At 43.3% G+C, this 70,665-nt stretch overlaps 3 protein-coding genes across 6 annotated transcripts in view; 2 read left to right on the top strand and 1 right to left on the bottom strand.

The window, feature by feature from the left end:
* The window catches only part of LOC106549570 (ectonucleotide pyrophosphatase/phosphodiesterase family member 7), a 17,962-nt gene extending 6,915 nt beyond the window's left edge, over positions 1-11,047 (top strand). The window contains exons 3-4 of the mRNA XM_014067264.2: positions 5,392-6,018; positions 10,384-11,047. Of these exons, the coding sequence (XP_013922739.2) occupies positions 5,392-6,018; positions 10,384-10,680 (924 nt within the window). The 3' untranslated portion in view covers positions 10,681-11,047. The remainder of the gene's footprint in view (positions 1-5,391; positions 6,019-10,383) is intronic.
* A 9,623-nt stretch (positions 11,048-20,670) lies between these two features.
* On the top strand, positions 20,671-33,620 carry EEF2KMT (eukaryotic elongation factor 2 lysine methyltransferase). 2 transcript variants are annotated; one of them, XM_087729168.1, is made up of 9 exons: positions 20,706-20,799; positions 22,698-22,851; positions 23,229-23,291; positions 23,621-23,701; positions 24,064-24,165; positions 25,616-25,749; positions 26,714-27,030; positions 28,825-28,962; positions 32,646-33,620. In XM_087729168.1, exons 2-9 carry the CDS (start codon positions 22,849-22,851, stop codon positions 32,744-32,746), a joined length of 939 nt encoding a protein of 312 aa, XP_087585294.1. In that variant the 5' UTR covers positions 20,706-20,799; positions 22,698-22,848; the 3' UTR covers positions 32,747-33,620. The 2 variants fall into 2 exon arrangements, with proteins under 2 accessions (XP_087585293.1, XP_087585294.1); XM_087729167.1 differs by lacking the exon at positions 22,698-22,851 and having other exon boundaries at positions 20,671-20,799.
* A 129-nt stretch (positions 33,621-33,749) lies between these two features.
* ALG1 (ALG1 chitobiosyldiphosphodolichol beta-mannosyltransferase) lies at positions 33,750-70,297 on the bottom strand. 3 transcript variants are annotated; one of them, XM_087729166.1, is made up of 14 exons: positions 70,052-70,297; positions 67,568-67,645; positions 61,744-61,847; positions 60,338-60,486; positions 53,975-54,064; positions 51,344-51,451; positions 49,594-49,718; positions 48,517-48,555; positions 47,253-47,312; positions 46,225-46,335; positions 45,463-45,577; positions 44,539-44,614; positions 41,021-41,175; positions 33,750-34,027 (listed from the first exon to the last, which is right to left on the bottom strand). In XM_087729166.1, exons 1-13 carry the CDS (start codon positions 70,272-70,274, stop codon positions 41,038-41,040), a joined length of 1,416 nt encoding a protein of 471 aa, XP_087585292.1. In that variant the 5' UTR covers positions 70,275-70,297; the 3' UTR covers positions 33,750-34,027; positions 41,021-41,037. The 3 variants fall into 3 exon arrangements, with proteins under 3 accessions (XP_087585292.1, XP_087585291.1, XP_013922742.2); XM_087729165.1 differs by lacking the exon at positions 33,750-34,027 and adding an exon at positions 39,078-40,309; XM_014067267.2 differs by lacking the exon at positions 33,750-34,027 and having other exon boundaries at positions 40,858-41,175.
* Between the last annotated feature and the right edge of the window lie 368 nt (positions 70,298-70,665).

The following is a 70,665-nucleotide window of genomic DNA, read 5'->3' as shown; positions in this document are numbered from 1 at the left end:
AGACTAAAACATATGAAGAACGATTGCAGTATTTGGGCTTGGCTGGTCTAAAGAAAAGAAGAATGTGAGGACATGACAGCAATTATTTGAGGGGCTGCCACAAAGAAGAGGGGGTCAAATTATTTCCAAAGCACCAGAGAGCAGGACAAGAAACAATGGATGGAAGCTAATCAAAGAGAGAAGCAACCTGGAATTAAGGAGAAACTTCCTAACAGTGAGGACAATTAACCAGTGGAACAGCTTGCCTCCAGAAATCGTGGGTGCTTCATCACTGGAGGTTTTTAAGAAGAGTCTAGACAGCCACTTATTTGAAATGGTATAGGTTCTCTTGCTTGAGCAGAGGGTTAGACTACAAGACCTCCAAGGTCTTGTAGATTCTATTCTATTCTATTCTATTCATTTCATACCATTGTCCAATCTCTTCTTAAAGCCTCCAGTGATGGAGTGGCTACAGCTTCTGAAGGCAAGCCATTCCACTGACTGTTGTCGCTGACAGGAAATTTCTCTTAATTCTAGATTTGGTTAGTGTTTGATAAGCTTCCATCCATTACTTCTTGTCCTACCCTTGGCTGCTTTGGAGAATAGATTCCATTCCATTGCAATGGAACTTAGCAAGTCACAAAAGAAAGAACAGACTACTTCTACCATTTAAAATGAAATTTAGACAAGAATATTTGAGCTGACATGGGACTATTCCACCCTGGAAAATCCTATAAGGCTTCAGAGACATTAATGGCTCTGTACAATGATATCAGCATCCCTGCCAATTGGCGACATTTTAATGCCCAGAAAGTCAATGTTTTAAGAAGCAGTGGGCTGATCACTATAACATCTCTTCCATCTCATAAAAATACTGCTGGGGACAAAGATCTGTTGTTGCTGCCTTCTACCCATTTCTGTTGGGACTCTCATCCTATAATTATTCAAGCTTATATCTCGCTCGTCCTCCTCCTCTGAGCTCATAATTGTATACACCACGGAAATGATTGACCTATTTTATCCTACCAACAAAACCTGTAAAGTAACTGACTAGCAGAGCTGACCTTTCTTCTCCTTGTGCCATATCCATCATCGGACATTGGCGATGATGTTCGCGCTCCTATTTTTATTAACAGATGCACGAAAAAGCCCCTGGGTTTTGTCCAAACCAGTCCATTAGATTTTTGAAACCATGATAGCAATAGCACTTAGACTTATATACCACTTCACAGCACTTTTACAGCCCTCTCTAAGCAGTTTACAAATGTCAGCATATTAGCCCCCAACAATCTGGGTCCTCATTTTACCCACCTCAGAAGGATGGAAGGATGGGTCAACCTTGAGGTGGTCAGGATCGAACTCCTGGCAATCGGCAGAGTTAGTCTGCAATACTGCATTCTGAGGAAGGAAGGAAGGAAGGAAGGAAGGAAGGAAGGAAGGAAGGAAGGAAGGAAGGAAGGAAGGAAGGGCAATAGCAATAGCACTTAGACTTATATACCACTTCACAGCACTTTTACAGCCCTCTCTAAGCAGTTTACAGAGTCAGCCTCTTGCCCCCAACAATCTGGGTCCTCATTTTACCCACCTCGGAAGGATGGAAGGCTGAGTCAACCTTGAGTCAATCAGGATCGAATTGCTGGCAGTCGGCAGACTTAACCTGTGATACTGCATTCTGAGGAAGGAAGGAAAGAAGGAAGGAAGGAAAGAAAGGAGGGAGGGAGGGAGGGAGGAAGGAAGGAAGGAAAGAAGGAAGGAAGGAAGGAAGGAAGGGCAATAAGAATAGCACTTAGACATACAGTATACCTCTTCATAATGCTTTTACAGCCCTCTCTAAGCGGTTTACAGAGTTAGCCTCTTGTCACCAACAATCTGGGTCCTCATTTTACCCACCTCAGATGGAGGGAAGGCTGAGTCAACCTTGAGCCTGGGGAGTTTCAAACTGCTAAATTGCAAGCAGCCAGCAGTCAGTAGAAGGATCCTACAGAATTGCACTTTAAGCACTGTGCACCATGGATGGATGGAAGGAAGGAAGGAAGGAAGGAAGGAAGGAAGGAAGGAAGGAAGGAAGGAAGGAAGGAAGGAAGGAAGGAAGGAAGGAAGGAAGGAAGAGCAATAGCACTTAGATACCCATCAGAGAAAATAAATAAGCAAGGGCAACAACTGAAAGGAGGAAGGATGAGGAGGGAAAGGAAGAAAGGGTAAAGCAGAGGAAGTAAGCGAGGGGAGAGGGTAAGAATGAGGAGAAGGGAGGAGGAGTGGGGAACGAGAGGGGAAAGAAGAAAGGATGAAGGAGAGGAGAAACAAGAAGGCAGAGAGGAAAGGGTGAGAAGATAGTAGGAGCAAAGTTGTTGCAAAATAAGATGGAGGCATGGAGTGGCACGAAAGTGAGCCAAACTGTATTCTATATGTTTGTAAGAAAATAACGACAATGTTAACAGTAATTATAAGAGTGTATATTTGTGAGTGAATTTGAAAGAGAAAAATTAAAATCTTTTTAATAGACAAATGCTTCTAGTCTCTTCAAGTGGCTTCCTGTCCAAGACCAACTCTCCACTCCGTAGAGCAGGATAGAAAAGATGTAGTAAGTCTGGTTTTCAATCTTAGGCTTATGTCGTGACTGTAGAACAGTGGTCTCCAACCTTGGCAACTTTAAGATCTGTGGACTTCAATTTCCAGAGTTCCTCAGCCAGCAAAGCTGGCTGAGGAACTCTAGGAGTTGAAGTCCACAAGTCTTAAAGTTGCCAAGGTTGGAGACCACTGCTGTAGAAGACCACCAAGCTGACCATAGGGTTCAATAGGCTTCTTCTGGATCCTTCTTCAATAGTACTATTTATATGTTAGCTTCCCCGCGCTGGCACTATCCAGCTTATCTACCTAGATCTCTGCTCATACTGGCAAGAAATGATGTGTCTCCTTTATCTATCACATTTAGAAAATACAAGTTGAAGAAGTCTGGTTTATCTCTACCATGGTTGTAAGCAGAGGACAGCCCACACTTTGGTTCATGTAAGGCCAGGCCCAAGGAACCAGAACCACACCGTTCACATGATCTTGGAGTCTTAGTGGGATCTTGGAGTCCTCCTAGTGGACAACCATTTAAATAGGAGCCAGCCGTGTGCAGCAGCTGCCAAAAAAGCCAACACAGTTAGTTCTAGGCTGCATCAACAGAGGGATAGAATCAAGATCATGTGAAGTGTTAATATGACTTTATAATGCCTTGGTAAGGCCACACTCTGAATACTGCATCCAGTTTTGGTCACCACAATGTAAAAAAGATGTGGAGACTCTAGAAAGAGTGCAGAGAAGAGCAAGAAAGATGATTAGGGGACTGGAGGCTAAAACATTTGAAGAACAGTTGCAGGAACTGGGTATGCCTAGTTTAATAAAAAGAAGGACCATGGGAGACATGATAGCAGTCTTCTAATATCTCAGGGGTTGCCCCAAAGAAGAGGAAGTCAAAATTCTCCAAAGCACCTGAGGGCAGGACAAAAAGCAATGGGTAGAAACTAATCAAGGAGAGAAGCAACCTAGGACTAATGAGAAATATCTAGACAGTTAGAACAATTAACCAGTGGAACAACTTCCCTCCAGAGGTCGTGAAAGCTCCAACACTGGAAGTTTTTAAGATGATGTTGGATAACCATTTGTCTGAAGTAGTGTAGCGTTTCCTGCCTAAGCAGGGAGTTGGACTAGAAGACCTCCAAGTCCCTTTCAACTCTCTTATTCTAAACTTCTCAACTTCTGATCAGGGTAGCTTCTTCATTGTTGGTTGCCTAGTTGCAAGAATCTCACCAGACTAACTGCCCTCTCTTGGCATGAGGCAGATCAAGGCGATCTTAAGGGGATCTGACCTCCATTGCTTTGTCTCCTGGAGGAAGATGGAGTTGGGGAAACTGAATGGAGCTGAGTGTTTACTGGCCAGATGCCCTTCCTGTCACCAATACAGAGTTTTATTCAGCAGATCGATTCTCATTGTGCCCAATGAGACGTATATCATCCAATTTACCCATTTAAATTTCCAATACTTTTGAGCCACAAATAGCAAGGACTTTATGAACGTTCAACTGCATTTGGAGCCACTGAATATAATGGCTTTTATTTCTTAGGAAAAGTGTAGGCTTGTCCCCTGGAAAAAGCAATATTTGAAATATGTGGGACATCACTCTTGCTCTGACATTAAGAACTTAAATTCCTCTTTTATTCCTTTGCAAGATTTGTCTGCTTTGTCAACTTAGATTTTATACTGAATCTGACCTTTTCCCAGTATATTAAATGTCAGTAAGAATATTATTACTTTACAGCCCCAGCTTAGCACTTTAGAAATTAAATTCAGCAGAATAACAATATTAGTGGTAAGAAGAATACCTGACTACTGCTCTTTTGAAATTCATATTATTAGTATTATTATTTAAAAAAAACTATAATTTGGGAGAGAGAGAAATTATTTCTGCTTAAAGCTTCATGTGTTTGCCGGTTAGACTCATATATTCTGAAGAAAGCAGTATTTAATTCAATGGAACATTCCCAGATAATCGTGAAGTCATTTGCAGTCATGCTCATAAATTTAATTGTAAGATGTTTTGAGTGTTTTGTTTATTTGTCCTGGATGCCTTAAGTCTTAGAGGGAAGATTTGCAATGGAAAGTACCAGTTTTCCCAAAGTACAGAAAAGACAGAAAAATAGGCAATCAATATTTGTAGTATCAAGTTGTCAAATGGGGTCTGTTTGCGAGATTTACAATGAGCTCCTATGATTTGAATGTTACATTTTTATATTTGCAATTTATTTATTTACTTATTTATTTTTATTTCCTTTTCCTTCTATATTTATCTCTTTTTTCCTTTTCTTTTTCTTTCTTTCTCTCCCTTCCTTCCCTCCTTTTTTCCTTTCCCTTCATTCCTTGCTTTCTTTCTCTCTTTCCTTCATTCTTCCTTTCTTCTTCTTCCTTTTTTCTTTTTCTTCTTTCTTCTTTCCTTTTTTCCCTTCCTTCCCTCCTTTATATCCCTCCCTTCCCTTTATTCCTTGCTTCCTTCCTCTCTTTCCTTCCTACTTCCTTCCTTTCTTCTCCCTTCCTTTCTTTTTTCTTCTTTTCTTTCTTTCTTTTCTTTCTCTTCCTTCACTGCTTCCTTTCTCTCTTCTTTCTTTCCTTTATTCTCCCTTCCTTTTTTCTTTTCTTTCTTTCTCTTCCTTCCCTCCTTTATTTCCCTTCCTTCCCTTCATTCCTTGCTTCCTTTCTCTTGTTTCCTTCCTTCTTCATTCCCCCTCCTTCCTTTATTCTCTCCTTTCCTTCTTTCTTTTTCTTATTCCTTCCTTCCTTTCCTCCTCCCTCCCTCTCTCTTTCCCTCCCTCCCTCTTCCTTCCTTCCTTCCTTCCTTTCTTTCTTTCTTTCTTTCTTTCATCTTTCTGAATCAGGGGAAAAAAGCTGCCTCTTTTCACTATCCAGGGGGCAATGCCAACTACAGTGGTCAGACAGTCATGAGACGATTGGCAGAATCCTCCAATCACCCCGACAGCAACGAGACTGAGTGGCGAGAAAACATCGACATTGTCATGAACTGGTTTGCTAAAGAAGACTTTGATTTTGTCACCCTTTACTATGGGGAACCTGACAATATCGGTCATTCTGTTGGCCCGGAGACTGAGGCCCGGAAAAAAATAATCCGACAAATTGACCGAACCCTCGGTTACCTGCTCACCTCAATAAAAAAACACAAGTTGGAAGACACCCTCAATGTCATAATTACATCTGACCACGGCATGACCACGGTCAAAAAGAAACCGGCGGTCGAAGAGATCTTGTTGAAAGATTACATTAAATTCAAAGATCTCGTGAAGTTTGACATTCTTGATTACGGGGGATTTGGGATGATATTACCCAAAAAAGGGAAAGAAGAAGAAATTTACAAGAAACTAAAAGGCGCCCACCCTCATCTACATGTCTACAAAAAGGAAGAGTTTCCTGAACATTTTCACTATGCCAAGCACGAACGTGTGTTGCCAATCCTGGTTTATGGGGATTCCGGTTATGCGATCAACGGGGTAAGTCTGGTGTGAAATCAGAGGTGGATGATATGTAATTGTGTGTAAGAACTTGCTTATTTTTTCAAAAAAGCAGAGAGGAATCGTGTAAAACTATCTGATGTAAATTAGAAATAGTCCTTGACTTTGATGTTGTTAGTTGCGAAGTTGTTTCCGACCCATCACGACCTGATGGACAATGTCCCTCCAGACCATCCTGTCCTCTACCATTCCCAGAGTCAATTTAAGCTCACACCGACTGTTTTGGTGACTCCATCCAGCCCCCTCATTCTCTGTCATCCCCTTCTTTTGCCCTCAGTCTTTCCCAGCATAAGACCCTTCTCCATTGAGTCTTTCCTTCTCATTAGGTGGCCAAAGTATTTGAGATTCCCCTTCAGGGTCTATCCTTCTAAAGAGCAGTCAGGGTTGATCTCCTCCAGGACTGACCGGTTGGATGGCCTTGCAGTCCAAGGGACTCGCAGGAGTCTTCTCCAGCACCAGAGTTCAAAGGCCTCCATTCTTTGGCACTCAGCCTTCCTTATGGTCCAACTTTCACAGCCATCCATTGCAACTAGGGAACCAGAGGCTTGACTAGACGCACTTTTGTTGGCAGGGTGATGTCTCTGCTTGTAGCAAAGCAGTACTAGCAGCAAATCCAAAATTTCCTGGCGAAAGGATCTTCCTCAGAGATCAAGATTTGCTCTCTGGATTGCTCAGAGGAAGGCAGTAGAGATGATGATGATGGACTAGAAACAGACTTTCTAAAGATGGGAGGAATTCAGCAAGTTTAATTGGACAGTGCTGACTCTTTGGCTTTGAAATGGAGATGAGCACCGTCCCCTAGAGTTGGGAACAACTAGCACATACGTGTGAGGAGAACCTCACCGAGATGGGATCGGTGGGCTGAGTAGGGGAGCTGTATTTTTATGTGAGGAGTTAAGTATCCATAAGCTTTCCAGCTCTCAACCGTTGCAGACAGAATCAGAAAGTGATATGGTGGATTATATAGACATCTCCTGTTGGATGTAGGAAATTCAGAATTGAATCATTCCCAACTGATGGCTCTTCCGATGTTTTGAAACCATTATCTATTTCAGGTCTGAGATACAATCTAATAATCTCCTCATTGACATCTTCCTTGGTCATCTGTTTCCTTTGACAATTATCCTCCCCTCCTCCTCCTCTTCCTGTACTCCTTCTCCTTCCTTCTTCCTTTTTTCTTCATCCCTCCTCCTCCTCTTCTTCTCCTTCTTCCTTCTTTCTTCATCTCCCTTCTTCCTTTCTCCTTCATCTCCTCCTCCTCTTCTTCATCTTCATCTTATTCTCCACCTTCTCCTTCTTCCTTCTCCTTCATCTCCCTTCTTCCTTTCTTCATCTCCTCCTCATCTTCTTCTTTCTCCTTCTTCTTCCTTCTACCTTTCATCTCCTCCTTCTCCTCTTCTCCTTTTCCCTTCTTCCTTTCTTCTTCATCTCCTCCCCTTCCTCCTCCAGTTCTGCTCTTTCTCTCTTCTCTTTCTTCTTTTTCCTGCTTCTTTTCCTTTTCCTCCACATTTCTCTTCTGCTTCTTCTCCTTTCTCTCCTCCTCCTTCTCTTCCTGTCCTTGTTTCTCTCCTCCTCCTCCTTCCTCTCCTCCTCCTCCTCTTCCCAATGTAAAGCAAAACAGCTTCCAGCCTTGTCATTATTTTGAAGAATGTAAAGCCTTTCTCCTCTTAAGATCCCACGATCTCCGTAGGCAATTCTTAGAAGAGAAATACAGTGGGTTGCAAGTGCCAGGCCTGGGCTTGTAAGCAAGGCTACCAACCAGGAAAGAAAGAAAGAAAAAATCATCTCAGTTGGTCCAGAACATCCTTGGGAACTTGAGGTCATGGCAAGCAGCAACCCCATCTATTTTTGGTTATTTATTTTTGGGGTGATTTGGTGTTTCTTTTTTTTTTTTAAAGATCACATATTCCTGCTCTTCATATTGAAGTCAAGTTAATACATTAACTCTCATTGCAAGAGAAATCAATGTAAACACTTTTCATTTTAAAGCATTCCTTCCTTAGCCTATTAACCACTATTAGCATTCCACATTCCACTACCCCCCCAAGGCTCTGATATCCTCAGCCGATCAATAAACAATAAAATGCAATTTCGCACAGAAAGGTGGCCGTTGCATAATGGGCTTTTTAATTCCTCACTTTCAGATGGTGACCTTTCCTTCTGAACGGTCTCCTCTGTCCTTATCACCATAACCATGCCACCACTTGCAGATGTTAAAAAGAGAAACAAACAAACAACAACCAGAAATCTGCAAACTGCAGTGGATCCCAGCGCTTGCCCGCTGGAATCTTAGAACAGAATAGAACGGATGAGCCGGAAAGGGACCTCAGAGGTCTTCTAGTCTGGCCCACTGCTCAAAGCAGGAGAACCTATGAGATTTCAGTTAAGTGGGGAGTGGGATTAACCCTCTGTGTAAAATCTCTTCCCCCGCTTCTGAATTGCTAGCAGGGCAAGGAGAGGATCTGGGCAGGACATCGGAGAGCAGGTGTGTGAGCTTCTCCTCTGGAGTCCTGATAGGAGAAGGTCTCCAAATGCCATTGGCCATCAAGCCCGTTTTCCCAACTGCCCATCACCCGGCTCAAAAACCCTTCTTCGCCTCTCCAGGGCTGCACCTAAGATGGCTTTGATGCAAGAGGCTCTTTGCTCTTCACCTTTGTCGTTCTTTGAGTAGAGCAACAGTGACATGTAGTGGCTGCTACAGTAGCAAGTCCAGAGGGTTGCTGCATTTGATCAGTGGGACTGTAAAGAGTTAGAACTTGCAGGCAGTCTTCTGGTCATCACTGGTTTGCCCTTATGAACAGCAGAAGGGGAGGGAGGGAGGAAAACAAGGAGAGGGAAAGGGAGGGAGGGAGGGAAGGAAATAAGGAAGGGAGGGAGAGAGAGAGAGGGAGGAGGGAGGGAGGGAAGAAAACAAGGAGGAAGGGAGGAAAACAAGGAAGAAGAGAGGGAGGGAGGAAAACAAGGAAGAAGAGAGGGAGGGAGGAAAACAAGAAGAGAGGGAGGGAGGAAAACAAGGAAGAAGAGAGGGAGGGAGGGAGGAAAACAAGGAAGAAGAGAGGGAGGGGGAAAAACAAGGAAGAAGAGAGGGAGGAAGGGAGGAAAACAAGGAAGAAGAGAGGGAGGGAGGGAGGGAGGAAAACAAGGAAGAAGAGAGGGAGGGAAGGGGAAAAACAAGGAAGAAGAGAAGGAGGGAGGAAAACAAGGAAGAAGAGAGGGAGGGAGGGAGGAAAACAAGGAAGAAGAGAGGGAGGGGGGAAAACAAGGAAGAAGAGAGGGAGGAAGGGAGGAAAACAAGGAAGAAGAGAGGGAGGGAGGGAGGGAGGAAAACAAGGAAGAAGAGAGGGAGGGAAGGGGAAAAACAAGGAAGAAGAGAGGGAGGGAGGAAAACAAGGAAGAAGAGAGGGAGGAAGGGAGGAAAACAAGGAAGAGGAGAGGGAGGGAGGGAGGAAAACAAGGAAGAAGAGAGGAAGGAAGGGAGGAAAACAAGGAAGAAGAGAGGGAGGGAGGAAAACGAGGAACAAGAGAGGGAGGAAGGGAGGAAAACAAGGAAGAAGAGAGGGAGAGAGGAAAACAAGGAAGAAGAGAGGAAGGGAGGGGGAAAAACAAGGAAGAGAGGGAGGGAGGAAAACAAGGAAGAAGAGAGGGAGGGAGGAAAACAAGGAAGAAGAGAGGGAGGGAGGGAGGGAGGGAGGGAGGGAGGAAAACAAGTTAGAAGAGAGTGAGGAAGGGAGGAAAACAAGGAAGAAGATAGGAAGGGAGGGAGGAAAACAAGGAAGAAGAGAGGGAGGGAGGAAAACAAGGAAGAAGGGAGGGAGGGAGGAAAACAAGGAAGAAGAGAGGGAGGGAGGGAGGAAAACAAGGAAGAAGAGAGGGAGGAAGGGGGGAAAACAAGGAAGAAGAGAGGGAGGGAGGAAAACAAGGAAGAAGAGAGGGAGGGAGGGAGGAAAACAAGGAAGAAGAGAGGGAGGGAGGAAAACAAGGAAGAAGAGAGGGAGGGAGGGGAAAAAACAAGGAAGAAGAGAGGGAGGAAGGGAGAAAAACAAGGAAGAAGAGAGGGAGGGAGGAAAACAAGGAAGAAGAGAGGGAGGGAGGGAGGAAAACAAGGAAGAAGAGAGGGAGGAAAACAGGGAGGGAGGGAAGCAAGGAAAAAGAGAAGGAGGGAGGAAAACAAGGAGGGAGAGTGGGAGGGAGGAATGCAGGGAGGGGGAGAGGGAGAGAGGGAAAAGGATAGGATGGTATTTTTAATGTTTTCTGATTTTAAATTGTTCAATGACACTTAGCAATCTTTTCCTTTTAAAATAGCTGCATTATTAAGAAGGTTTCTTTCCATTGTTTCGTTCACAGAGGTTTATTTTTTACGTCAACAAAGGGGATCACGGTTTCGACAACAAAGGCATGGACATGAAGACCATCTTTAGAGCTTTTGGTCCCGATTTCAAGAAGGGGTATTTAGCGGAACCTTTTGACAGCATCCACATTTATCCTCTGATGTGCAAGCTGCTAGGAGTCCGGCCAGAACTGAACAATGGCTCCTTGGCATTGACTGAAGACATGCTGAGGTCATCAGCATCGGGCAAACGCCTTGTTCCTCTCCTAGGTTTTGGGACCATCGGTCTCCTCTTTCTCCTGATGGCCATCTAGCTTTGACATAAGGTAGATAATCCATCATCAAAGAAAATCCATGCTTTTCCCCTTTGCTTTATAAAGAAAGACATGGATGTGTTATGGGAGATCCTGGGCAAGAAACATATATTCATCTCATAAGTTTTGGAAATCCTTGAAGATCTAAAAAAGAGTGAGTGATGGGCTACCTTATCACAACAAAACATTGTTGTTAGTTGCGAGGTCATGTCTGTCCCATCGCAACCCCATGGATGATATTCTTCCAGACCTTCCTGTCCTCTACCATCCCCCGGAGTCTATTCAAGGTCTTGCTGACTGCTTCAGTGACTCCATCCAGCTACCTCCTTCTCTGTCGGCCCCTTCTTCTTTTGCCCTCCATTGTTCCCAGCATGAGGCTCTTCTCCAGTGAGTCCTTCCTTCTCATTAGGTGGCCAAAGTCTTTGAGTTTCCTCTTCAGGATCTGGCCTTCTAAACAGCAATCAGGGTTGATCTGCTCTAGGAGTGACCAATTGGATCGCCTTGCAGTCCAAGGGACTCGCAGGAGTCTTCTCCAGCATCAGAGTTCAAAGGCCTCCATTCTTTGGCGCTCAGCCTTTCTTATGGTCCAACTTTCACAGCCACACATTGCAACTGGGGGGAAAAATTGTTAAAACAATAACTGCATCTTAATATGCTTTAGCCCTGCTGGAAACTTCCTGTGGGTTTCTTAATCTTGAAACCCAGGGACATCACAGTCCTTGGTCTGTATGTGGTTTTGAGCAGCATTAAAGACTCATTTTATCCCCATTTCTCTCTCTCTCCCTCTGTGTGGCTTTCAGTTGCTGCTGAAACATTGCAAGTGGGAAAGCCATAGCCTTAACTAGACATACTGTACTTTGCTTGGCAGGGTGATGTCTCTGCTACTAGCAAAGCAATACTAGCAGCAAATCCCAAATTTTCTGGTGAAAGGTTCTTCCTGACAATCAGAATTGCTCAGGAAAAGGCAATAGAGATGATGATGGACTAGAAATAGACCTTCAAAAAAGCTGGAAGGAATTGGGCAATTTTAATCTCATAACAAGGAAATGCAAACTGGATATCATCTCTTTGTTCTACTCCGTAAAAAGATACCGCAGAGAAGGAAGTCTCCATCTGTTCTTCATTATCCTAGAACCCAAGATACATAATAGTAGATTCAATACAGGGCTTCTTAGCTTCAGTCAGTCGTCTTATCACACTAGACACCTAGTGGTGTGACTACTGCCACTTGCTGTCTAGGCGACAGCCCTTGAACACTTGCCGGAAGCTTCAACTCTTCCAGAATGCACCAGATGGATGTATATGCCTCAGTATGCCCATGTAAACACTTCTGCTTCGTGAGCCGCACTGATCACCTGTGTGTTTCCAGGTGCATCAAGAGTCTGGTGGCTACCAATAAAAGTCTCACATGGTCTGGGACCCACCATATTTCTACAATATCTACCTACCCATTTTAACCCAACAGAGATAGTGCTCTCTTGAGCCACGGTGGCGCAGTGGTTAGAGTGCAGTACTGCAGGCTACTTCTGCTGCCTGCCGGCTGCCTCCAATTTGGCAGTTCAAATCTCCCCAAGCTCCAGGTTGACTCAGTCTTCCATCCTTCCGAAGTGGGTAAAATGAAGACCCAGATATTTGGGGCAAGTGGCTGACTCTGTAAACCCCTTAGAGAGGGCTGTAAAAGAACTATGAAGCGGTATATGAGTCTAAGTGCTATTGCTTTGCTCTTCCTTTTCCCTTCCTTCCTTCCTTCCTTCTTTCCTTCCTTCCTTCCTTCCTTTCTGTGCAATAATTAGAAAGGAGTATTGCAGTCTAACTCTGGCAACTGCCAAGAGTTTGATCCTGACCAGCTCAAGGTTGACTCAGCCTTCTACCCGAGATGGGTAAAATGAGGACCCAGATTGTTGGGGGAAGATGCTGACTCTGTAAACTGTTTAAAGAGGGCTGTAAGGCACTGTGAAGTGATATATAAGTCTTAAGTGCTATTGCTATTGCTTTGCTCTTCCTTCTTTCCTTCTTTCCTTCTTTCCTTCCTTCCTTCCTTCCTTCCTTCCTTCCTTCCTTCCTTCCTCCTTCCTTCCTGTGCAATAGTTAGAAAGGAGTATTGCAGGCTAACTCTGCTGACTGCAAAGAGTTCGATGCTGACCAGCTCAAGGTTAACTCAGCCTTCCATCCTTCCGAGGTGGGTAAAATTAGGACCCAGATTGTTGGGGGCAAGAGGCTGACTCTGTAAACCGCTTAGAGAGGGCTGTAAATCAGTGTGAAGCAGTATATAAGTCTAAAGGCTCTTAGGTTCCTTTGATTAAACAATGCCATCTTTTTGGAACCCCAGAATCAGGCCATCTCTGTCCTTCTGGAATGAGTCCTCCCACAAGATCCAGCTGCCCCCCCCCCCATTGTCTTGATGCCTTGGAGAGCCTTGAAGACTTGGCCCCCTCACCCAGGCCTTGGCCCCCTTCTCCTTTGGGCGGAATTGCTTCTCGTTGTTACCTGCCTTTTGCATCTTTTTATCCTTCCTTGTGCTATTGAATTGTTTTAGAGTTTTTCTGGGTCTTTATATGTGAACCCCTGGAGTTGCCGAGAGTCAGCAGATGTAAATATTCCAATAAATATGTGTTGTGTTTTTTACTCACATCATACGCGGGAATGAAAAACCAGAGTTGGCTCTTTTCAGCTTCATAAAACTATTCTAGTGAAAAATCTGGATTGGTTCATAACTCATGCAGTTTTGAGAACTGTTCTCTCTTCTTTCCTTCCTTTTTCCTTCCTTTTTTCTTTTCATTCTTTTTTCTCTTTTTTTCCCTCACATTCTCTCCTTTCTTTCCCTTCCTTTCCTGCTTCCTTTCTCTCTTCTTTCCTTCCTTCCTTCTTTCCTTCCTTTCTTCTCCCTTCCTTTTTTCTTTCTTTTCTTTCTCTTCCTTCCCTCCTTTATTTCCCTTTCTTCCCTTCTCTCCTTTCTTCCTTTCTCTCTTGTTTCATTCCTTCCTTCTTCCTTCCTTCTTCCTTCCTTTATTCTTCCTTCCTTTTTTCTTTTTCTTTTCATTCTTTTTTCTCTTTTCTTTCTTTCCTCACATTCTCTCCTTTCTTTCCCTTCCTTTCCTGCTTCCTTTCTTTCTTCTTTCCTTCATTCCTTTCCTTCCTTCCTTCTCCCTTCCTTTTTTCTTTTTCTTTCTCTTCCTTCCCTCCTTTATTTCCCTTTCTTCCCTTCCCTTTCTTCCTTTCTCTCATTTCCTTCTTTCTTCCTTCCTTCCTCCTTCCTTTATACTTCCTTCCTTTTTTCTTTTCATTCTTTTTCTCTTTTCTTTCTTTCCCTCCCTTCTCTCCTTCCTTTCCCTCCCTTCTCTCCTTCCTTTCCCTTCCTTCCCTGCTTCCTTTCTCTCTTGTTTCCTTCCTTCCTTCTTTCCTTCCTTTCTTCTCCCTTCCTTTTTTCTTTCTTTTCTTTATCTTCCTTCCCTTCTTTCCCTTTCTTCCCTTCATTCCCTGCTTCCTTTCTCTCTTGTTTCCTTCCTCCTTCCTTTATTCTTCCACAGAGGGAAGGGGGTAAGCTATTATCCAAAGCACCCGAAGGCCAGACAAGGAATAATGGATGGAAACTGATTAATGAGACATTCGATCTGGAAATAAGGAGGAACTTTCTGACAGTGAGAACAATCAACCAAGGGAACAGAAATTGCCTTCAGAAGTTGTAGGAGCTTCCTCACTGGAGGCTTTCAAGAAGAGACTGGACTGTCATCTGTCAGAAATGGTGTAGAGTCTCCTGCTTGGGCATGTGGGGGGGGGGGTTGACCTAGATGACCTACAAGATCCCTTCCAACTCTGCTAATATAATATAATCTTTCTGACTTGTGGATCTCAACTCCCAGAATTCCCTCGCTATGCCTTGCTGGCTGAGGAATTCTGGGATTTGAAGTCCATAAAGTCTCAAGAGTTGTCAAGGCTGGAAGCCCCTGTACTACACCATGATTTAGACTTATTGACCAGATCACCAGTGGACGTTTTACTCACTGAGCTAAACCATATTGCAGTTTTGCAGGAGCTACGGTGGCGCAGTGGTTAGAGTGCAGTACTGCAGGCTACTTCTGCTGATCACTGGCTGCCAGCAGTTTGGCTGTTCAAATCTCACCAGGCTCAAGTTTGACTCAGCCTTCCATCCTACCGAGGTCGGTAAATGAGGGCACAGATTGTTGGGGGAAAGAGGCTGACTCTGTAAACCGCTTAGAAAGGGTTGTAAAGCACTGTGAAGCAGTACATAAGTCTAAGTGCTTCCCTTCCTTCCTTCCTTCCTTTCCTTCTGTGATGACACAGTAGTTAGAATGCATTATTGCAGGCTAACTCTGACAACTGCCAGGAGTTCGATCCTGACTGGCTCAAGGTTGACTCAGCCTTCCGAGGTAGGAAAAATGGGGACCCAGATTGTTGGGGACAAGAAGCTGACTCTGTAAACCACTTAGAGTGGACTGTAAAAGCACTGAGAAGCGGTATATAAGTCTAAGTGTTATTGCTGTTGTTTAACCTAGCTTACCATGCAAACCCACTCCCTTGTGATTTAGTTGTACGGCCATTAAGTCACCTCTTCTCTGCCTCATCCTTCATTTAGAGAAATCTTTTCCATTCCTAAAAAAGAAACACAAGACAGCAGATGTTTTATTTGGGATATCATCTATCTCTGGGTAAAAAGCATACAAAGACCGTTTCAGCAATCTGTTCGCAAGATAGCTACGAACTGAACTAAACAGAGGCAATATGCACCCATAAAAAACTCATTTCCCGAAGTCGGCACATACGCTGTGGGCTGGTTTTGTGGACTGTGAAATGGGAAGGCATCCTTCTTCCCTCATAAACAGCTTTAACTGAAGGGAATAATAGAATTGTAAAAAAAGAAAAAGAAGCTAAATTTGCATAACTCGAGAATGACTTCCAAGACCAGAGGAAATGGTCCGTTCGCTAAGAAAAAAACTTTTGCAAACAAATGTAGGGACGTCACCTGGGCGCAGATTAGAAGAAAGATGAGACCTGAAATTGAAAAGATTAATAGATTGAACAGATTGAATTGGAAAGGACCTTGTAAGATATCTAGTCCAACCCTACACCATTTCTGACAGATGGCAGTCCAATCTCTTCTTGAAAGTCTCAAGTGATGAAGCTCTTACAACTTCTGAAGGCAACTTCTGTTCCGTGGGTTGATTGTTCTCACTGTCAGAAAATTCCTCCTTATTTCCAGGTTGAATCTCTCCTTGACCAGTTTCCATCCATTATTCCTTGTCTGGCCTTCGGGTGCTTTAGAAAATAGCTTGACACCCCCCCCCCAATCCTCTCTGTGGTAGCCCCTCAAATATTGGAAGACTGCTCTCCTGTCTCCCCTAGTCCTTCTCTTCTTTAGACTAGCCAGGCCCAATTCCTGCAACCGTTCATCCTATGTTTTAGCCTTCAATCCCCTCAACATCCTGGTTGCCCTTCCCTGCACTTTTTCTAGAGTCTCAACATCCTTTTTATAGTTGTTATGACCAAAATCGGATGCAGGACTCTAGGTGTGGTCTTACTAAGGCTTTATAGAGTGGTATTACTACCTCCCTTGATCTTGATTGTGTCCCTCTGTTAATCAAGAAATCCTTCTTCAATTCCCATCCTACTGATATCCAGTTCAAATCCTGAACAAAAAAAAATATTGGTCTCTTCTCAACCGGAAAGGGAAAGAAACACAATACAGGTAGTCCTCCACTTACGAGTTCATTTAGTGACCATTTGAAGTTACGACGACACTGAAAAAAATGACGTATGACTGTTTTTCACATTTACACCTGTTGCAGCAACCCATTGTTACCTGATCAAAATTCAGACACGTGGCCACCGACTCATATTTACAACTGTTACTGTGTCCTGGAGTCATGTGTTCACCTTTTTGTGACCTTCTGACAAGCCGAATCAGTGGGGAGAGCAGGTTCACTTAACAACCCTGGCAAGAAAGGTCACAAACATGAAGCAAAGCTCACTTAATGAGTGTCGTGTTTTTAAGCAATGAAAATGTTGGTCTTGATTGTGTCAAGGACTACCTGTGGATTCACGACTCTGCTACTCAAGGCGGCCAATACCCCCAATTGGCTGCATTCTCAAACGTCTTGAACTCCAATTCCCACAACTCGTTGACCATGCTGGTGTTGTGGTGCACCAGTGACCAGCAGAGATGGCAGCAGAGTCGGAGAGTGAGGAGGTTGGGGAGGAACATGGGCCAGTCCTGGAGTCTGGGGAAGGCTCTGATGAGGGCTCTGTGTCGGAGGCAGAGAGAGGGCCAGGGCCATCCGATAGTTATCAGCTGCCTTCTGAGTCAGGCATCAGTAAGGCAGATGAACAGCAAGAGCCTGTTCCCAGTGTGAGCATGCACAGAATTGCCAGATGAAGGGAACAGCTAAAGAACAGGGGCCGACTTGGGAGTAAGGCCACAGGTGGACGATGAATGGCCCCTCTCAGAGGGAATAAAAGAGGAGCGAAAGGGGAGTGGAGTTTGCAGGAGACAATTAGTTCGCTTAATTACAGAGCCAAGGTGGCGCAGTGGTTAAATGCAGCACTGCAGGCTACTTCAGCTGACTGCAGTTCTGCAATTCAGCTGTTCAAATCTCACCGGCTCAGGGTTGACTCAGCCTTCCATCCTTCCGAGGTGGGTAAAATGAGGACCCAGATTGTTGGGGGCAATATGCTGACTCTCTGTAAACCGCTTAGAGAGGGCTGAAAGCCCTATGAAGGGGTATATAAGTCTAACTGCTATTGCTATTGCTAATTGGTTCATCACTCTCCGAGACTCCTTGCCAAGTTTTGCAGATATCGGCCTGGCAGCTTTCCAAGCCAGAGAAGGTCTGTGACTGTAAATCCTCCCTTGAAAGACTTTGCTGGAAGAGCAGAATTCACAGTCAATTAATAAAAGGGTTTTTTGTCGGGACAAGGAGTTTGCTTCATGCTCTTGGGAAGCCTCAGTCAGGACAGCTGGTAGAGGATAATGGTTGCTAAACTCTCACTACTAACTCAAAATCTGTGGCTTTCATATGATGCCAGTGATCGCTATTCGAACCTGGGCTGTGGGACAGCTGTGGCATCAGCAATTCCCTGGTGTTTCTCAACAACGCAGCAGCCTGGTCTAAGTGGGTTTTGGTGTCAGACTCAGTCAGGTCTAAAGATATTGACAATTCAAAGCAACTTAGCAACAGCCCAGGAGGAAACAGCAGACCATGTAATCCATGGGGCCTTCATGCTCATAGTTTGCATACAAATCCAGAACAGAAAAAAGAAACCAACTTCCCATTCAGACTTAAGGGAGTAAGAACACGCTGGAAGCAATTAACAGCATTTCGACAAAGCGTTTTTAAATAAAAGAATAACGGGGTTGTGAGAGACCTTGGAGGTCTTCTAGTCTAACCCCCTCACTCAGACAGGAGACCTTCTACCATTCCAGATAAGTGGCTGTCCAGTCTTTCCTTAAAAACATCCAGTGATGGAGCATTCACAACTTCTGGTGGCAAGCTGTTCCACTGGTTAATTTTTCTCGCTGTCAGGAAATTTCTCTTTCATTCTAGGTTGCTTCTCTCCTTGATTAGTTTCCATCCATTGCTTCTTGTCCTGCCCTCAGGTGGTTTGGACAATAGTTTGACTCCCTCTTCTTTGTGGCAACCCCTGAGATATTGGAAGACAGTTGTCATGTCACCCCTAGTCCTTTTTTCCACTAGATTAAAGGTAAAGGTTCCCCTCGCACATATGTGCTAGTCGTTCCCGATCTAGGGGGCGGTGCTCATCTCCGTTTCAAAGCCGAAGAGCCAGCACTGTCCAAAGACGTCTCCATAGTTATGTGGCCGCATGACTCAAAGCCGAAGGCGCACGGAACACTGTTACCTTCCCACCAAAGGTGGTTCGAACTGCTAGGTTGGCAGAAGCTGGGACAAGGAATGAGAGCTCACTCCGTTACGTGGTGTTAGGGATTTGAACAATCAAATTGTTGACCTTTCTGATCAACAAGCTCAGCGTCTTAGCCACTGAGCCACCGCGTCCCACCCGGAGTCCTAGTGGACAATTACTTAACTATGAGCCAGAAGTGTGCGGCGGCAGCCAAAATAGCCAATGCAACACTGGGTTGAATCAACAGAGGGATAGAATCAAGAACATGTGAAGTAATAGTGCCATGCCATATAAAGCCTTAGTAAGGCCACACTTAGAATACTACATCCACTTTTGGTCATCACCATATTATTTTTAAAAAAGGTGTTGAAACTCTGGAAAGAGTGCAGAGAAGCGCAACAAAGATGATTAGGGCGCTGGAGGCTAAAACACATGAAGAACGGTTGCAGGAATTGGGTTTATCTAGTCCAGTGGTCTCCAACCTTGGCAACTTTAAGACCTGTGGACTTCAACTCCCAGAGTTCCTCAGCCAGCTTTGCTGGCTGAGGAACTCTGGGAGTTGAAGTCCACAGGTCTTAAAGTTGCCAAGGTTGGAGACCACTGATCTAGTCCAGGGAAAAGTGGACCAATAGTTTGAACAAAACTCAGCAGCACTTTTTCTTGCAGCTGTTGATAAAAATAGGATCGCCAACATCCAATGACATGGATGGCAGAAGAAGACGCAGCAGTGAAAAGAATGATTAGGGGTGACATGATAGCAGCGTTCCAATATTTGTGGGGCTGCCACAAAAAAGAGGGGGGGGGTCCAACCTATTTTGTAAAGAACCGGAAGGCAGGACAAGAAGCAACGGATAGAAACTAACCAAGGAGGAAAGCAACTTAGAACTAAGGAGAAATGTAGTGGGGTGGGGGGAAGGACTAGGGGTGATGTGACAATTGTCTTCAAATATTTGAGGGGCTGCCACAAGGAAGAGGGGGTCAGACTATTCCCCAAAGCACCTAAGGGCAGGACAAGAAGCAATGGATGGAGACTAACCAAGGAGAAAAGCAACCTAAAACTAAGGAGAAACTTCCTAACAGTGAGAACAATTCACCAGTGGAGTAGCTTGCCTTCAAACCCCCGTGACTTCGACCCTACACTGTCTACTGTTGACCTCACCCCAGAGGTGGGTTCCTACCAGTTTGCACCAGTTCGGTAGAACCGGTTCATCAAATCTACCGAACAGGTTAGAAGAGGTTCCACCAGTGGACCTGGAAAGCAGGCCACACCTACAGAAGAGGTTCCAAAATTTTTTGAAACCCACCGACACAGAGAGAGAGAGAGACAGACTCAGAGAGAGAGAGGGAGGGAGGGAGGGAGGGAGGGAGGGAGGGAGGGAGGGAGAGAGAGAGAGAGAGAGAGAGAGAGAGAGAGAGAGAGAGAGGAAGACATAAAGAAAAAAAGAAAAAAAAGTGAGAGAGATGAAAGAAAAAAAAGGAAAAAGGGACAGAGAAACAAAATGAAGGGGAGAGAGAAAAAGAGAAAGAGAGAGAGAGAGGGGTGGGGAGAGAAAGAAAACACATGGCTGGCAAGCCACTCCCACCAGGTCACATGGCCCACAAGCCATTCCCACAAAAGAGGCCACACCCACAGAGTAAGTTCGAAAATTTTTTGAAACCCACCACTGCCTCACCTCATTCCTAAGAGGTCCACCAGTGTGCCTACCGTCCCGGTCCTACTGTCCTCACTCATGTCCTGCATTCCTAATCATGCTTATAGTTAGATCTGTTATCTTATACATGCTTGACACAAGAAATAAAATTAAAAAATGTTTAAAAGTTTTGGGTGCCCCACGCCTGCAGCCTTTTCAGAAGAGACTGGACAACCGCTTGTCTGGAATGGTAGCAGGGGGGTTGATCTAGACGACCTCCGGGGATCCCTTCCAACACTTGTCATTCTGTTATTCTACCCCAAGAGATCTCTAGTTGAGTAATGCATTTTTGGGACGAACGCAGGGGAAGCACCAAGGCGCCGCTTGAACGCCGCGGGTTGCATCTTTGCAAACGCGCGCGCACGCGCGCACCCAGTCGCGGGCGGCCACACCCACGGGGTCCTGCCCCCACCACACCTCCGGAAGGCCGAACGCAGGAGGAGAGAAGGAGGAGCCGATGGAGGAAGGAGGGCAGGCCCTGGAAGAGAAAGCTGCGCTCCGCTTCCAGAGGGGCTTCTTAGCCGGGAAGCGCCTGGCCGAACTCCCCTGGGAGGTGAGTGCACAGCAGCGCCCGTGGGCGCACGGTTGCACCAGCACCCCTTTCCCTTCCGATCTGTATCTTAGAGCCCTGATTGAGAGGCGCGCGTGGGAGGAGGAGCCTGTGAGCGGGAGGGGCTTCAAATTTTGCCAGATTTTGGAGAGGGGGAGGGAGGCATGAAGGCGAGGAGGGGCTGGAATCCCACCCCCTCCCCGCTGGATGCCCCCCTCCCCTCCTTGATCAGCCTGCAAGATGCAAGGCTCAGTATCCAGAACTGCAGGGAATTGCGATCCTTGAACATTTGGATTACAACGTGGGGGGGGGGGGGCGTCCGTTCCTGATTTGGCTTTGACTTTCAGATTAACAGAGTTGGAAGGGACAACTTTGAGACTTGGTGGACTTCAACTCCCAGAATTCCTCAGCCAGCATGGCATAGCTAGGAAATTCTGGGAGTTGAGATCCACAAATCAGAAAGATTAGATTAGATTAATTGAGTTGGAAAGGACCTTGTAGGTCATCTAGTCCAACCCCACCACCACCCAAGCAGGAGACCCCACACCATTTCTGACCGATGGCAGTCCAGTCTCTTCTTCAAAGCTTCCAGTGATGAAGCTCCCACAACTTCCAAAGGCAACTTCTGTTCCATGGGTTGATTGTTCTCACTGTCAGAATTTTTTTCCTTATTTCTAGGTTGAATCTCTCCTTGGTCAGTTTCCATCCATTGTTCCTTGTCTGGCCTTCAGGTGCTTTGGAAAATTGCTTGACACCCCCCCCCCCCCATCCTCTCTGTGGCAGCCCCTCAAATACTGGAAGACTGCTATCATGTCTCCCCTGGTCCTTCTCTTCCCTAGACCAACCATGCCCAGTTCCTGCAACCGTTCTTCGTATGCTTCAGCTTCCCCTCCCATCATCATCTTTGTTGCTCTTCTTTGCACTCTTTCTAGAATCTCAACATCTTTTTTGTAGTGTGATGACCAAAACTGGATGCAGTACTCTAGGTGTGGTCTAACTAGGGCTTTATAGAGTAGTATTAGTACCTCATTTGATCAACTGAATCCCTCTGTTAATACAATTTAGGATTGCATTGCCTGTTTTGGCTGCCGCTGTACACTGCTGGCTCATATTTAGCTGGTTGTCCACTAAAACTCCAAGATCCTTCTGAAGGTCTTTCAAGGCTGCTGTGAGGGAGGATGGAAAGGAGAATTCCTGTTGAGATCCGGACCCTTACTACCCTCCCGGCCTTCCACAAAGCCACCAAGTCCTGGCTGTTCCAGCAGGCTGGGGGGAGCTGAGAAGCATTTACCTCCATGGAAATTGTGAATGTTGGTTTTGTTTTTAATATGTTGTCTTTGTCTCGTTCCCCCCTCTCCCTTGTCTTTTGTGAGCCGCCCGGAGTCCTCCGGGAGTGGGCGGCATACAAGACAAATAAATAAATAAATAAATTCCTGATACAGGTAGTCCTTGACTTACAACAATTCATTTAGTGACCGAAGATACAATGGCACTGATAAAGGCGACTTAGAACTGTTTTTCACACTTAATGATGCTTGAAGCATCCCCACGGCCACTGGATCAAAATTCAGAAGCTTGGCAACTAGTTCCTATTTATGACGGTTGCCATGTCCCGGGTTCATCAATCTCCTTTTGCGACCTTCTGACCAGCAAAGTCAGTGGGGAAGCCAGATTTGCTTAACAAACATGTTTAACAACTGCAGCGATTCACTTAACAAAGGCAGCAAGAAAAGTTGTAAAATGGGACAAATTCAGTTAACCAATTTTTTATTCAACAACGTAAACTTTGGGCTCAATTGTGGTTATACGTTGAGGACTACCTGTATTTTCATTTTTCTGCCATGCACAGAGTAAGTGTGAGATTTAAAAAAAAATAAAAAATCACTTTTTAAATATCTTAGATTTCATGGAAGAACACAGAAATTGCTGGTTGTGAAGGAATAACATTTTTGTTTGAATGTATGATGTACAAGGACAATAATGAACATAAGCATACTCGATAGTTGATCGGTGGGATTATACATAATTGAAAACAGTGATATACAAATATAAATGGTTGGTAATTCTTTTTCATATAGGGATATGTGATTATAAAAAAAGTATATTGTTATTAAACAGACAACCAAGAATGTAAGGGAATTAGGTTTATTGGGAAAAAAAATTAATTGTAATTGAATATACGTTGTACAATGAAAGTGAGGTATTTAGTTATATTAGATGAAAAATCTGTGATTGTAAATGTAATTGAGAATATGGATGCAATGGATGAGAATTTTGTTTATGTATTTTTATGTTTAAAAATAAAAACAAATTGTGAAAAAAAATAGGAAATTGCTGGTTGCTCCTCCTAAAAATAAAATGATGATTTCATGAGCTATAATTCAATTGAATGTGTTTCCTCCATCAAATCGTGCATGTGTTTTGCTATCTAGAGTCTTGAAGAGGCCCTAAAATATTCAGAGGATTCCTCTCCATTTTTGGCTGTCCTACAGAAGGTAAACATTTCTTTGGAATTAGAACTTATTTCCTTCTCAATCATCATCATCCTCTTTTAACAACCCCATAATTCCTTGCATTGGGGTGGAGTCTGGGCAACTGAATAGAGCCAAGTGTTTCCTGGCTGGATGCCTTTCCCTGTCGCCAATGCAGAGTTTTGTTCGGCAGATGTATATTCTCATTGTGTCCAGAGAGAGACTCCAGAGAATGGTAGAGGACAGGAAGGCCTGGAGGAACATTGCCCATGGAGGTCACAATGGGTCAGATGTGACTTTGCAACTAACAACAACAAACACAACAACAACCGCTCTTGTTTTCATCGTTTCAGACTCTGTATCATCCACTCTGTTTGAAATATCCTCCATCGGTTCAATATAGAAGACGCTTCTTATCTGAGCTGATCAGAAAGGTAAGGTTGGGTTGTGGTGACCACGCAGGTTAGATTACCTTAACAGATACTTCTCATGAGACTGTCCTTGAAGACTGTCCAGAGCAGTACTTCTCAACCTTGGCACCTTAAAGATGTGTAGACTTCAACTCCCAGAATTCCCCCAGACAATACATATATTTCATGGATGTCTGCTTATATGACTCCCTCCTGCTATTGTAAAAAGCAGACAAGCCTGACAATTATTCTACAGCCAAATGATAAAGTATTGTGGAAGGAAATGAAATAAAATCTTGTTGGATTTGTTTTGTTTTCTATCTGGATCATCTTCCCAAATTAGTATCTTCTGCTGTCCGCCCCCCCCCCATCCCCCTTAATTGCAGCATGAATCTACAAGCACTGAACCTCTGGATCAGCTCTACGAAGCCTTAGGGGTGGTCCTGAATTGTGAAGAAACCACACACTGTTACAAGAACTATTTATTGGTAAGTAGGGATCATCACAAGCACTGATGATATTGCAAGTCCTTGGTGCTCTCTGAGATTGTTTGTTCTCTGGCAAACGTTTCATTACTCTAACTAGGCAACATCATCAGTGCAGCACTGATGATGGTACCCAGGTAGGGTAATGAAACATCTGCATGAAAACAAACAAGCTTTTCTGACCCAGGCTTCCTTAACAAGCATGAAGCAGAGTCTTGGTCCCAGCAAAACCTCTTTTATTTACACAACTGTGAATTCCTTTCATTCACAGTCAGCAAGGCTTGGCAAACAGTCTTTCAGAGGAATATTCATCAACACGAACCTTATCTTGCTTGGAGAGCTGCCAGATAGCCAATTTCCAAACGCAGGGCAAGGCAACACTTGGCACAGAGTCTCTTATAGTCACAAACAGAACTTTCCATTCTTCAAATGACCGAAGGAACGAATTGTTTCCTGCAAAAGCCCCCTCCCCATTCTGCTCCTCTTTTGTTTCCTATGGGAGGGGCCAATCACCTCCAAGGTGTGGCTTTACTCCTAAGTCCACCCTGCTTTCTTAGTTGTTCTTGTCTTCTGGCAGCTCTGCACATGCGCACACTGGGAACAGGCTCCAGCTGTTCCTCTGCCTCACTGCTGTCTATCTCCCTCTCTGCCTCTGATGCAGAGCCCTTGTCTGAGCTTTCCTCAGCCCCCAAGACTGGCCCATGTTCCTCCCCAACCTCCTCACACTCTGACTCTGCTGCCAGCTTTGCAGGCCGGCGGCAGCTCAGAGAACACCAAGGACTCCTTAAGTAGGAAGTCTCTGTTTTAAAACAAACAAACAAACAAACATGAACAGTGCAGTCGTCTTTAAATCTTCAAGTTCAGTCTTCATGTTCACCTTATGTGAGTTCTACTAGAACCTGGAGCCTAAGCTAGAAATCACAGCGCACCCTAGATTTACAATGGTTTTGTTAAACTTGTCTTTGTACAGGAGTATGGCCATCGCCCGAAAGAATATGTCTAGCAGTTGTTAGGAAAACATGAGTTTAGCTCAGGAAGACAAGAAAGGTTGAGAAAGAAACTCGAGTTCCTTCTATTAAAACCCAAGATCTGAATTGCTCTGAAGACGCTTAAAATTACCCCATTTGCTTGTTCCTAAGGAAGCAATTATATTCTCCTAGAATTCGTAACAGCCTCACTAAATTTGCTGCCATAAAACCCTATAGCAGTCAGCTAATTTGGGAAATCGCAAGGGTTAGGCCTTCAGGGACTCATCAGGGAATTCCAGGGTAGAATGCCAGGCTGGGAAACTGACACCATCCTGAAAGACGGCAGTGTCAATTCCCTGTTGCATTGAAAACTGTGTCGATGTTTGGTGCAGCATCCCCAGGAATCTTTAATTCAACTTGCAGGTGTCTTTCCCTTGAGTGTCTCCAAAGGCGATGCATCCTTCCTACCAATATGTTCCTTTCAGCCCTCAGGAGATGCCGTCACACTTCGTGAAAACGTGGCGTTCGTTTCACAGGGAACCACAGGTCTAGTCACCTGGGATGCTGGCCTCTACCTGGCCGAATGGGCTCTGGAGAATTCAGAGGTCTTCAGAAACAGGTAGAGTTTCTCCACTTTAGGCTTGGACAGAGCCAGCTAAGGTTCAGCTTGTTCCTTTTGCGAAGACTGACCTGGACTCACTAAGACAGGGGGCAGCAACCCGTGGCTCTGGAGCCGCATGTGGCTCTTTCGTCCCTCTGCTGTGGCTCCCTGTTGCTGGTCGGCACCACAATTTTGAGAGGAGCTTCAGGTTTGTGGAGGGGGAGGCAGGGCATGCCAGGAGGAGACTCCATGATGGGGGATATTTTCCCCAACAATCTGGGTTCTCATTTTGCTAACCTCCGAAGGATGGAAGGCGGAGTCAACTTTGAGCTTGGTGAGATTTGAATTGCTGGCAGAATTAGCATTCTAACCACTGCATTATGTATGTATGTATGTATGTATGTATGTATGTATGTATGTATGTATGTAACGGACGGAAGGAAGGAAGGAAGGAAGGAAGGAAGGAAGGAAGGAAGGAAGGAAGGAAGGAAGGAAGGAAGGAAGAGCAATAGCACTTAGACTTATATACCGCTTTATAGTCCTCTCTAAGCGGTTTACAGAGTCAGCCTGTTGCCCCCAACAATCTGGCTCCTCGTTTTACCTACCTCGGAAGGATGCAAGGCTGAGTCAACCTTGAGCCTAGTGAGATTCGATCTGCCAAATTGCAGGCAGCCGGCAGTGAGCAGAAGTAGCCTGCAGTACTGCATCCTAACCACTGCGCCACCACAGCTCAGATGAAGCAATTTGCATGGAGAACTCTCCTTATTTTATGTATTTGCACATTGGCTAGGGTAGGCTGAGGGGTACTGACTGGGCCAAAGATACTTCAGTTAATTGCCGTGGCTAAAGATGGATTTGGAACAAGTCCATCTTCTTCCTAGCTCCAAAGCACCGAGAAGGCCTGGTGAAATGAATGGTAGACCCGAAACTATTCCTTCTTTGTCTATTTTGTTCCATGTTCATCCTCTTTCTCTTTCTTTAGAAGAATTCTGGAATTGGGAAGTGGGACTGGATTGACGGGAATTGCCATTTGCAAGGCTTTCCGCCCGAGAGAGTACATCTTCAGCGATCACCACGAGGGTGTCCTTCAACAGCTGTCTGAGAACATCCATCTGAATGGTTTGACTTTGGAGGCTGAATCTTGCAGCCACTGTACAGGAGAAAGCCCAAACCATCAGGGCCATCCTGATGTTGACTCGGAAGATGACCATGTCCAAATATCAGTAAAAGAACTGGACTGGAATCTAGTGTCCAAGGATGAGCTTGCGAAATTGCAAGCCGACGTCATTCTTGCTGCAGGTAATGGATGTCTTCAGATCAGACTTAGCTTGCTGAGTTAGGCATGAATGCAAACATATTCTAAGCACTGGAGTTTTGAGATGTGAGCATTCATATCAAGACTCTGGAAAGAGTGCGATGAAGAACAACAAAGATTATTAGGGGACCGGAGGATAAAATAGGTGAAGAACGATTGTGTCAGCCTCTATTTCACTATTTGCTTTCGGCTGCCATTGAAATGGGGAGGGGGGGGGCTGGTATTTGGGAGGGGAAGTTTTAAGTACAGGAGAGATTGTAAAAAGGAAGTTTTGTTCTCACCATCTACTGCAGTGCTGGAGATCGTGCCAACCATCCTGCATACCAACCTGATGATGCTCCTTGAAGATGGAACTCACATGACACCTCAGGGATTTGCAGATTGGACAGGGGGATGAGGGTTACCAGGGGGAGGGGGTTTGGTCACATATTGATGTGTATGATTTTGCGCGCTTTTGCCTCAGATCTTGCTTTGCTTAGCTGCTATCTTTTCATAACCGGTTAAAAGTACTCTTAATTCTGCAAAGTGGAGTTAAGTGGTTTCCTTATGGGTTGCTGAGGGAGGTCGGCTTGACAGGTTGCAGGAATTGGGTATGTCTAGTTTAATGAAAAGAAGGACTAGAGGTGACAAAATTGCAGTGTTCCAATATCTAAGAGGCTGCCGCAAACAAGAAAGAGTCAATCTGCTCTCCAAAGCACCTGAGGGCAGGAGAAGAAGCAATGGATAGAAAGGGTCTATGGAGATTCTCAGTCATCCAGGTCATGGTTGACCCAAAGGTAATTTTTTCAAGAGGCAACTGGACTTTCTGTTTTTTTTTTTCTTGGAAGACGTTTTGCTTCTCATCCAAGAAACTTTTTCAGCTCTGACTGGATAGTGGAATCCAGTCAGAGCTGAAGAAGCTTCTTGGAAGAATGAATTCCCCACCATCCAGAGATGGGTGACTATAGAAGTTTGGGGGGGAAAAAGATAACTATAGTTAACCCTATTCTATGCACTGCTCAGAAATATTCATATTTATATCTTTGCAATAGATCTTGATTTTTTTTTTTTTGCAAAATGGTGTCGTTTTTTTAATCCAAGAGGTAAGGATTTGTGCAGGGGTTCCAATTGCGATATTCATTAAAAAAAAAAGTTGGACCATTAACTGCCACATACCGGCCGCCATCTTGAATTTTTTGACCCTACCCTGTAGACAGTCCAGTCTGGATCTATTTTAAATCTCTGTCTATCCAGTGATCCATTCTCTCCAATCGATATTGCCTTGTAATTTGCATTTTTTTTTTTTTTTTTTTTTTTTAAATGCCACTGTCAGGCCTGCAGGCATATTCCTTTTAGGATCTTTGGCCTGCCACACTTTCTATTATTTTACTATGCAGTTTCATTAGTGGGGAATAGAGAGGGGTGAATAGTAAGGAGCAGAATGTGTTGCTGTCAAAATAAAACATTCCTTTCTAGAAGCCCAAGGTCATCTTTTTGTCTCCGCACCTCTGCACCTGACCGGAACTAGATAGGTGGAAATGCCAGCATGGCAGAGGAAGATTGGACCATGTGATGGACTTGTGGGTGTGGGGGCAAGGTCTTAAACTTTCAACTGGGTGGAAACCCAGGAAGCTTTCAGATTTGGGTTTCCAGAGTTTATACCAACATGTCTCTCTTATTAAATTGGAACTTTGATGAAAACTATGCCTTGAACTCTGATTTAATTCTGGATGATATTTGGAACGCTGACTGCCACTTCATTTGTTCCTCTCCCCCCCCCCCTCTTTAATTCCTATCAGATGTGGTATACGATCCGGAGGTAAGCCAGCACTTGATTGGTGTCCTGCAAAAATTTCCCAGGGACGGAGGGCCTGAAGTTTACATTGCCTTCAATATCCGAAATCCGGATACGTATCACGACTTCCAAATGCAACTTGGTAAGATCGGAAGGGGGCGGCTTCTTGGTGGCTCAGAATCATAAAGTTAACATAAGAGAAACAAACCTGGAATTTCTTCAAATGTGGGATGCTTTTGGCTTGTTTCTTTTGGCTTTCGTTTGGTTTTTTATTTATTTTATATCCCACCTTTCATTATTTCCATAAACAATTCAAAGTGGTGGGTATATCTAATATTCCTTCTTCCTCCTGTTTTTCCCACCGCCACAACCTCGTGAGGCAAATTGGGTTGAGAGAGGGGACTGGCCCAAGGTCACCAGCTGGTTTCATGTTAAAGGGTTCCACTGCTATATGCTCCATTTTTCAGAATAATATAGTAATTTATTAAAAGCACAGGTACTCCTCGATTTACTATTCTATTAGATTGTATTAGATTAATAGAGTTGAAAGGGACCTTGTAGGTCATCCAGTCCAACCCCCTGCCCAAGCAGAAGACTCTACACTATTTATGCCAAATGGCAGTCCAGTCTCTTCTTGAAAGCCTCCAGTGATGAAGCTGTCATAACCTCTGGAGGCAACTCCTGTTCCATGGGTTGATTGCTCTCACTGTCAGAATTTTTTTCCCTTATTTCTAAGTTGAATCTCTTCTTGATCAGTTTCCATCCATTATTCCTTGACTGGCCTTCAGATGCCTTACAAAATAGCTTGACCCCCTCCTCTCTGTGGCAGCCCCTCAAATATTAGAACAGTGCTATCATGTCTCCCCTGGTCCTTCTCTTCACTAGACTAGCCAAGCCCAGTTCCTGCAACCGTTCATCGCATGTTTTAGCCTCCAGTCCCCTAATCATCTTGGTTGTTCTTCTCTGCACTCTTTCTAGAATCTCAACATCTTTTTCTTAATAGTAGTAGATTCTATGGAGACAGGTGGTGCCACGTAGAACTTTATAGCTACTAACCAGCACCTTAAATCCCACTCAGAAGCAAACTGGCAATCAATCCAACTCACAAAACAGAGTAAACATGTTTCTTAGGCACACATTCCCTCTGGACGGGATAAAAGAGTACGCCAATGAATAAACCTGGGATTCACAAGCGCCATGGAGCTTATAATCTGCAGTGTATCATTAATTGTGAATAAATACATCACTTTGGAAGATTGGAAAGCACTGTTAATGCTCTAACCAAAGTGTGGCTATCAGGAATGAACCTGATTTAATAGACACAGCTGTTGTGCCTTGCTTTTATCTTCCAGACAACATAACTGTAGAATTCCTCTGCTAATTCATGATAGGTAACTAACTAGTTAATAGCCTGCACCAATCCAAGATACGGCCACTGCTCTAACTTTCTTTACTTAACAGATTTTTTCCCCATTCTAAAGAACAATGGAAAAGGAGCAGAGGGGAAAGTATTTCTCCCTCTCTCTCTCTCCCCTTCTCTTCTCTGTGTCTGTCTCTGTCTCCTTCTCTCTCTCTCTGTCTGTCTCTCTCCCTCCCTCTCTCCCCTTCTCTGTCTCTTTCCCTCTCTCTATTCTCTCCCACTCTCCCCCCCTCTCCCCTTCTCCTCTTCTGTTTGTCTCTGTTTCTCTCTCTATCTGTGTCTCTCCCTCCCTCCCCTCTTGTCTCTCTTTCTGTCTCTCTCCCTCTCTCTATTCTCTCCCTCTCTCCCCTTCTGTCTGTCTTTCTCTCTGTCTGTGTCTCTCTCTGTCTCCCTCCCTCTCCTCTCTGTCTCTCTCTGTGTCTCTGTCTCTCTTTGTGTCTGTCTCTTTCTGTCTCTCTCCCTCTCTTTCCTCCTTCCCCCTCCCCCTCTCTCTGATGGGACTGTCTGCAAGATTTATCACAACGTATCAGTTCCAGGTTGGAACTGAAGCTCAACTCTGTAAAACAAAAAAACAAAAAAATGCCACATCCTTTCCTTCCTGTTCAGTAGAATGAAATACGCAAAATCGAATTAGGCCGGGTCACCTGGACCAGAGATTTACTCTTCTTTATATCCCACCTTTATTCTATAAACAATTCAAGGTGAGGAACAGATTGACAGAGTTAGAAGGGGCCTTGTAGGGTCATTTAGTCTAACCCCCCCCCCCCGCGCCCTGCCCAAGCAGGGGATCCTATACCCGTGATGGCAAACCTAAGGCACAGGTGGCACACAGCGCCCTCTCTGTGGGCACGTGAGCAGTCGTCCCAATTTAGCTATGGTGCACATTTGCACATGCCTCCTACTGGTCAATTGGTCTTCAGGTCTCTGCCACGCATCAGCAGGAGGTATGGGGCGTGGGAGGGTGCATGTGCATGGGGGGGGGGCAAGGCACATACAAGGGGCACATGTGCAGGGGCCGTGCACGGATTGCATTTTGAGGGTTCGGGCACACGCTTTGGGCACTTGGTCCGGAAATATTAGCCATCATTGTCCTACACCATTTCTGACAGATGCCAGTCCAGTCTCTTCTTGAAAGTTTCCAGGGATGAAGCTCCTGCAACTTCTGAAGGCAACTTCTGTTCCACGGGTTGATTATTCTCACTGTCAGAAAATTTCTCCTTGTTTCTAGGTTGAATCTCTCCTTGATCAGTTTCCATCCATTGTTCCTTGTCTGGCCTTTAGGTGCCTTGGAAAATAGTTTGACCCCCCAGCCTCTCTGCGGCAGCCCCTCAAATACTGGAAGACTGCTATCCTGTCTCCTCTGGTCATTCTCTTCACTAGACTAGCCATGCCCAGTTCCTACAACCGTTCATCATATGTTTTAGCTTCCAGTCCCCTAATCACCTGAATGGTGGAGAATTCAACCAGAACTGAAGATGAGAAGTAAAAATTCTTCAAGGAAAAAGCACCTTTGGCACTACCTGTACTTTATAAACTTGTTTTGCCTCTCTACCAATTTTGGGCTAGTATTTTCTGCAATATGCCAAGCTGCTTATCTTTTTAAAAAATTGCATTGAAAATTATTATGCTTTATAAAAAACACCTCTTCGATGTCTTCATGCAACGTTCCCGGAAATAATTTTATCCCCCCAGAAAGTCCACTTTTTCAAAAATTGGTCTTGATAGATCACACGTCCGAAATGTTTTTGCAGTCTCTTGTTAATGCAGGGAAATAGATAGGGGAATAAAATGCGCGGAAGGCTTTAATATATTGCAGAGAACTTTTTTTTTTCTTCCAAAACCTGGACATTTAAAAATGAGCCACTGTGAGGTTCGTGTTTTGGGTAAGGAAAATGTTTGCATACACAGCAGCTTTTTTATCTTACCAGACAGAGGGATAACACTGCGAGGACTTCGTAAAGTCAAAAAAAGAAAAAGAAAGAGACTATTCCCACTCACTGCACATTAGAGTCTTGGTATCAAGGGACCAATTAACTTTCACAGGAGTTGCATTTCCCACAAGCAAGATTCAGCCGCACAAAAAAGTTGCCCAGATTGGATGGAACTTTTTTCTTATTTTGCTTGCGTATTCAAATCTGTGCAATTAATTCACACAGTGTTTTTGGCCAGGCTCCAAAGAAAATCCACATATGATAAGTATCGTGTTTGGGAGATTTCTTTTTTTTAAGTGTTTCTTCTTTGTGTATAATTTATCAAAAGTTGCTTTCAGAGCAATAAACAACTCTGGCCCATTTCGCAAATGAAACCAAGTCCTTTGAATTAAGGGGTGGGGTGGGGTGGGGATAGATGACATGGAAATATCCCGATGTTTAATCATGTTTCTTCTTGCTTTTTTGTTTTTTCAGATAAAGTGGAGATTGGACGTGAAGTGGTAGCTGCCTCTTGGAAGAATCTTTTCCCATATGACCAGCATGCTAATATAGTAATTTTAAGGCTGTACATTTAAGGTTTTTTTTCCCCCTAACTCTTGATTGGAAAGCTTTTTTCAAATATTACGATTGGGAATAACTTCGGCCATCATGAGCTAGTTTCATTCTCAATGTTCATTCCAGCCATCTTCTCAGGAAGCATCAAAATGCCTCTCAGGGCTACACTAAAGACTTCTTGTGTTGTAATCAGTGGGTTTACAGGAATATTTTTCTCAATTTTGTCAATTTTAAGATGTATGAACTGCCAAAATTCCTGTTTCTCAGTCTTAGCAACTTTTAAGATGTGTGGTCATGAACTCGCAGAATTCGCTGGGGAATGGAAGTTGAAAGTCCACACACATCTTAAAGTTGACAAGATTGAGAAACACTGATCTACAAGATAAATTACTAAACTTTTGCATGTTGTTTACGGATTTAAAGTTACTCTGTTGCAGTCTTAGGGACGCGGTGGCTCAGTGGCTAAGACACTGAGCTTGTTGATTAGAAAGATCGGCAGTTTGGTGGTTTGAATCCTAAGCACCGCGTAACAGAGTGAGCTCCTGTGATTTGTCCCAGCTTCTGCCAACCTAGCAGTTCGAAAGCATGTAAAAATGCAAGTAGAAAAATGGGAACCACCTTTGGTGGGAAGGTAACAGTGTTCCATGCTCCTTTGGCGTCTAGTCATGGCGGCTACATGACCACGGAGACGTCTTCGGACAGCGCTGGCTCTTCGGCTTTGAAAAGGAGGAGCACCGCCCCCCAGAGTTGGGAACGACTAGCACATATGTGAGAGGGGAACCTTTACCTTTTATTGCAATCTTGCAATACTTATAATGTATCCTGTTTATATAATTGTGTGAACTATGGAACACAGAAGATGTTATTTTTGTGTAATAAACATGAGGTTGCATCCTTTTTGAGGTGTTTTTACTTCTGTGTCTTGGGTGTGCTGCAACATTGTCAGCCCGGAGAAGTAGATCACAACAGGTAATCAATCGCCATCTGTTTTTAATTGAGATTGACTTTTAGAACAGAATCTTGCAATCTGATTCTTCTGTACCTTCCTCTTCCTCCTCCTCCTCTTCTTTCTCATATTCCTGTGAATCTAGGGGTTCTCTACATGAGCCATTTCCAAATGCTGTCTTGTTTCTGAGCACTTAACACTGGTGTCTATATAACAATTTCTGCGTGTTTCTATCAAGGTCATCTTCCTTCCTTTATATATATTTCCTTGGTCCGCCTTCTAGAAGGTGCTTCTTGCAGGATAAAGTTTTTAACTTCGCAAAAGTTGACATTTCGGAAGCATTCGTAGTTCTTTTCTGTGGGAGCCAAACAGTCAATATTAAAACAGAAAAGGGGATTGATCTGATTTTTCACTTTAATATCCAAGTATTCTCATCTTTTTTCACCCAGTTTAGACTAACAATCCATGCTCTACCATCCAGATTTACCCCCCATAACAATCCCTCAAGATAGGCGAGTCTGAGAATGAGGGGCTTAAAAATCTCTCTCTCCTCAGTCACAAAATAGTTCATAATATTTCTGCTTCTAGTTCATCCTCTATGTTTTTAATGGCAGCAGAATGAAACAATAAATTGACTGAAAACAAAGGCTTACATCATGTATGTCTGCAGCAAAACAACCAGGCTCAGAGAGCACCAAGGACTCCACAGTTCTCCACGTCCTTCTCTCCTTCTTTTACGCTGCAAACCCAACTCCCTTCTAACACTGATTATGTTACCTAGTTGGATCATGAAATGTCTGCAGGAAAATAACCAAGCGCAGAGAGCACCAAGGACCCCACAGTCATCCTCCTCCTCCTCCTCTCCACAAACCCACCTCCTAACACTGATGATGTTACCTAGTTGGGTTATGAAACATCTGCAAGAAAACTACCAAGCTCAGAGAGCACCAAGGACCCCACATTTCAGCCCTGCGCCACAAATATTCTACAAATATCAGTACGCTAACTACACCAGGTTTTTTTTTTACTTTTGAGAAAATACATTGCAACAGAGAAGTTAACATTTTCCCTGCTCCTACAAGATGATGTTTGACTGAAAGAATCTGTACAATCGGATGGATGCACAGAAACTACAAAATATTAAAGAGCTAATGGGCTTTTTTTTTTTTACACATGCTTGCTTCATACACAAATGTACCCCCAGCAATGTAGTATATTATTAGTCATTAATAATAAATTAGTATAATCAAAAAAGCACCACAAAGAATGTTCTTTCTGCACCAACTCAGGAAGCTCAAACTGCCCAAGGAGCTGCTGATTCAGTTCTACAGAGGAATTATTGAGTCTGTCATCTGCACCTCCATAACTGTCTGGTTTGGTTCTGCAACCCAACAAGACAGACAGAGACTTCAACGGATAATCAGAAATGCAGAAAAAACAATTGTTGCCAATCTGCCTTCCATTGAGGACCTGGACACTGCACGTGTCAAAAAGAGGCCTGTGAAAATACATATCTACAGACCCCTTCCATCCTGGACATTAATATGTTTCAACTCCTCTCCTCAAAATGACGCTGTAAGGTACTGCACACCAGAACAACTAGACACAAGGACAGGTTTTTCCCGAACACCATTACTCTGCTAAACAAATAATTCCCTCAACACTGTCAAACTATCTATTAAGACTGTATCCCTATTATTATTTTCTTCCTTCCTAGTACCTATCTCTTCCCACTTATGACTATAACCATATTGCTTGTATCTTTAAAATTTATACTGTTTTGTTTCCTAGTATAATTTGATTTCTTATTAGTAACCTATGACTACCACTAAATTGTTTATGATTCTTGATGAATGTATTCTATTTTATTTTTCTTTATGTACACTGAGAGTATATGCACCAAAGACAAATTCCTTGTGTGTCCAATCACTATTCTATTCTATTCCATTCCATTCCATTCCTAATAGTGCACAATTTCACAAACTTCTACTAAAGGCTGAAACCAGGAGAAAGCCTTAGCTTTTGGTAGAAAAATACCCAAAAATGAATGACAAGTATGGAAGGACAAAAATTCCTACGTTTCTCTCAATAGCTTTGCGGAAATTACATTTCAGGTTTTCACACTTTCGGCATCTAATCCCAGTTAACATTTCACACGTAATAAAAAAAAGGAATAAATGTTAAAGAGATAGCAAAGAAAAAAAATCATTTTACTTATGTGCTGATCATCCACAAACTTTTGTAAAATGGGGATATAGTAGTTCAGACAATCCCATTAATTACTAATCAAAGAATAAAGAAAACATCTTATAGCTTTTGTTATCATTATCTGTTAAGAATACAAATTTGAAAAGTAAGGCACTATTACACTTGTTATTAATGCTGCTAGATTAATAACAGAAAATACTGGGTATATCTAACGGGTCATCTTAGAAAAATGGGCATGATAAATATGGTCCATTGCCTTAACAAAAAAATTAACATATAAATTGAAACCAGTTAAAGAAAAATAAGAGAGAAAATTACTTCCCCCCACCTCCCCGTATGGTCTGATTTCTTATAATACGCTAATGATGAAAATAGTAATCAACCTATGTAATCAGCCAGCTACATCCCATTATTTCTATAGAAAATATAAATGTAAATTGACTACAGATACATCGCATATGAAGATTAATAGTACCCTTGCTTGGCAAGATATTAAAAGGGTATTGATTTGAATCTATGAAATATTCTTTATTGTACAATGGCTAAAAGGCAGATTCCAGTGTTAATTCAAAATAAACTTCTGGGAGTTAAGGAGACCTTGACGGTGGAACCAGTAACTTTTTGCTGAAACCACTTGGATGTTCTAAATTACTAGCTTGTGTAGAAAATTGACCCAATGTCACAACCCTAGGTAAGATGCTGCATGAAATCAACCATATAAAGGTAATCCTTGACAGATTACAGATTGGGTGAAACCTGGCTCGAAAACAGTAACTGTGAGAGAGACTTTGGAGTCCTAGTAGACGATCGCTTAAACATGAGCCAGCAACGTGTGGCAAAAAAAAAGATAACACAATCCTGGGTTGTATAAACACAGGCATAGAATCAAAATCACATGAAGTATTAGTACCGCTTTACAAAGCCTTAGTAAGGCCACACCTGGCATACTGCATCCAGTTTTGGTCACCACATTACAAAAAAAAGAAGATGTTGAGACTTTGGGAAAAGTGCAGAGAAGAGCAACTAGGATGATTAAGGGCCTGGAGACTAAAACACATGAAGAACGGTTGCAGGATTTCGGTTTGGCTAGTCTAAAGGAAAAAAAGAATTAGGGGTGACATAATAGCAGTGTTCCAGTAGCTGAAGGGCTGCCACAAAGAAGAGGGGGGAAAATTATTCTCCAAAGCACCAGAGGGCAGGACATGAAACAATGGATGGAAACTAATCAAAGAGAGAAGCAACCTAGAACTAAGGAGAAACTTCTTAACAGCGATGACAATTAACCAGTGGAACAGCTTGCCTCAATATTTGTGGGTACTTAAAATCTTTATCACCAGAGGTTTTAAGCACAGTCAGTTGTCTGGAATGGTATAGGATACCCTGCCTGAGGAAGGGGCTGGACTAGAAGACCTCCAAGGTCCCTTCCTGCTCTATTCTGATTCTGACTTATGACCGGTCACTTAACGAAATGTTTGAAGTCTCAATGGACTTCACTCGGGTACTTATGATCCAGTTCTGAAGTTCTAATGGACACCCTCCATAATCAGATGACCGCACATTAACAATCGCTCCACAGTCACTGCCACCTGTCCTGTTCCATGGTCATGTGCCATCATTTCATGAAGTTTGTGCCAAAAACCTGCATTTATTTCTGGCTTTTTGGGCAAAAGTAGCCCATTACTCTTGGTTCACCAAATGACCAGTGTGTTCACTTAACAACTGTTAGGGATATAATTCTAACGGTTGGGTTGGCAATATATAAATCATGTAACAATGTTGTAACTGTTTCTTTAAAGCATACTGTAAAATGTGATTGGCTGCTGTTTTTCCTCAATCGGCCATAAGAGGGAGCCAGAATGACTGTTAGTTCTCTCTCTGTTTGTTAGATGCTGGGCTGATCTGATCTGAGAGCCATGAGCTATTGTAAGTTTTGCAACTTTTAGCAAACCTTGATTACTGGACTGATTATATGATACTGGACTATGTTATTTGGATTATCCCTTAACTGAAAGACATTGATGAGTGACTGAATTATCCGTGTATGACTTGGACTGTTTGATGGACTCTGATACCTCTATTTCCACAAAAGTAAAAGCCTATTTAAACTGCAGTGTCTCTGTATGCTGGTTTGTGTGTTCTCCAACACAACTCTCACAACACTTCGCTGAACGTTCTCGCTCTCCCAACTGGGAGCTTACATAACAACAACCACCTCAAAAAAAGATGGATTGATTATGTGGGTGGCTAGAAGAACTCCAAGGTCTCTTCCAACCATGGGATATTATGTTCTATTTTTTTCCATTACAAAAAAGAACCAAGGGCAGTAAAAAAAAAAACGACTTTCACGTAAGACTCGCAGTTAGATCACTTGACAGTGGGATCTAATCAGTCCTATCGGAGAACAGAAAATTCTGCTTTTTCTGTTCTTCTTTAACATTTAAATAACCAACAATTCCATTTCTTACAGTTTACTGCAACAAAAGAATTTCTTCTACAAAGGAAAAAAAATACAGTATTCTCAGTAAGAATTCAAGAACAAGAATTTATCACTAAATGCCAACAGCCTTCCGTGAATTATGCATCTTGAATGAATAAGATATCTTCCAGTCTTATCCACTACAGGAGTGCAATATTCAATAGCTTTTTTTTCACCTAAACACTTCAAAAAACGGAGATCGGTTCTCAGATATTGGCCGCTTCATTAATAGAGATGAAAAAGGAGGCGATAAACCCCAATGAAAAGAATATTTTTAAATAGAATATAGTATTGTTGAGACAAACGAGTTTGTGCATGAAGTATTTGGCTGTTTTGAAATGGAAGAAAACTGCACACACATCTATACCTAGGTGTAAGCATTTAAATATTTATAAGCTGCCTTTCCCTTCCAGAACAGATAAGCATTTAAATGGGGACTTTTTGACATCTTATTTCCAGAGACGTTTTATTTGAAAAATTCATGCAGAAACCAAATATTTTGCGGATACTTATGAAAGTCACATGCAGTGAGTAGGGCAATTCAGAAGTACGTTGTTATGGCACTTAAGACTCTTTAAGAAAAGTGATTTCGCCATCCGTGTTTTAAATTTAATCTATCTTGGCACACAGCCAAGGGAAAGTAACATTTTGAGTTGTGGCTCAACATCTCAAGAACGTCAGGGGCCCAGTCTATAAGAATTATGATTACGAAGCAGCAACCTGGTTCCCAGCACACAAAACCTTTATTCCAATGCCAATTGCAATTCAGGGACAGGTGTTGTTGTTAGCTGCAAAGTCATGTCCGACCCATTGTGCCCCCATGGGCAACGTTCCTCCAGGCCTTCCTGTCCTCTACCATCCCCCAGAGTCCATTCAAGCTCACACCAACTGCTTCAGTGACTCCATCCAGCCACCTCATTCTCTGCCGTCTTCTTCTTCTCTTGCCCTCCATCTTTCCCAGCATGAGGCTCTTCTCCAGTGAGTCCTTCCTTCTCATTAGGTGGCCAAAGTCTTTGAGTTTCCTCTTCAGGATTTGGCCTTCTAAAGAATAGTCAGGGTTGATCTCCTCTGGGACTGACCAATTGGATGGTCTTGCAGTCCAAGAGACTCGCAGGAGTCTTCTCCAGCACTAGAGTTCAAAGGCCGCCATTCTTTGGTGCTCAGCCTTCCTTATGGTCCAAATTTCACAGCCGGATTGCAACTGGGAAAACCATAGTCTTGACTACATACTTTTGTTGGCAAGGTGATGTTTCTGCTTTTTAGTATGCTCAAGTGCAGGTAGTCCTCCACTTAAGGCACAATTGAGCCCATAATTTCTATTGTTTAAGTGAGACAGGTCTAATCTTAAAAGTCATTTTTCCCCGTGCTGTTGTAAACTTTAAACAATGACTAAGCAAAATGGCTGTAAATCAAGAACTCTCTGCAATAGGTTAGAAAATCACATCTTTAGTCTGGGAAGGCTCTTCTCTATTCCAGGTAGTACTCAACTTATGACCAGGGTGGAAAATTGTTGTTGCCAAATGATAAATTTGTCAAATGAATTTTGCTCCGTTTCTTGCCGGACTTGTTAAATATAGTCACTGAAGTTGATAAGTTAGTATTCACAGTCATTAAGTGAATCTGACTTCCCCTTTGAGTTTGCTTATCAGAAGGTCACAAAAGGGGATCATGTGACCCCGGGGTGCTGCAACCGTCGTATGTATGAACCAGTTGCCAAGCGTCTGAATTTTGATTATGTGACCATGGGTGAGGCTTCAAAGGTTGTAATTATGAAAACGGTCATAAGTCCCTTTTTTCAGTTCTGTTTGTACAGTTACTAAATGAACTTTTGTAAGTCAGAGGGATAGAATCAAGATTGCGTGAAGTGTTAATACCACTTTATAATGCCTTGGTAAGGCCACACTTGGAATCCTGCGGTTTTGCTCGTCACGATGCAGAAAAGATGTGGAGACTCTAGAAAGAGTGCAGAGAAGAGCAACAAAGAGGATTAGGGGACTGGAGGCTAAAACATATGAAGAACGGTTGCAGGAACTGGGTATGTCTAGTTTAATGAAAAGAAGGACCAGGAGGGGCATGATAGCAGTGTTCCAATATCTCAGGGGCTGCCACAAAGAAGAGGGAGTCAAACTATTCTCCAAGGCACCTGAGGGCAGGACAAGAAGCAATGGGTGGAAACTAATCAAGGAGAGAAGCAACTTAGAACTGAGGAGAAATTTCCTGACAGTTAGAACAATTAATCAGTAGAACGACTTGGCTCCAGAGGTTGTGAGTGCCCCAACACTGGAGGAAGTCTTTAAAAAGATGTTGGATAGCCATTTGTCTGGAACAGTATAGGGTTTCCTGCCTAGGCAGGGGGTTGGGACTAGAGGACCTCCAATGTCCCTTCCAACTCTGCTATTGTATTCCTGTATTCTAGTCAAGGACTACTTGTATAAGGCTATTTTCCATCCATGAAGTGGCACTTGAATTTTCCTAGAATATGATCAAGTAAGGGACAAAAATAGGAAAGGTTTTTGTTTTATTTACCAAAATAAAATGTCATTTTTTAAAAAATTCAATTCAACATAAAGTTTGTCATAAAATTTTGATTTATGCCAATTTTTGAATTTTCAAATACTGGCAGGACAATACAAAATTGGAAAAAGACATAATTTATCAACTAACTTGTAATTTATCATAAGCTAATCGGATTTGTTGCTAAACAGAGGAAATACTGTCTGTTCCCAGCTTTCATCCCAGCGTTGCTGTTTGGCCTGGCGAAGATTTCTTCGGAATAGAGCAAGTTGGCTTTCCTCAGCAGGAAATTCACCGAAAAGCATCTGTAAGGCAAAACAAAAAACAAAACAAAAAACACCATGATAAAAAAGAATGCTATGCATTGAGCAGTGTGGTGGATGAAATGTGAAACCAATCCAATACGAGTAGCATTAAGATCAAATTAAGAATAAATTTCCTGACAGTTACAACAATTAACCAGTAGAACAACTTGCCTCCAGAAATTGTGAATGCTCCAACACTGGAAGTTTTCAAAAAGAGATTGGACAACCATTTGTCTGAAATGGTATAGGGTTCCCTGCCTAAGCAGGGAATTGGACTAGAGGATATCCAAGGTCCCTTCCAACTCTGTTATTCTATTCTATTCTATTCTATTCTATTCTATTCTCTATTCTATTCTTATTCCATTCTGATATTCTATTCTATTCCATTCTGATATTCTATTCTATTCTATTCTGATATTCTATTTTATTCTATTCCTATTCCTATCTCTATTCCATTCTGATATTCTGTTCTGTTCTATTCTATTCCGTATTCTATTCTGTATTCTCTATTCTATTCTCTTCCTATTCCATTCTGATATCCTATTCTATTCCATATTCTACTCTACTCTATTTTGTATTCTCTATTCTATTCTTATTCCATTCTGATATTCTATTCTATTCCTATTCCATTCTGATATTATGTTCTGTTCTAATCTATTCTATTCCATATTCTACTCTACTCAATTGTGTATTCTCTATTCTATTCTATTCCTATTCCATTCTGATATTCTATTCTATTCCTATTCCTATTCCATTCTGATATTCTGTTCTGTTCTATTCTATTCCATATTCTACTCTATTCTGTATTCTCTATTCTATTCTATTCCTATTCCATTCTGATATTCTATTCTATTATTATCCCTATTCCATTCTGATATTCTATTCTGTTCTGTTCTACTCTACTCTATTCCATATTCTACTCTACTCCGTATTCTCTATTCTATTCTATTCCATTCTGATATTCTATTCTATTCTATTCTATTATTTGTGGAAAAATAACATTGAGAACTACTAAAATGATGAAATTGTATCATTAAAATATAAGGATTATGAAAACTATAGTATAGGGAGTCCTCAACCTAGAACAGCTCATATAGTGACCGTTCAAACTTTCAATGGCAATGAAAAAAGTGTCTTACAACTATTTTTCACACTTACGACCTTTGTAGCATCCCCATGATCACGTGATCAAAATTCTAATGCTTGGCAATTGATTCATACTTATGACTGTTGCTGTGTCCCAGGGTGATGTAATCCCCTTTTGAGACCTTTTAACAAGTAAAATCAATGGGGAAGCCTGATTCACTTAACGGCCGTATTACTAATTTATCAATTGCAGTGATTCACTTAACAACTCTGGTGAGATGGGTCATAAAATGGGACAAAACTCACTTAGCAACAGAAATGGGCTCAATTGTGATAGCAAATTAAGGACTAACTGTACAGTTTTGTGCGGTCCAAAATTGTTAATATTAATAGATTGCTGATAGATTAATAATATTGCAAATGTTAATAGATTTTTGTTAAAAAAAAAAACTATGGAAAAACAGCACAAAAATCACCCAGCATCACACGAAAACCCAGTCCTTCAATTTTCTTAGTGTAGATTTTTTTTCTCAAGAGGAATTAAATTTATTTACTAGAACGGCAATTCTATTAGCCTCCTAATTGCACCCCTTAATATTTAAAGGTTTTGATCGATGCCAGATTCACTGCTTTAGAAAAGGTTTAAAAAGGGCTGTAATCTCAACCTTAGCAAAATGTATTGTTAATTAATTAATTCTTAATTATTGCAATAAAAAAACCTAGCAAAACTCTTTGAAAACTGAGAGGGTGAAGGAGAAAATTACTGGATCACCGGCGTACAACGATAAATTGGTATGCCTATGGGCTAGCTTAAGAGGATGGAAAGTGATATTGCATAGATGAGGCCCCAGGGACTTTATAAGATAATTAAATATACATTTAACTCCTCTCCTTGCAGGTATTTAGTAAAATGTCCTTGCATGCTACATCTCTTTCAGCCTTACGTTCTTGTGATATTTAAATCTATCAAAGAATGTTTACAGTCTGTACCACAGATTAGGTCTACAGATTACATCAAGTACAAATTTAAAATCAACAAAAGTTGCAAAATGAGATCAGCCAGGTCTAGGAATACCTGCCATCTTAGCCTAAAAAGATCTGACTTCCTGAAGCAGCAATTAGGATAATAAAGACAATAGGAGCCATGGTGGCGGGGTGGTTAGAATGCAGTTCTGCAGGCAAATTCTGCCCATGGTCAGCAGTTCAATCCTGACTGGCTCAAGGTTGATTCAGCTTTCCAGCCTTCCGAAGTTGGTAAAATGAAGACCCAGATTTTTGGGGGGAAATATACTGACTTTGTAAACCGCTTAAGAGAGGGCTGTAAAAGCACTGTGAAGCAGTATATAAGTGTTATTGCCCTTCCTTCCTTCCTTCCTTCCTTCCTTCCTTCCTTCCTTCCACCGTGCGTAGTGGTTAGAATGCAGTTTTGCAGGCTAATTCTGCCCACAGTCAGCAGTTCAATCCTGACTGGCTCAAGGTTGATTCAGCTTTCCAGCCTTCCAAAGTCGGTAAAATGAAGACCCAGATTTTGGGGAGGAAATATTGCTGACTTTGTAAACCGCTTAAGAGAGGAGCTGTAAAAGCACTGTGAAGCGATATGTAAGTCTAAGTGCTATTGCTATTATTTTTTTCAAAATGGGACTTAGGGAAATATTGGATCAGTGGATCATCTCAAAATCAGCACCATAAGATGACAAGTTGTAGGATTATCAAGGAACTGCTCACAGAAGAAAACCATGATTGGTGTTAGACATCCATTCTCAGATTCAAAGGAAGTTGAGAAATACTGCAGAATACTGCAAGCCAAAAAGTAAAGAATGGAGTGAAGTGAAGTGCAGTGCAGTGGATTGGAATAATAGGAATAGAAATAGAATAATAGGAATAGGAATAGGGAGTGGAGTGGAGGCGTAGGGTAGGGTAGGGTAGGGTAGGGTAGGGTATCGTAGGGTAGGGTAGGGTAGGGTAGGTAGGGTAGGGTAGGGTAGGGTAGGGTAGGGTAGGGTAGGGTAGGGTAGAGTAGAGTAGAGTAGAGTAGAGTAGAGTAGAGTAGAGTAGAGTAGAGTAGAGTAGAGTAGAGTAGAGTAGAGTAGAGTAGAGTAGAGTAGAGTAGAATATTTTTCATTGGCCAAGTGTGATTGGGCACACAAGGAAATTCTCCGGTGCCAAAGTTCTCAGTTTACACACAAGCAACGAAGTGATAAATCATAAGATTCAACCATTATGTAAACGACTCAAATCAAACACTATCAAGAACTAATCTGAGAAGCATCCACAAACCTTCAACTGTTCCGCAAGTTCACTCCAGTCCTTAAACATCAAGCCGTTCACTTCGTGTTTCACCAGTTCGTGCAAACTGCAAAGAAATTGGGGTGCATAAAAAGATCTCATTAGTAGCTATGGGGGGCGGGGGAGGGCAGAAAATCAATCTGCAGTATGGAAGGCCTTTCTGGATCAAAAGGAGGGTGCCTGGAATTGTGCAAAGGAGTCCGCACTTGATTTCTGCATGCATATTGCGTAGCGGGTCCTTGTTATTTCTGAACACGGAAGCAGGACTCGGCACTCAACAGAGCAACCACCAATCCGATTTTTTACAGTCTGGTGCATTCCGGTGTGGATTGGAATACTGTATTTTTCGGGGTATAAGACACTCCGAAGTATAAGACGCACCTAGCTTTTGGGGAGGAAATTGCTGCCTCCCAGCAATTTGCCTCCTTGCAGCAAACGGCCAACAGCCTGGTTCAGTTTCAGCACAGCCTGATTAGCACAAGCAGCTGATCAGCGGTTGGATCGGCCTCCTGACCATCAGCTGTTTCAGGCTGCAGGGATTGCCTTAGCCTATTGTCGCCTCCGCAAGCCCCATTTTCCACCTCTGCATCCCATTTTCAGCCTCCGCGTCCCCCGTTTTGGGCTTCCGCGCGCCACATTTTCCGCCCATTCCAATCCCCACCTCCTGGAATGGGCGGAAAATGAAACTTTTTCCTCTTTCTCCTTGGCAGTTGATGGCTGGGCAACCTCTTGTTGTGGGCCCCTCTCTGGAATGGACTGCCTCCTCCCTGGGAAACTGTGGTGGTGCTGCTGAAATTTTCCTCCAGCTCTTCTCCAGCTACACATTCCATCCCAGCTGGCATTTTGTGTATTCCTTGTTTACAAGAACACGGTATTCACTGGGAGAGGCGGAGGACAGGACGACACGGCCCTTACCATTGAAATCGTACTGCGCACACGGGCAAGCAACAGCCGAACATATCTACCACTTTCATCGGTAAATCTAAACCGCTGGAGGATTTATGAAGACAAACCCCTAAATCGGCTGAGCCTGTAAGAGAAAAGGAAGGGGAGTTCAGTGGATACAGAACTGCTCAATCAATCAGAACAGAGCTGGAAGGGACCTTGGGGGGGGGGCTTCTAGTCCAACCCCCTGCTGAAGCTGGAGACCCTATGCCATTTCAGACAGGTGGATATCCAGTCTTTTCTTTAAAACCTCCAGTGATGGAGCTCCCACTTCTTCTAGAGGCAAGCTGTTCCACTAGTTAATTGTCGTCACTGTTAGGAAGTTTCTCCTTAATTCTAGGTTGCTCCTCTCCTTGAGTAGTTTCCATCCAGTGTTTCTTGTCCTGCCTTTTGGTGCTTTGGAGAATAATTTGACTCCCTCTTCTTTGTGGCAACCCCTCAAATAATGGAATATTGCTATCATGTCTCCCCTAGTCTTTCTTTTCTCTAGACTGGCCATACCCAATTCCTACAACTGTTCTTCAGATGTTTTTGTCTCCAGACCTCTAATCATCTTAGATGCTCTTCTTTGCCCTGTTTCCAAAGACTCAACATCTTTTTAATAATTTTCTTTGTGGCAAAAAGAGTGGCTAATGCATTTTACAAATAAAGAAAGAAACAAACACAGCAACCAACCAACCAATAAATCTATTTAGTATCATCCTACAAGAGAAAAAACAAAAATGTTCTTGCCAAGCAACAGGGCATAGTCTTCCGCTTCCAGCCACGGGGTGCAAATCTGGATATGGTTAAAGTGCAGAGAAGCTATCAGCTTGGTGTAATGGTCCTTCAGAGGTCCTTTGCCTTTCATAAGAGAAACACACATGTAAGGAAAAATTACCAGAACAGAATATTTGTAGCTCAGGGTTTAATTGAGGGGTCCTTGGCACTCTCTGAGCTTGGAGGTTTTTTTGCAGATGTTTCATTACCAAAGTAGGTAACATCATCAGAGCTAGTAGGGAGTGGGGTTTGCTGTTGTTTCATATGCTTGTCCTATCAGTGTTGGGTGGGAGTGATCTTGGTAGGTCCTTGATTGGACTGTTTAATTATTCACTTCTTTGTCTAAGTTGGCAGTTCCTTGATTGGGATATTGATTGTTGGTCTAATGTTTAATCTTGGTGTTAATCTCTGCTTATTTAGTTGTCAATTGCTGGTGAGGAGGTGCTTTGATCTTTTTGTTCCATTTTGGTTTGTTGATTGTCTTTTTTGAATGGTATGTAGTTGTTGTTTACCTCTCTGTGCCTGTTGATAGATGATTTATCGGAGTGCCAGGCTGCTGGGAATTCTCCAGTGTTTTTGGAATTGGCTTGGTCTAGGATGCTGTGTTTCCCAGTTGAAACAATGGAGAAGTCTGCCCATGGGTTGTGAAAGTAACAATTTTTGTCATGTCTTCTGACTGCTACTTGGTGTTCATGGAGGCACTCGTGAACTGAAAGCAAACCCCACACGGTGACGTTACCTAGTTTGGTAGTGAAATGTCCGCCAGGAAACAACCAACCTAAGGAAAGGCCCTTCTTCAAAAGGATTGTGGGACGAAGCAACAACTTTGTATCATTTTTATGACCTGGTGTTATAAATACTCAGAACAAGAATGGATGACATACAAGTAGCTGAATGTTAGATGCTCCCACTTCTAAACGAAAGCATTTTATGCAGCAGCTCAAAATACTGGAAGAAACCAGGGCAGAATTTTGGAAAAATGAACAATTCAAAGGTGCTACCTGTGATCACACAAACAAGAGAAGGAAGCTTTGCTCCATTGCTGACACAGTGCTCATACTCTGTGGAAAAGAAGAGACAGCAAAGAATGTGGAATTATTTGGGTAGGCTACAAAAGGCAAACTTCACTAGTTAAGGCAGGAATTTTCAAAACTGAGAGCTGGACTTGAGATTTCAAAGGGAATATATGCTCAGTTTGGTACCGCAAATTCACTCTGATTTCAAAAAGGGGAAAGCAAAGAGGATTGATGCAGCATCCTATAAAGCAGGGAAGGTGCTAGGGGTGCCAAATTTTGAGGGGCCAAAATTGGAAAGACTTCCTATAAACAATAGAAGCATAAAATCTGAACAGCTTTTTCTCTCTATGCTTTTCAAAAACTTTTCACCCACAAAATCGTTTTAGTGATAATGAACCACACACTAGCCAGATATTGCAAGTCTCTCTCTCTCTCCCCCTCCTCTCTCTCCCCTCTCCCTCTCTCTCTCTTTCCCCTCTCTCCCCTCTCACACACACACAACCACAATTGAGCCCAAAATTTTCACTGCTAAGCATGTCCCTTATTAAGTGAGTTTGCTCCATTTGACAAGGTTAGGAAAAGGATCCAGCTGAATTTATACATCAGGCTTGGCCGTATGGTTTGAAAAAAAAAGACAAGAGCTCTGGTGAGAATATTATAAAATGACCCATATTATGATAACTTTTGGCTTTTGGAAGCCAATTTTATTACTGGAGCAAGCAGAGTGGATTTGATTTAAATCAAGTCAATTTAAATCACTAGTGAAAAGGCTTGATTTAAATCCACTCGATTTAAATAATAATTTTTAAAGAGCAGCTGTCATCTCTGTCCCGCAGTGGCTCCTCCTCTGACCTGCGGTTGATTCACCAACAGTTCCAAGAGTGCAGAATATACAGCCTCATGCTATATAACTAAGCTCCAGATCATGCTGAATAAATGAAATTATTAATGCATCTTAAATAGAAAACTATCTTTAGATAGATTTTCACTCCAAAAGCATTTTATTAAAATAAATTTGATAAAAATAAAAAAATCTGATTTAAATTTTAAAAATCCAATTTTTAAAAATAAAATTTAAAAAATCATCAACCCTGCGAGCAAAGACAAAGATCTGATAGGAAAGTTCATCTCAATAACTGCTCTTAACCTTATCTCTTCAAGGCAGAGAAGCAAACGAGAAAAAACTTGTTCATTCACTGTGAAGATGGCTGGCTTTTAAGAAACACTAAAAACTTTCTTGGTAACTCACCTTTTAAAGCATCTAACAGGATGGAAAAATCTTCATCCTCTAAAAAAAGAAAAGAACCAGAATTTATTATACAAACATCATGGTTATAAGTTCAGTTTTATCATGCTGGCTGAAAAAATTGGGAATAGTAATCCCGAAGCCTATGGAGATTACTAACTGGAGAAAGTTGCTCTATACATTATATCTTAAGAGCAATTGGATGGTGTTCAATTTTAGCTGTGATGCCCAAGGAAGACCATCCAAATTTACCTCCCATCAAATGGAAATATAATTAAACTGCCACCTTACATCTGCTTAAGAGAAAATGGCCAGCTCTGCTAACAAATGTTTTATAAGCAAGAAAACAAAAGTTACATTTCAATTTTGATCAGGCAAACTGGTATTTGAGTATATTTACACCACCCTGGAAATTCAAATCATGCTCAATCCTCATCTTTAGATAGGGATTAAAATCCACCAAGAAAAGTTGTTGCTTTTTGAGTGTGGGGAAGGGTGCGTATGAGAAAATATTTTTTTGTTGTATTTGTCAATCTCAGAATAACTCAGAAGGATAAGTCACCTATTGGACCAGGTCTCACAGCAACACCAACATTTTAAATTTTAAAATTTATATTTGAATCTTTAAATATGCAGGGACAACACAGCTAAGCGATCTCAGGAATGGCTATATGAACCCTATGGTTAAGTTCCTATTTGATTGTTCTATTTGCATGCCAACTTAGCCAAGAGAGGATGGAAGGCAATCATAAAGCTTATTTTTAATTTATCTTGCCACAGGAAGCAGAATGGTCCACAATCATGCCAAAATTCTGAGATGAATGTGCAGACTCTTTCAAAGGCGACACTTGGAGCCATACACTGTCTTAATCCACAGGGAGGTTGGTTGGGTTGGGTTGGGTTAGGTTGAGTTGCATTGGGTTGGGTTGCGTTGCGTTGGGTTGAGTTGCGTTGGGTTGCGTTGGGTTGCGTTGGGTTGAGTTGCGTTGGGCTGGAATCTAGCATGTTGTGAACATTCAGCTAAGTATGCTTTATTTAACTAAGTGTGGCTTACTTCAATGACAAGATATAGTCTCAGACCTGTCCAACTGGTGCTGCTAATAAGGAGAGCTGGTCGGCCCAGACGGTGTGAGGCTCTTCCAGTGGTGGCATCTAACTGGGTAAAGGCAGATTTTTCAACACGATCTGGAGTGAAGGATTCCACCCTGAGAAGGAGAAAAATTAGCCAAGGAATGTTGATGGCAGATGCACACACAGACTCTGTACAAAACACACAACTTTCCGGACAGGTTAATGCTTAATGAGGAAACAGAACCGTTCCACATGGCAACCTTAAGCCATTTATTGAATGAATCCATTTGGGAGAGTCAGAAAATCGTCCTTATTTTTGGCTACTATATGACACCATACAACTATGACACCATCTGAAAGTTGAGGATTCAAGCTGATTAATCTGCTAATGGAGGGGATATCAGGTAGAGATGAATGTTCATACAGAAAGGAGAACCCATCTGTTAGGAATATAATCTAAAGATTGGGTTGGCAATATATAAATCATGTAACAATGTTGTATCTGTTTCGTTAAATCATACTGTAAAATGTGATGGGTTGCTGTTTTCCTCAATCTGCCATAAGAGGGAGCCAGAATGACGGTTAGCTCTCTGTTTGTTAGATGCTGGGCTGATCTGATTTGAGTGGTTTGGAAGCTGGCTGTTAGAAAGCGCCATGAGCTATTGTAAGTTTTGCAACTGCTAGCAAACTCTGAGTATTGAACTGATTATATGATTATGAAGTATGTTATTTGGATTATCCCTTAACTAAAAGACGTTGATAACTGACTGTCTTATGACTTGGGCTGTTTGATGGACTCTGATACCTCTATTTCCACGAAGGTAAAAGCCTATTTAAACTGCAGTGTCTCTGTATGCTGGTTTATGTGTTCTCCAACACCACTCTCACAATGCTTCTCTGAACGTACTCGCTCTCCCAACGGGGAGCTTACCTAAGCTTACCAAGTGGCAAACAATCCCCCTGACCAGTCAATGTTACAAAGGACCAACTGATTTGTGCTCTTTTGTTACCTGTGGATAGCAAGAGCAATTGCACACAGATTTATATATAGCTCCCTAGTGCTTTTATGGCCCTCTCTAAGCAATTTACAAAGCATATTTGCCCCCAACAATCTGGGTCCTCATTTTACCGACCTCAGAAGGATGGAAGGCCGAGCCAACCTTGAGCTGGTCAGGACTGAACTCCTGACTATCAGCAGAGTTTGCCTACAATACTGCCTTCTAGCCACTGGGCCACCTATATGGCTCCAATATCCAAAATCCAATAGCTTTAAATGAAATACAGACAGGCTTCAACTTATGACTGTTCGTTTGGAAACTGTTCAAAGTTACGATGGAGTTGAAAAAAAGTGACTTACGGCCATCCAGTCCTCACACTTACAAGAGTGGCAGCATTCCCACTACGTGTATGCCAACTGGCATGCATTTATGATGGCCACAGTGTTCTGGTATTCTCCATATGTCCTTTCTAGCTAACTTCCAATGACCCAAGTGACTGAGGGAAGCCAAATTCACTTCATGACTGCGTGATTTTGCTTCACAGCAAAAATAACATAAAATTGGGTGCGGCCACATGATAGTTCATGGAATGACCGGTCAGCCATGGAAATTCTAACCCCAATTGTGGTCGTAAGTGGAGGACTACCCGCAAACACACCACCATATTAAAAAGACGCCATACTTAAGAAGTAGAGGCAGTTTTGGAATTAGACCTGTTTTCAATTTAAGAGAGTACGAACGGAAAGGAAGTTTTAACTCACGCTTTAAAAGGAGCGTAGTCTTTCGAGAGCCTGATGAACAACTTGTGCTGTTCCCTCAGGGGTGTTTCCTTAAAGAAAGAGGCCGGCTTGTCGTAAAGGGTTATTGCTCTAGAACACAATAGGATGAACGGTCAAATAATATCAATAAAACTCAAAAGAGAGTAAGGGAACAAAAAGAATAATTTCAACTCATCAAAAATGTAAAAGACGTATGTAAAATGATAGATTAGCCCAAAAATATCCTGAGGCAAGAAGATATATGTATGTATGCATGTATGTATGTTGCATTTGTGCTGATAAATATTTGTGCATACCAGGGGTTGTGAAACAATACATATACACATACACACACAAACACACACACACACACACCTAGTGAAAGAGTTACTGTATTTTTCGCTCCATAAGACACAATCTTTTCCTGCCCCAAAAAGTGGGTGAAAATGCCTGTGCGTCTTACGGAGCGAATATTGCGTCACAGACTGGGCCACAGTGGTTTGCCTTACCAGGGAGGGGAGAGGGTTGGTGCAGCGGCAGCAACAGGGTGAATGGCGGCAGTGATCACCACCAAGGTGGCGCAGTGGTTAAAAGCAGCACTGCAGGCTACTGCTAGATCAGCAGGTCAGCGGTTCAAATCTCACTGGCTCAGGGTTGACTCAGCCTTCCATCCTTCCGAGGTGGGTAAAATGAGGACCCAGATTGTTGGGGGCAATATGCTGACTCTCTGTAAACCGCTTAGAGAGGCCTGAAAGGCCTATGAAGCGGTATATAAGTCTACTGCTATTGCTATTGCTATTGCTATCTGGAACAGCTGATTGGCGGTATTCCAGGAGGCAATCCAACCGCCGAGCAGCAACTGCTGCTGCAATTCGCCGCTACTGCCTGTTGCCGCTGCCAAACCAACCCCCCCCCCCCCCAGGTACACCGCCATTGCTGCCTCCTTCATGTCTGCTGCCTCTGTCGGGGAACCCTGAAGCCTGATCAGCCTCCGGGAATACTGCCGATCAGCTGTTCCAGGCGGTGGGGATTGCTGCTGCCATTCGCTGCTGCTTCAGCACAGGCTGCAGAACTCCCCATGGAGGCAGCAAACGCAGGAAGCAGCAAAGGGAGTGTTTCCGGTCAGCCAGCCTGCTGATCGGGGAGGTCAGGATCCAGCATCGCTCAGCTGACTGGTGGTGGGCATAGTAGAGCGGAGCCCTGACAAGCCACATCATGGTGATGCGATAACATGCTGAAGCTGACCAGGATGTTTGCTGTTTGCTGAAAGGACGCTAGCCAAGTGAATACCCAATGAACGCTCAGAGGTAGAGGCAGATTTTTTTTTTCTTTTCCTCCTCTAAACCTAGGCGGATCTTATGGTCAGGTGCGTCTTATAGTACAAAAAATACAGCATCATATTTGCATGTTGACATATTAGAAGGTCCCAAAGGTGCCTTTTTTTCAAGAGGCAACTGGACTTTCTGGTTTTTCTTTGACGGAGTTTTGCTTCTCATCCAAGAAGCTTCTTAACCTCTTGCCGGATGGTGGGGAATGGAAGGATTTGTGCTACAATGGAGGACTGAGAATCCCCATAGACATATTTGTTTGTCCTCTACAAACTGCATGGAGTCACTGTATACAATTTTAATAAACAAATAAAATAAACACTCAAATACGTCTATGGATAGGGTTAGGAATATTCAGAAATATCCCGAATGAATGAAATTATATTAAGACTGGACATTAAGAAATATCCAGAATGAAATATTTGTGCATCGCATGATACTGTTCTCAATTACCATGTACACTGATGTATGTACCAATATAAAAATAACACTCAGAATATTTGGCTAAGATACTAAACAAAAAAAAATACAAGGCCATAAAGATATACATTCATAAATATATTTGCTCTACTTGAAAGAATTCATAAGTCATAAATTATACATCAGCTTATTCTGCTGAAGAAAATGCTAATGATTCTAGGGAGCAGAAACCAGTCCTGCCAGAGGTATGATGGGAAAAGCTTGAGCCTAAAAAATAGGGAATCTGCATTGGAATTGATGCGTCTGCTTAAATGTTTATAAATCCAACCATCAATATATATAAAAACAGCTGTGTGTGTGTGTGTGTGTGTGTTCCAGCATAACTCTGGAACACTTCGAGCAATTTCAACCAAACTTGGTACACAGATGACTTACTCTCTGGAAAAAAAATACTGTGGGGATAAGACACCCCTAACACCCCTTGAGGTGTTCTGTTAAGATACAGCCTGTTGTGCCTTAAATGGCTTCTACTGTGCAGCGCAGTGGAGTTGCCATGGTAATAGCTTCACAGTACTCCACAAGGGGGCTCCCTCTGGTAAGGGGAAAAATCCAATATTAGAAGTTACATTTGGTCCAGATATTTTCCCCCTATAAATAAATACCCAGGCAATGCCGGGTTATCAACTAGTTTATTATAAGATAGCGGTGAAAATAGATTTCCTTTTTGAGCAGCACTTTGAACAATGGCTTAGATACTGGCAAGTTTTTTTTTAAAAAAAAAAACCAAAATAGCCTCATAATAAATAGGATCAGATAGGTCTACAGCATTGCTGTAACCAAGGAAAAACAGAAGTGAATTCCAATTAATTTTTAAACTATGAAATACCTGATATTACAGTTCGTTTGAAGATCCTCTTTCATTGCATTGGTCACACAAATATTATACCTGGATAAGGAGCCAAATAATTCTTCATACCTAAAAGAAATGAAAATGTAATTTGCCACTGAAATTAATAATTTCATTGAGATGTTTGTACACAGATTCCCCCCCCCCCCCAGTTTCTTTTAAAAGATGAAATAGAAATGAGAGCAAATGTTACAGGGCTCCAAATACTAGTATCTATCTTTGATTTTATGTCTCAATACAGTACTTCTAAAACACAGAAATACCATTTATGTCTATAATAACTTTGTATTCTGCATCACTCAATATTGTTATTCAAATAATAATAATCTTTGTAACACAGAAATGCACAATTCTTAGAGAAAAGAATGCACAATGAAAAATTACAATTTACCAATAATGGTAGTGTATGTGAAAGCAGTGTTTCCCAACCTTGGCAACTTGAAGATGTCCGGACTTCAACTCCCAGAATTCCCCAGCCAGCGAATGCTGGCTGGGGAATTCTGGGAGTTGAAGTCCGGACATCTTCAGATTGCCAAGGTTGGGAAACACTGTGTGAAAGGAACACAGGAAGTGAAGGAGCACCTCAGCAGAGTTAGTCTTGTGTGCACTTCAAAAATAATTTGGAAAAAGACAGCATTATAGCCTCACACAAGGCAAATGTTTCTCTACTATTGATTAAAACAGGTCTCTCATTTCACATATTATCTTCACTCTCAGACAGAATTTAATAATTTGGGACATCCTTATTTTCTTGAACTACAGACAAGAAAGTTGGCATCTGGACAAAACAAATGCAACATTTTATTGCTAAGAAATTTGCCCTTTCAGTAAGTTGGAAAGCTAAATAATATCCAGTTATTCAATTTTTCATTCATGAATAAAACTTCAGTTACTCAGGCCTGAGGTTGTATGCAGCTTAAGAACTTACTGCTTACAAAAATGTATAAAGATAGATCTGCTAAATGCTGGAAGTATAATCAATTCTCCGGTTCATGTATGTTGTGGACCTGCCCAAAATCCAAAAAATATTGCTTGAAAATACATACATGGTTGGAAAAAAATGATAAAGCAACACACAGACTTGGAACCAAGAGATATTTTCGTTGGGCATTATGCTAGAAAAATATGACAAAAAGGTTACATATCTGGTTTTACCATATACTAAACGCAACCAGAATTGTATTTACGCAGCAATGGAAAAACGATGAGATTCCATCAGATGAGAATGTAATTAAGAAAATATTAGAATGTGCAGAAATGGATACATTAACACTCACTCTTAAGGATAAAGAAGAACTCAATATTTTTTGATATGGGATGTATTTTATCAATAACTAGACAATAGAAACAGAAGTCAGAAAAGAGGAGACATAAAAAGAGGAAATATCAATGTAGAGAGTTGAAAAAGAAGATATTAAGTATTATTGTTATTATATTATAAATTTTATTGTGATGAATACTACATCAAATATGTGGCTTATGATTGTTTAAAAATAACTGTACCCAGATCACACAGTTCAATGGAAATTGAATGTTATATAAATAAAATAGATAAAATAAGTTAGGGGAGAACTTACTGCTTACAGATGAAAATTATGTAAAGGGAATCCTTCACTTACAGCCACTAATGGGACTAGAATTTCTGTTGCTAAGCAAGGTGATGATTAAATGAGTCATGTCCAAACCTCTCTTTTTTGCCATGGTTAAACAAATCACTACATATGAAGAACAGTTGCAGGAATTGGGTATGTCTAATGTATTTGTATTTGTATTTTATTATTTGTATGCCGGCCTTCTCCGGGAGGACTCAGGGCGGCGAACAATTCAAGGGGGAAAAAAAGGGGAACATAAAAGACAAAATACAAATAATAAAAGTAGACAACAGTCGCACAACCATACATGTCGAGAGGGGAGGGAACTCATCACCCCCAGGCCTGCCGGCAAAGCCAGGTTTTGACGGCTTTTCCGAAGGCCTAGAGAGAGGTGAGGGTCCGAATCCCTGCGGGGAGTTCATTCCAGAGGGCCGGAGCTGCCACAGAGAAGGCCCTCCCCCGGGTAATAGCCAGGTGGCATTGGCTGGTAGATGGCACCTGGAGGAGGCCAACCCTGTGAGATCTAATGGGTCTGTGGGAGGTAATTGGCAGCAGGCGGTCTCTCAAGTACCCAGATCCAATACCATGTAGGGCTTTATAAGTTACGACTAGCACCTTGAAGCGTATCCGGAGACTGATCGGTAACCAGTGCAGCTCGCGGAGGATAGGTGTAACGTGGGTGTACCGAGGTGCACCCACAATCACTCGCGCGGCTGCGTTGAAGTCTCCGAATACTCTTCAAGGGCTGCCCGATGTAGAGCGCATTGCAGTAGTCCAGTCTTGAGGTCACGAGGGCGTGAGTGACTGTTGTGAGCGCCTCCCGGTCCAGGTAGGGACGCAACTCGTGCACCAGGTGAACCTGGGCAAATGCCCCCCTGGTCACAGCCAACAAATGGTATTTTAAAGTCAGCTGTGGATCCAGGAGGACCCCCAAGTTGCAAGCCCTGTCTGAGGGGCATAGATTTTCACCCCCCAGCCTGAGTGATGGAATATTGACCAAGTTTTTGGGAGGGAAATACAACAGCCACTCGGTATTGTCTGGATTGAGTACAAGCTTGTTAACCCCCATCCAGACCCTAACAGCCTCCAGGCACTGGCACATCATGTCAGCCGCTTCACTGAGTTGGCACGGGGCGGACAGATACAACTGTGTATCGTCCGCATATTGATGGTGTTTTATCCTGTGCCGTCGAATGATCTCACCCAGTGGCTTCATGTAGATATTAAATAGCAGGGGGGACAGGACCGAACCCTGAGGAACCCTGTATTTCAGGAGCCTAGGGGTCGACCTCTGCCCTTTGACCAACACCGACTGCGACCTGTCCGAGAGGTAGGAGGAGAACCACCGAAAAACGGTGCCTCCCACCCCACCTCTCGCAACCGTCGCAGAAGGATACCATGGTTGATGGTATCGAAGGCCGCTGAGAGGTCAAGGAGCACTAGGATGGAGGAATGACCTCCATTCCTGGCTCTCCAGAGATCATCGGTCAGTGCAACCAAAGCGGTTTCCGTGCTGTAGCCAGGCCTGAAACCAGACTGAAAGGAGTCTAGATAATCGGCTTCATCCTGGACCGCCGGAGTTGCGAGGCCACCACTTTCTCAACAACCTTCCCAATGAAGGGGAGGTTGGAGACTGGATGGTAGTTGTTCAAACTGGCTGGGTCCAGTGATGGCTTCTTCAGGAGGGGTCTCACCACCGCTACCTTCAATGCTGGTGGAAAGAAACCCTCCCGAAGAGAGGCATTCACCATCGCCTGGATCCAGCCCCGCGTCACCTCCCTGCTGTTTGCGACCAGCCAGGAGGGACACGGGTCCAGTACACATGTGGAGGCACTCACCGCTCCCATGGCCTTGTCCACTTCATCAGGAGCAACAGGTTGAAAATCAGTCCAGAGGTGTCGTTCAAGACTTTCCCCCGGTACCTCGGCTGGCTCTGCGCAATTGGAGTCCAGGTCCATCCGAAGCCGAGCAACTTTGTCCGCGAGGAACTGGACATATTCCTCTGCTCTACCTTGTAAAGGGTTCCCCGCAACCCTTGTGTTTAAGAGGAAGCGGGTCACCCTAAACAAGGCGGCAGGGTGGGACTCAGCGGACGCAATCAGAGCGGCAATGTGGTTGTTCTTGGCTGTCCGTAATGCCGATAGATATGCTCCGATGCAGGCTTTTAAGAGTAGTAGAAAGACGGCCGAGGGGAGACATGATAGCAGCATTCCAGTATTAAAGGGCTCAATAAAATCCTAAAAAAAAGGGCTGCCATAAAGAAGAGGAAACCATGTATTATCCAAAGCACCAGAAGGGCAGGAAAAGAAACAATGGATGGAAACTAATCAAAGAGTGAAGCAACCTGGAATTAAGGGGAAACTGCCTAACAGTCAGGACAATTAACAAGTGGAACAGCTTGCCACAAGATATTGTGGGTGCCCCATCACTGGAGGTTTTTAACAACAGACTGGACAGTCACTTATCTGAAATGGTATAAGGTCTCCTGTTTGAGCAGAGGGCTGGACTAGAAGACCTCAAAGATCCCTTCCAGCTCTAGTCTGATTGACTGAATCACACTTGTTAAGTGAATCTGTCTCATGACAAGGGAAGGTCACAAATGGTGACCACATGACCCTCAGATGCTAAAATTGTTCTCCATGTTTGTTGCCAAGCACCTGAGTATTGATCCCGTGACCATGGTCATAAGTATGAGGACTTGTCATACTTCACTTTTTTTCAGTGCCATCGTAACTTCAAATAGTTGCTAAGTGAATGGTTGTAACAGACTACCTCTATGCAGTAATCTTTCCTTGAAAATACCTCATTCCTAATCTAAAGTATCTAATTCTATCTAGATCGAATTTTGTTGCAGCTGTTTTCCTTCCTTTTTCCTTTTTCTATGGTTTTGATTTTGCTTTCTCTTTCTGTCTCTTTTTCTCTCTTGTAAAAATTAAGACAGAGAAATCTTTGTTTTATATCTAGAGTCAGGCTTCCCTGAAAACCAGGCGTGAAAAAATTGTGCAGCATTAAGAATTCTACTAACTTTAACTGGGATGACTTCTTGATGCCACAGTAACTTTTTTTTCAGGCTCCTGCAGAAACCTGAAAATAGAAAGGGGCAGCTTTAATCAAAAGCAAAGAGAGGCATTGCCCATGCAATCCATTTCTTATACGTCACTGAGTCGCTTCGAACCGCATGATGGGCGGCATATAAATTTTAAAAATCTTAAAATCAGTGAGTTATTCTCAAAGCAGTCCTCTTAGTCAGATCATAAGCCATTGCTTTTCAGCTACCCAAATGCATGCTGTTATTTTTTTTTTTTAGCAGTAGACTTATATACCGCTTCATAGGCCTTTCAGGCCTCTCTAAGCGGTTTACAGAGAGTCAGCATATTGCCCTCAACAACAATCTGGGTCCTCATTTTACCCACCTCGGAAGGATGGAAGGCTGAGTCAACCCTGAGCCGGTGAGATTTGAACCGCTGACCTGCTGATCTAGCAGTAGCCTGCAGTGCTGCATTTAACCACTGCGCCACCTTGGTTATGAATGTGGAAGCAACTTTCAGAAGTACAGATAGGTGTAAACATGCAGCAATACCCTTTCTGAAACTCTTTACACTAGGAAGTACAGATAGATAGTGTCAGGCCTGCAGCCATATTCCTTTTGGATCTTTGGCTGCCATACTTTCTATTATTCTACTATGCCTTTTTCTATTGTGGGAAAATGGGAGGGGGGGTTAGATGCAATGTAGCCATAACAAAATCCTTTCTAGAAAGCCAAGGTCATCTGTCTCTGCACCTCTACACCTGACCAGAACTGGAGGGGTGGAAAATTGGACCATGTGATGGACTAGTGGGTGTGGGGGCAAGATCTTGAACTTTCAACTGGGTGGGGAAAAGCGGGAAGCTTTCAGATTTGGGTTTTCCCAGATGTGCCAACATGGCTCTCTTAATAAATTGGAACTTTGAGCAATCCTTTGCCTTGGACTCTGATTTACTTTTGGATGCTATTTGGAACCCTGATAGATTGTCCTCGACTTACAACAGTTTGTTTAGCGAACGTTAGAGAAGTTATAACAGCACCGGAAAAATGATCTTATGACTGTTTTTCAAACTTTCAACCGTTGCAGCACTCCCGTGATCACATGATCAATGCTTGGCCAACTGACTCATATTTATGACGGTTGCAGTGTCCCCAGGGTCATGTGATCACCCTTTGGAGACTTTCTGACAAGCAAAGTCGATGGTGAAGCCGGATTCATTTAAACTGCAGTACTAACTTAACAACTGCAACGATTCACTTAGCAGCTGAAGAAGAGTCATAAAACGGAACAAAGCCCCTTTAACAATAGCAAGAGCACATAGACTTATATGTAAGTGGTTCTCAGAGTCAGCCTCATGCCCCCAACAATCTGGGTACTCATTTTACCGACCTTGGAAAGATGAAAGGCTGAGTTGACCTTGACCTGGTTAGGATCGAACTGCACTTGGCAGAGTCAGCCTGAAAATACTGCATTCTAACCACTGTGCCAGTTCCTTTTAACATTTAACAACTAACTAGCTTAGCAACAGAAATGTTGGGCTCAATTGTGGGTCGTAAGTTGAGGATTACCTCTTTGATGAGTTTTTAAAACCCTAGTGGAGCTGGTGGGAACAGATAAGAGACCTACCTGGGCACCGTGCAGTGTTCTGAGAAGAAAACAGATTTCATTGGGTAACATTGCAGTAGCCAACCATACCCCAAAAGTATCAAAAGTCTTGAACGCACCATTTAGCAATCCGGACTATGGGGTGTCTTTTCCCGTGAGTCAGGCCCATTAGAGTATACCCATAATTGTGCCAATCAATTATTAGCTTGCTGTTTCGAAGCAGGCAAAAAATCCAGCTGACTGCAATGCTGGGCAAACCAGGCGGATTCTGGTTATGGAGAGAAGAGAAGAGGTTTCAGAACAATCCCAGTAAATAAGATCAATTGCTTTCTAGCTTCTCCACCCAAACACCCTCTCCTTATTTTATTTATTTATTTTAACAAAGATGACTAGGGGACTGGAGGCTAAAACATATGAGGAATGGTTGCAGGAACTGGGAATGTCTAGTTTAATGAAAAGAAGGACTAGGGGAAACATGATAGCAGTTTTCCAATATCTCAGGGGTTGCCACAAAGAAGAGGGAGTCAAACTATTCTCCAAAGGACCTGAGGGCAGGACAAGGAGCAATGGGTGGAAACCAATCAAGGAGAGAAGCAATTTAGAACTAAGGAGACATTTCCTGACAGAACAATTAACCAGTGGAACAACTTGCCTCCAGAAGTTGTGAATGCTGAACATTTTTAAGATGTTGGATAGCCATTTGTCTGAAATGATATAGGGTTTCCTCTCTAGGCAGGAGGTTGGACTAGAAGACCTCCGAGGTCCCTTCCAACTCTGCTATTCTATTCTATTTCTTATTTCTATTTCTATTTCTTATTCTATTTATTTCTATTCTATTCCACTTCTTCTTCTATTCTATTTCTTATTTCTATTCTATTCCACTTCTTTTTCTCTTCTCTCCTCTTCTCTTCTTTATATCCTGCCTTTGTTATTTTTTATACAGATCTCAAGACAGCAAACATCTCTAATATTCATTTCTCCTCTTATTTTCCCCACAGCAACCAGCCTGTAAGGGGAGTCGGGGCCAGTAATGGCTAACCTTTTTGCCATCACATGCCGAAAGCACGTGTGTGTGCGAGTGACAGCGTGCCCGCACCCCTAATGCAATGCGGGTGCAAACTCTCCCCCGTGCAGCCCACTCCTCTGCAGATGCACACACGACACACACACACACACACACACACACGTGCTCCCTTCACCTCCTGGCCATTGCGTGTGAACCCCCGCCCCCTCCATGCCACATTTTGGGCCTAGTAGGCGTCCCTGCAACTTCCTGGGAGCAAAAATTGGCCGCAGGGAGGGCCTGCCTCGTGCACACACCCACGCATGCGCCCCGTTTTCCACACATGTGTGGCAGAGACCCGAAAATCAGCTGGCCGGCAGATGTTTTGTGCGCATATGTGGTATGCGGTGGAGCTGAGGTGGGGCAAGGGCTCTGCATGCCACCTGTGATGCTTCTCCATCGCAGCACAAGGAAGAAGAGGAAAGGAGAGAAAGTGGTGTTAAAAGCTGGAAGTGCAAATACCTGGAGGAGCACGTAATCCGGTGGAGCAATCCTGAGCAGTGTGTACAACAACTGGAAACTCTGCACAATCACTTTAATGATATACTGGGAAACCCTGGGCCCAACTGCAAAGGAAGAGAACCTCCGGTCAAGGCCTGATGCTAAGTATGGTTACTGTTCTGACCCCTCACCGTCCGGTGATTAATGCCGACACAGGCTTAGCTGTTTGCCACTCTTTATTTACAGCAATTACAATCCTGTTGACTGAAAGCCCAGACACGACTCACAGGCAAGACGTTGGCAGCAACTCAGACTCCAACAGACATGGAAACACAAGGCATACCAGACAAGGAGTTCTCCAGATTAGGACAAACGGTTGTGTCCTGCAAAAGGACTCCTCGCAAAGTCTCTTCTTATATACTCTCTTGGGAGGGGCCAAGCCACAACCACCTGGACTCGATTATCTTTTATGGATCTTCTCCATAACTGCTGCCTCCATTTCTCCGCCCTTCTCTATCTGGCGTCAGGGACAAACTCCCTTTGATCTTCCCCACTGCTCCATGCCTCAGGAGCCTCCTGCTGGCCAACCAGCCTCTCTGGTCCCTGCTCTGAATCTGAATCCTGCCCAGTGTCCTCCACATCTTCCATAGCAGATTCATAGGGGTCCTCGCTATCGGAGTCCATCGGCAGCTCCAACAGCTCCTGCTGGGCCACAACAGGTTTCTATGCAGGGTAGTCCTCGATTTACAGCCATTTGTTAAGTGGCTGTTCGAAAAGTTATAACGGCGCTGGAGAAAAAGAGACTTGCAACTGGTTTTCGCATGACTGTTGCCAGCATCCCATAGTCCTGGGATTAAAATCCAAGTTACAATGATACTGAAAAAAGAGACTTACTGACCGTTTTTCACAGTTACAACAGTTCCAGCATTCCTGATCAAAATTCAGACGCTTGTGCACTGACTCTCACTTACGACAGTTGCTGTGTCCCAAGATCATGGGGTCCCCTTTTGCAAACATCCGACCAGAAATCCCGATTCATTTAGCAACCAGGTGACTGACTTATCAACTGCGGTGATTCACTTAACAACGGAGACAAGAAAGGTCGCCAAATGGGGCAAAAACACACTTAACAAATGTCTTGCTTAACAGCTCTTGAACTTCATTGTGGTCATAAGCACTGTTCCCTCTAAGGTGCGCGCCTGCGCGGCCGCGCACATGGCTGCAATTCCCCGCGCAGTAGTTTCTAATTGTCGCGCAGAGGCACGTGGGGCAGGCATCTGGACACGAACTACAGAGCGATCGCAATCAAAACCTCCTCCAGCTAAACCTTTTCTACTGCAGTACATTGCCGCCCGACTTCAGGATTCTCTAATCAGTGTAGGTTGAAAAGAAAAACGGGAAAGGGATCTTAAAGATTAAAACTCTGGAGCAAATGCTTCAGAGGCAACAACAGTTTTCACGGGGAATTAGAAGAGTCAGAGAGCCCTGCCTGGAGTTTTGCTTCCCCTCCCCCCCAACTTCAGACCTGCTGCGAAATCGGCTAATTTGCTATTGCCTGGGCTGGCTCTCCCCGGTTACATTTAGCAACAATGTAGCTCTTTTGAGCTCTTTTTCTCCCTCCTCAGCCCCGCCCGACTTCAGGATTCTCTAATCTGTGATTCAGTGTAGATCGAAAAGAAAAAAGGAAGGAGGGAGGGGGATCTTAAAGATTTAAAACTCTGGAGCAAATGCTTCAGAGGCAACAACAGTTTTCACGGGGAATTAGAAGAGTCAGAAAGCCCTGCCTGGAGTTTTGCTCCCCCCCCCCCCTTTCAGACCTGCTGCGAGATCGGCTAATTTGCTATTGCCTGGGCTGGCTCATTTAGCAACAATGTAGCTCTTTTGAGCTCTTTTTCTCCCTCCTCGCTTCTCGGGGCTCCACCAATGGGGGAGCAAAGCCCAGCACCAGGCTTTGGGCTAACACAGGGATCTGCAAAGTTGGCTGTTTTTAGACTGGTGGACTTCAACTCTCAAAATTCTGGAAGTTGAAGTCCACCAGTCTTAAAAGAGCCAGCTTTGCAGATCCCTTGGCTAACATGATTGATGCCCTCGGAGTTGGAAAGAGGCGAGAGAGCCCGGTCACATGAGTCATGACACACATCAGCTTTGTGACCACATTGCTGAGTAATAAAAATTCCAGTCCCACGTTGTAATGAAGGAATATCTATATTTGATAACTCATTGTGATTTTCAAAGTCATTGAGAATATTTTTGCTTTTAATCTAATTAAACTTCCTATCTGTCAGTTTAAAATAGTGACTTCCATAGAGCAAACTAAAATCACTACTTTATAAACAAAAGGAAGGTGTTTTTTTCTCTTATTTGGTTATGGTAGTGCCATTTTAACAATCTATATTTGCAAGTAGTATGCAGTTTTGCAGTAGTAGTAGGTTACTGAAACCCTCTGTACAGAAAGGAGCAAATTCCCACAAATTTTTAAACAATCAACAAACATTGTTGAACATGCAGGCAATAAATCCTTGAGTTTACAAATTAACGGTGGAAGAAAACTCTTAGATGTGAATGAGACTTTAATTATGGTGATTTTAATAATTTTACTCATTTAAAATAGCAAATTGCATATAATACATTCACAGAAGCATACAGTGTATAGACAACTTTTGCAATTGAATGTTAACTCATTAAAATGAAGTATATCAAGTGAAATTCATTAAAATGAAGTATATCAAACATTTACTATTTTAATATTAGTGGTATTAAGTGCCATTTATATATTCATTTCAAAGCTCTTTTTTATTTAATCCAAAATGAATTTGAAAAGATAATTGTAATAATTGATAAACCCTAACCCTATAGGTACATCATCAGTCAGTGCTGATGTCAAAATGTAAAGCTGGAGTAAATGTTGTTACGAAGAAAAAGTGCAGCTGGAAGTTTAAACTAGAATGGTCTTGGGTGACATCTGTGAAAAAAATTCAGGTGCTCAGGCATGAAAATGTGCCGCTCAAACACTATACTTTTCCGCCCACACTGAAAAAAAATTAGAGGGAACATTGGTCATAAGTCGGGGACTGCCTAGTATTTATGATGGTTGAGGTGTCCTGGGGTCAGGTGACCCACTTTTTGCAACCTTCTGATCAGCCAAAGTCTGCAGGGAAGCCAAATTCACTTAACTGCCATGGTTCGCTCAACAAATGTGGCAATATCGTAAAATGGGGCGAAATTCACATCTTGCTTAACAACAGAAATGTTGAGGTCAATTGTGGTCATAGGTCGAGGACCCCGTGTAGTTGAAAAGCATTAAGAATACAGTCTCCTAGGCCAGCAGTCACAAACCGGTGGTCCATGGACCACTAGTGATCCGCAAGAAAATTTTAGTGGTCCGCAGAAAAATTATTTGCATTTTTTATATTGCACTAAATCAGGGGTTCTCAAACTGCGGCTCCTGGGACGAACACCTGCAATGAACGCTTGTGTTGCTGCAGAGAGTCTCCCCCTTCAGGGTCTTTTTGTGTGGCTTAGAGGGGGGCAGAAATTCCGATTTGGAGTCTGCTTTGGCTGGCCTCATGGTGACCCCTGTCCTAGGACCCGTATAGTCTGAAAGTACGAGATGTTCAAATGCAGAACAAGAAGTATCCAAAGACTTAGGTTGATTTTGGAGTGTTCTCAGCTTTAAATGCCCTGCTTAAAATTGAACAAAATGTTGTATCACAGAATGATCCCAGACGGAAAAGAGCAATGCCTGGTGACATTAGCCAACAAACACTCCTGGCTGGTTGCCAACAGCAGTGAGGTGACACGAGGCTGGATCCAGGTGGTCGTTACCGCCTCCCTTCGGGAGGGGCACTTCCCCTCCGCACTTAAAGCGGCGGTGGTGAGACCCCTCCTGAAGAAACCATCTGTGGATCCAGCCGTTCTCAACAATTACCGTCCAGTCTCCAACCTCCCCTTTGTTGGGAAGGTTGTTGAGAAGGTGGTGGCCTTCCAGCTTCAACGGTCCTTGGAGGAAGCTAGTTACCTTGACCCCTTCCAGTCCGGTTTCAGACCTGGTTACAGCACAGAAACCGCTTTGGTCGCATTGACCGATGATCTCTGGAGAGCCAGGGATGGAGGCCATGCATCCATCCTGGTTCTCCTTGACCTCTCGGCGGCTTTCAATACCATCGACCATGGTATCCTTCTGCGACGACTGCAGGAGGTGGGGGTGGGAGGCACTGTTTTGCAGTGGTTCTCCTCCTACCTCTCGGACAGGTCGCAGTCGGTGTTGGTTGGGGGGCAGAGATCGACCCCTAGGCCCCTAACATATGGGGTGCCGCAGGGTTCGGTCTTATCCCCCCTACTATTTAACATCTACATGAAACCGCTGGGCGAGATCATTCGGAGGCACGGGATAAGATACCACCAATACGCAGACGATACCCAGTTGTATCTGTCCACCCCGTGCCAACTCAATGAAGCGGTGGACGTGATGAACCGGGGTCTCGAGGCCGTTAGGGACTGGATGAGAGCTAACAAACTGGTACTCAACGCGGACAAGACCGAGTATCTGTTGTGTTTTCCTCCCAATAATTTGGCTAGTGTTCCATCACTCAGGCTGGGGGGGCAAATTTTACACCCCTCAGACAGGGTTCGCAACTTGGGAGTCCTCTTGGACCCACAGCTGACCTTTGACCACCACCTGTCGGCTGTGACCAGGGGGGCATTTGCCCAGGTTCGCCTGGTGCGCCAGTTGCGACCCTACCTGAACCGGGAGGCTCTCACAACAGTCACTCAGGCCCTTGTGACCTCTAGGCTGGAATACTGCAATGTGCTCTACATGGGGCTGCCCTTGAAGAGCATCCAGCGACTTCAGCTAGTCCAGAATGCGGCCGCGCGAGTGATTGTGGGCGCACCGCGGTTCGCCCACATAACACCTATCCTCCGCGAGCTGAGCTGGCTACCTGCTGATCTCCAGGTGCGCTTCAAGGTGCTACTTACCACCCATAAAGCCCTCCATGGTAGTGGATCTGAGTATTTGAGAGACCGCCTCCTGCCAATTACCTCCCTACGACCTATCAGATCACACAGATTAGGCCTCCTCCGAGTTCCATCTGCCAGTCAATGTCGACTGGCAACTACGCGGAGGAGAGCCTTTTCAGTAGTAGCTCCGACCCTTTGGAACGATCTCCCCGTGGAGATTCGTACCCTCACCACCGTCCAGACCTTCCGCACAGCCCTCAAGACCTGGCTATCCCGTCAGGCCTGGGGATAAAGATTGTAATCCGTCCCCACCCGAATGATGAATTAATGTTGTGTTCTATTTTTACTTATGTATTGTTATGTCTTATTGTCTTGTATTCCCCTCCCCATAAATTGTAAGCCGCCCTGAGTCCCCTCAGGGAAAAGGGCGGCCTATAAATAATAAACAAAATACAAAACAAATAATAAACAAAAAACACCCCAAAGTTCAACCTAACTCTCTGGATACTTCTTGGCAATTCCTGTCCAGTCTCCAAATCTCCCTTAGAAAGGAAAGAAGGCGGGTGGAGAAGGTGGATGAGCTTCAGCTGGAGAAGATCTAGAAGATGGCAGATTGTTTGGACTTATTGTCCAAGGATGGTACTGGTTGTACTCGTCATTGACTAGCGCTAATACGCTTTGATATAACGCTTCTTTGCGTGCCATTCTTTCCTTGCTGGTAATGCCAAAAACAACAAAGAAGAAGTCCATGGAAGGAGAGAAAAGACCGATGAACAAAAGAAGGATTATTTAGATCTTGGCAACGTTTCTGTACAAATAAAATCAGTCTGATTGGATATCAGACTTAGCACTGATGAGTATGTAAGTGCAATAACATTCAACCTACCTTTCCAGATTTTCAGCTCCGTAAGGGGAACAATCTCAATATTTCCATTGTTTATGATCTCACTGTGCGGTTTTGTGCCTGGAAGAAAAACAGGGCTAAGAATTTGTCCAAGATAAAGGTATTAAGAAGACCACATACAACCTCTGAAGTCAGCTACCTCAGAGTCAACTGGAGAAAAAAACATGTTTGTTTGTTTGCTTATTGGATTTATATGCCACCCTTCTCCCAAAGGACTCAGAAAACTATAAACATAATAAAACTCCAGCCTCCATAAGTAGCAAATAAGTGTAATACGCATGAGCCGGAATGGGGACAACTGAAGGAGTCTTTAGACCAGAGGTCTTCAAATTTGGCAACTTTTTAAGACCTGTGGATTTCAACTCCCAGAATTCATCTTCCAGCCAGAATTCTGGGAGTTGAAGTCTACATGTCTTAAAATTGTGAAGTATAGAGACCCCGAGTCTAGACCAGAGGTAGCATGCTGCTGGTTCACACCGGTAGTGGCAGCAGCGCAAAGCTCTGCCCACCCACCCTGATGTCATCATGGACCTTCTGCGCATGCGCAGAGGGTTCTGCACATGCCCAGACATGTGTCCACTCCTGCTACCGAATTGGTAACGAACAGAATAGAATGCCATTTCTGGTCTAGACCATGGTTGTCCAACCTTTTGCCTTTTGTGAGTGAAGAGAAATCATCGGGTCGCATATAAGATAGTTAAGGTATATAAACCCCATAATAATATTTAAAGTTTGCGATGTTGTGGGGATGCATTAGTAGCTGCCCAGAGCCACGTGTGGCCCGAAAATCGAGGGTTGGACATAATCTGCTCTAGATATTGAGTCCGAATTTCTCAGATGAAGAATCCAAATTAAAGTTTCCGTAGATTCAATGGCTTTCACTGTAGGTTTTCAATAATAGACCGGGCAACCATTTGACTGGGATGATAGAAGTTATTTTTATGAAACCATCAACTTGCTGAAAGACAAGAGCAATTATGCTTCTATTCCTAATTCAAAGAGGGCATGTTATTTTAAAAAAACAAACTCCCAAATTACTTCCGTTACTAATCACATTCTGATTAACCATGGCTAAAGTTTACACACAAGCTTTTCAGAAACAGCTTGCGTGCCCCATCCTGTTGCCCTGGTTTTGAGGTGAAAGAAAATATATCATAAAGGGCGCAGAAGCTTCTGGGAGGAGGTGACAATAAAAGAGTAATAATCTAGTATAATCTTAAGAAAACTAGCTCTTTGTTCCTTTGTTGCCTGCCAATATTCATTTATTTATTTGTGTACCAGTTTATTAATCCTGCTTATTTTGGTTGTCTGGTACGCCCTCCCCCCTCCCCCCCCAAAAAATGCCTTTATTTTTATTTTCTCGATCATTGGCTGGCAGCTGTTACTTCTGCAAATTTAAATACCAAGAGTGCAACCACAAAAAATTATTTCATTCATCCATTTTGTTGGCCACGGGCAAAAACATTTCGGAAAATAGATTTGAACCCGATTGATGGGCAAGAAAGGACAGAGAGCTGAAAATCTGAATTAAAAAGAAGGCAAAAGCCCTGAAAACAGAAAGCCTAAAATCATATCACAAGTCACATCCCAAATCTGAGGTGAGGTTCCTCCTGCGCACCTCCCACCCACCCCAGCAAGAAGGCAGAAGCCTTTTAGAATGGAATGGGAATGGGAATAGAAGTTGGAAGGTACCTTGGAGGTCTTCTAGTCCAACCCCCTGCTCAGGCAGGAAACCCTATACCACTTCAGACAAATGGATACAGAAACAGGAACAGAACAGAATAGAAGAATAAAATAAAATAAAATAGAATAATAGAACAGAACACGAATAGAAAAGGAATAGAATATCATAATGGAATAGGATAGGATGGGATAGGGATAGAAGAGAAGTTAGAATTTAGAATAGAAAAGGAATAGAAAAGAAATAGAAAAGCAATAGAAAAGGAATAGAATATCATAATGGAATAGGATAGAATGGGATAGAAGAGAATAATATAATATAACATAATAGAATAGAATAGAATAGAATAGAATAGCAGAGTGGGAAGGGACCTTGGAGGTCTTCTAGTCCAACCCCCTGCCTAGGCAGGAAACCCTACACCACTTCTGACAAATAGTTATCCAACATCTTCCTAAAGACTTCCAATGTTGGAACATTCCCAACTTCTGGAGGCAAGTTGTTCCACTGGTTAATTGTGGAAATTTCTCCTCAGTTCTAAGCTGATTCTCTCCTTTTCCCATCTGCAACCCTCCTGGAGGAAGCACTACAACCCCCATCCTTCCCAGCATGTCAGAAAGACAACGGGCTGGCACACTTCCACTCCCCAATGGAGGGGCGCCCAGGCGAGGCCCTTCAGCGGATGCAAAACCACAACTCCCAGCAGGCCTCGCGCTCCGCCGCCACGGCCAGGGCTGCTGGGAGTCGTAGTAGGCCCGCCGCCTCTCTAAGTCTGGAAGAAGATTCACCCGCGTAGCCGATGAAAGCGACGTGACGGCCCCGACGAGCCAGTGACAAGGCGTGGTACTGCATGCGGGGGCTGCGGCCCAGGTCGCCCACCACCAGCACGGCCACGCGTCCCGCGACATCGCCAGGCCTCTTCGGGGGCCCGAACAACCACCAGGCCCCCAGCGCCCCCAACAACAGCAGCAGCAGCGCCGTCCCCGAAAGCAGCCAATCGCCGGCCTCCATCTTGGGAGAGGCGGTGAGGGGCCGCGCGGAGTGGCTCCGGGAGCGCCGCCAATCCACGTCGGGACGGCGCCGCCCTGCCGGCTGGGCTGACCAACTACAGACGACGACGCGGGGTTTGAATTCTAGAGCGCCGCTGGAATGAATGCAAGATTGTGTCCCTTTTCTCAATGTTAACTAACACATGTAGAATAGTATAGAAAACAGAGTTGGAAGGCACCTTGGAGGTCATCTAGTCCAACCCCTCACCCAAGTAGGAGAACCTATACCATTTCTGATAAAGGGCAGTCCAGTCTCTTCTTGAAAGCCTCCAGTGATGAATCATCCACTACTTCTGAAGGCAACTTCTGTTTCACTAGTTGATTGTTCTCACTGTCAGAAAGTTCCTCCTTAT

This window comes from Thamnophis sirtalis, unplaced genomic scaffold (assembly GCF_051295495.1).
Source record: "Thamnophis sirtalis isolate CommonGarterSnake01/CBP01778 unplaced genomic scaffold, rThaSir2_p1.2 scaffold_14, whole genome shotgun sequence".
In the NCBI taxonomy this organism is placed as follows: domain Eukaryota; kingdom Metazoa; phylum Chordata; class Lepidosauria; order Squamata; family Natricidae; genus Thamnophis; species Thamnophis sirtalis.
The sequence above is the reverse complement of the archived record's forward strand: the minus strand, read 5'-3'. Positions and strand labels throughout refer to the sequence as shown.

Coding starts and splice junctions, on each gene's coding strand:
- EEF2KMT (XM_087729167.1), top strand. CDS start 20,704: ATGGAGGAAGGAGGGCAGGCCCTGGAAGAGAAAGCTGCGCTCCGCTTC. Junction 23,702..24,063: donor TATCTGAGCTGATCAGAAAG/GTAAGGTTGGGT, acceptor CCTTAATTGCAG/CATGAATCTACAAGCACTGA. Junction 24,166..25,615: donor GTTACAAGAACTATTTATTG/GTAAGTAGGGAT, acceptor TGTTCCTTTCAG/CCCTCAGGAGATGCCGTCAC.
- ALG1 (XM_087729166.1), bottom strand. CDS start 70,274: ATGGAGGCCGGCGATTGGCTGCTTTCGGGGACGGCGCTGCTGCTGCTG. Junction 61,848..67,567: donor GGAGCTGAAAATCTGGAAAG/GTAGGTTGAATG, acceptor CTTCCTTTGCAG/TTGGGCCCAGGGTTTCCCAG. Junction 46,336..47,252: donor TCTTGTTTGTGTGATCACAG/GTAGCACCTTTG, acceptor CTCTTATGAAAG/GCAAAGGACCTCTGAAGGAC.